This window comes from Crocuta crocuta, unplaced genomic scaffold (assembly GCF_008692635.1).
Source record: "Crocuta crocuta isolate KB4526 unplaced genomic scaffold, BGI_CrCroc_1.0 scaffold7, whole genome shotgun sequence".
Taxonomy (NCBI): Eukaryota; Metazoa; Chordata; class Mammalia; order Carnivora; family Hyaenidae; genus Crocuta; species Crocuta crocuta.
In genome coordinates this window covers 9,863,768-9,931,578 of record NW_027531904.1, presented here as the reverse complement: position 1 = coordinate 9,931,578, position 67,811 = coordinate 9,863,768, and the positions used below count along the sequence as shown (strand labels likewise).

At 51.8% G+C, this 67,811-nt stretch overlaps 2 protein-coding genes across 3 annotated transcripts in view; both read right to left on the bottom strand.

Annotated features, from left to right (window-relative positions):
• The window catches only part of STARD5 (StAR related lipid transfer domain containing 5), an 8,677-nt gene extending 7,693 nt beyond the window's left edge, over positions 1–984 (bottom strand). The window contains exons 1-2 of one of the 2 annotated variants that reach the window (XM_077774380.1): positions 881–984; positions 187–236 (exon numbers count right to left, since the gene is read on the bottom strand). In XM_077774380.1, coding sequence (XP_077630506.1) covers positions 187–236; positions 881–979 — 149 coding nt within the window. In that variant the 5' untranslated portion in view covers positions 980–984. The remainder of the gene's footprint in view (positions 1–186; positions 237–880) is intronic. The other variant, XM_077774381.1, reaches the window with a different exon arrangement.
• Positions 985–8,387: 7,403 nt separating this feature from the next.
• Positions 8,388–42,619, bottom strand: TMC3 (transmembrane channel like 3). Its single transcript, XM_077774282.1, has 22 exons — positions 42,531–42,619; positions 41,098–41,244; positions 36,768–36,843; positions 31,179–31,260; positions 28,284–28,390; positions 27,390–27,397; positions 27,256–27,279; positions 25,703–26,114; positions 24,841–24,884; positions 23,062–23,209; positions 22,106–22,215; positions 19,912–19,990; positions 19,136–19,381; positions 18,357–18,485; positions 17,806–17,873; positions 15,935–16,063; positions 14,744–14,854; positions 13,518–13,643; positions 13,116–13,194; positions 11,960–12,002; positions 10,245–10,500; positions 8,388–9,222 (listed from the first exon to the last, which is right to left on the bottom strand). The coding sequence occupies exons 1-22, from the start codon at positions 42,617–42,619 to the stop codon at positions 8,388–8,390; spliced, it is 3,348 nt and encodes a 1,115-aa protein (XP_077630408.1).
• Between the last annotated feature and the right edge of the window lie 25,192 nt (positions 42,620–67,811).

Genomic DNA, 67,811 nt, shown 5'->3' with positions numbered 1-67,811 from the left:
GATGGCAAGCTTTTACAAGAGACAGTTTGCTGGAAATGACTGAGATAAAAACAAGCAGCTTTTCTGGACGATGCTGGCGAGTCGATTCCAGGGTGCTAGGGGAGACTGGAATTATTTTAGGAAGCAAACCCACAGAGACATCAAGAACGGCGTGGCACTTCTGACGAACGTGGACAAGGCACTTACAGGTTCCCTGGGAACTCCGTAGATGGCCTCCAGGAAACTGAGACTCCGTTCTGTCAAAAGGCACAGAATCATAGGATTTAGTGCAAGAAAGGCTCTGGGCGATCGCCTGGCCCCTTCCCCTGGTCTGGAAGTCTGGAGTCTTGAGAGGTGGGCTTCTCCAAGGCGACCCCGCTCATGTGTGTCAGGGCAGGGGTCCTGGACAAAGCTGAACGTGATGGAGCAAGGGCTCTTAACTGGCGGACTGGAAGAGCTCTGGGGGGTTTTCGAACCTTAGAAAAATAACCATGCGTTTTGCTTCTTCAAGTAATTTCGGTCTCTTGGCTAAAAATCATGAGGTGCACAGGCAAAAAGAATTCCCATGCTACCCTCCCGGGAACGCAGGGGGGCTCATGCTACACTTGGTGTTTTCTGGCCCAAATCCTAAGCACCATGTGCTAGCCAGGTGACCTTGGGCAAGTCACCCAATGAAAAGGACAGACACTTCTCTCCCGGGGTCATAGTGCACACAATAGGCCCAGGATTTTTTTTTTTTTTAAAGGAAACAACCCTCAAAGGAATCTCCCCCCCCAGTCCAGCTCCAGGGTCTTGGAATGCAGCGAGGAGCGGGTGAGGAGGAGCCTAGGGTCTTGGGAGACCCCGGCCACAGGGAGCAAGGCCCCACGACCGACCGCTTCCTGCCCAGCTGCTCACTCACGCCTTCCCGGCAAATCTTCCATCCTGACTTGTCTCGCCGGTACTGGAGCATCTTCTCCGCCACCGCCTCGCTCACCTGCGCGGCCAGCGCCGGCTCCATCGCGCCGAGGCNAAGTTCGCCTTGGAAATGACCTTCTGGGAAGGCTGCTGCGGGGGCTCCGGGGCGCGGGGGGCGCGGGGCGGCCACGGGGACGTGCTGGCCTCGTAGCACGGCCGCCGGAGCCCCTGGGGACCCTGCTGCGTTCCGTTCTGGCACTTGGGGTCGGAGGGGCTGAAAGGCCTCAGTGGACGTGTCCGGGAGGCGTGCCTGCGGGGCCCCCGGGCAGAGGGGCTCCGGGGGAGAGGTGAGGCCTCCCCGCGTCCAGGTGAGCGAGGGGCACACCCCCTGGTGCGAATGCAAGGGCCGCCTCTTACGTCAGCGCGAGGTTTGTCTGTGCTTTGGTTCCTGCGCTCATTGTTTAATGTAAAGGTGTGAAAAAATGGTTGTAAACCAAACGACTACTTGAAAACCCTTTTCGGAAGATGTGATGGGTGCCAGGTTGTAAGGAAGCCCTGGATGGGGACTTAGGGACTCCTCAGTTCCCAGCCCGGTTTCATCCAGTGTTGGCTGTGTGACTTTGGGCAAGTCACTTAACCTCTCTGAGCCTCCGTTTGGTCCAAGATGAAGTGGAACACGAATAAATGTCTCTGTGTGCCAGTGTGATGGGTAAAGTGACGTAACACGTGGATATGCCTAGGAGCCATCAAAGAAAAGATCAATAAGGCAACCACACTTACAAAAAACAACTAAGCACCAGGGAGCTTGGATGGCTCAGTCTCTTGAGCTTGGGCCTGGATTTTGGCTCTGGTCATGATCCCAGGGCTTGGGATCTAGCCCTGCATCGGGCTCCGCACGGAGCATGAAGCCTGCTTAAGAATCTCTCTCTTCCTCTGTCCCCCCCACCTCGCAAATTAAATAAGATAATTTTTAAAGATAGATGTTTTTAAAAAAATTAAACACATCAAAAATACCACAAAAAGTTAGGTAATAGTCTGACGGAAAAATTGGAGTATGTTTAACTAAAAGTAAGTTTTTGTCATGTACAAAGTATTCTTGCAAATTATTAGGATATTTGCAAACAACCGGACAGACAACACGAATGCATCAGATGTGAACAGGTACTCTGTGGAACAATTAACGGACCATGAAAATGCGTAGGACCCTCATAGTTAAGGACTCGGTCAGTAAAACAAGGGTGCGCTTTCACACCTATCAGACGGGCAGGTAAAGAGGTTTGTTAGTGGGGCGCCTGGCTGGCGTAGCGGTTAAACATCCGACTTTCGCTTAGGTCATGATCTCGCGGTTCGTGGGTTCGAGCCCCGCGTCGGGCTCTGTGCTGACTGCCAGCTCAGAGCCTGGAGCCTGTTTCAGTCTGTGACTCCCTCTCTCTCTGACCCTCCCCTGTTCACGCTGTCTCTCTCTCTCTCCTAGAAATAAATAAAACATTAAAAAAAATTAAAAAAAAAAAGAGGTCTGTTAGTTCCTGGGTTGGAGGGTGAAAGGAGAAACCATTTTTTCCTTTTTATTACACTGGGGGCAGGAGTCTAAATTTATGTAACCTTCTGGGAGAAAAACAACCTATCAAAATGTTAGTTTACTTGTGTTTTGACCCAGTAACTCGTGCACAAAGCAGAAGATTGATCATGCAACTGGACACAAGTCTGTTTGTCACAAATCTGTCGATAGAGTAAATAAATAAAAAGTATAAAAGAGTAAATACAAGGTATTCGTTTAGTGGACTGTTATGCAGCCATTAAAACAGGGAGGCACAGGGGGGCGGGAAGCGGGGCCCGAACAGGAGATCCTCTCTGGAGCTCAGGGCAGCTGTCTGGCAATAGTTGATAGGAAGTTCTAACTGAGGGCAATTTATTCTCTACAAAGGGAATCAATGGTATTGAAAACTCATTTCAAAAATTGGCTTAATATTATTTAAATTCTCAACTCTCCCCTATAAAAAGTTTTATACGTGTACTGACAGGGAAGGTATATAATAAATACCTAAGAAGAAGAGTATTGTGGGTAGGAGAGTCAGTGCTCAGCTCAGATTGCCTGGATTCGGATCCCGGCATCGCCACTTAACTAGCTGTGACCCCGGCACATGCCTGGCCCCTGCAGACCTTAGCATCCTCATTTGGAAAATGAGAAAAATAATAACACTAACTCCTAGGGTTGACGCATGGGACAAAGGTTTGAACAGATGGGTAACAATTGGAATGGTGCCTGGCATACAATGAAGGTTCGTACGGAATACATCGTATATATCTTGAGTGAGAAAGAACTGGAGATGTGTGTGTATATTTATACATCCATGTGTTTATTTTTAATATATATATTTTTTAATTTCTGAGAGAGAGAGAGAGACAACGTGAGCAGGGGAGGGTCAGAGAGGGAGACACACACAGAATCTGAAGCAGCTCCAGGCTCTGAGCTGTCAGCACAGAGCCCGACGTGGGGCTCGAACCCACGAACTGTGAGATCATGACCTGAGCCGAAGTCGTAGGCTTAACTGACTGAGTCCCCCAGGCGCCCCAAAGTGACTTTCATTAGACATTAAACACTTAGGAGATTTTTATTCTTATATAAATGTAGCACAGGATGGAAAAAAATTTTTAGCACTGTAAAAGCTTTTAATGTTTGCTCCCAGAAAACGGGAAGCCCCGGGTAGATGGAATATTTGAGGAACAAAGTATTGATCCCCAAGGCCTGTGACACTCTGGCAGCCGGAGACTGGCAGGAGCAGGCAGCCTGGGGCAGACCTCTGGGTCCGTGCTGCCCGGGGAGGCCGTGGGGGCTGGGCTCGCAGGGGAGGGAGGCCCGTCCACGAGACCAGCTCCTCAGTGGGACCGGTGGCCGCCATTCAGAGCCAATGACCAGAGCCCCATCCACGAGGTCCTCGGGCCTCTGAGTGACCCAGCTGTCAGGGCCGTCCGTGCTGGGGACCTGGCTGAACTGTAAATCGGTGTAGATGGTGCAGGGAGCCCAGCGGCCTCCACCCCAAACCAGCTCCAGACCACGGTGTGGGGGTGTCGGGTGGGGGTGGGCCCACGTGTGCACACGCTCCATCCCTCACAGCCCCTGGGTGGGGTGTTTGCTTTCTTCCTGGACAGCGACGAGGAACTGTGCGTGTATTTATGATGCTCAGTCGGGCAGGTGCTGTCCACGCAGGCAAGTCTACACCTGGAAGCGCGGGCGTGTTTGTTCTTAGCCACAGCCCGTTGCTCTCAGCGTGTGCTACCCGCCAGCCACGGTCCAGAGCACCTGCTCTGTGTTGCGCCTTTGAACCCTCACAGCATCATGAGATGCAGACAACCAGCCCGTTGTACAGGCTGAGAGCCAGAGAATCACCTCAGGTATCCATGGCCCCGAAGACAGTAAGGGGCAGAGCTGTGGCGCATGCCCAGTTTCTGTTTACTTAACGTGCTTTACTGCCTCCTGCTTCCTGTGAGGGTAACACTCTTTGCAATAGGCAAAGAGTGAACTCAAAACCACAGCAATGTAAAGAGGACGGAAACACACACACACCAACACACACACAGAGTAGCTGGAGAACAGGAATGGCACCTCAGATTACACACGTTAGTCTTTTTTTTTTTTTTTTAATTTATTTCTAGGAGAGAGAGAGAGCGTGAGCAGGGGAGGGTCAGAGAGAGAGGGAGTCACAGACTCTGAAACAGGCTCCGGGCTCCGAGCCGGCAGTCAGCACAGAGCCCGACGCGGGGCTCGAACCCATGAACCGCGAGATCATGACCTGAGCTGAAGTCGGATGCTTAACCGACTAAGCCACCCAGGCGCCCCACACACGTTAGTCTTTTAAAGGTGCACAGAACCGTTCCCTAGATATTCTGGCCTTTGTGAATTCCGAAACACGAGCAGTGACCGAGGGAGGTATCATTAAGGGACGACGACATTTACCAGACTATTCCTATCAAGAGGGATTTGCTTTCCATATTTAATGGAAACAGTTGTTATGATTTCTGAGACCTGAGGGGAGTCTGTTACATAGGCATGTTTGGGAGAGATTTTTAGTAATAGTGTGGACCATGTCCTCAGTGACAGTTTGACAGAAGGGCGGGTGTGAATCACCCCCACGACCCGCAAGGACCATCACCAAAAGCCAAAGCAGTGTGTGAAGAGTCAGCTACGAGAAGGTGTTTTGATAGCGCAGCCTGGAACTTTCTGCTGCCTGCAGCTTAGGCAAGGGCCGCAGCTGGTGGCCTCTGCCAACAGAAAACCAAGCAAACGTGGACAGGCCATCTGTGCGCAGATGAGAAAATACGAGTGGCCAGTCGACACCGGGCTAGAGGCTAACAACCAGGGAAATGCAGATTAATTAAAATAACTTGGAATTTGGGGTGCCCGATTGGCTGAGTCAGTTCAGCATCCGTCTCCGGCTCAGGTCATGATCTCATGGTTTGTCAGTTCAAGTCCCAATCGGGCTCTGAGCCGACAGCTCGGAGCCTGGAGCCTGCTTTGGATTCTGTCTCCCTCTCTCTCTGCCCCTCCCCTGCTCACTTGAGCTCTCTCTGTCTCTTAAAAATAAATAAACATNTAAAAAAAAAAAACATTAAATATTTTTAAATTTAACTTGGATTTTTTTTCAGCAGGTTGGCAAAAATTACGTACTGTGGTGATGATACCAAGTTCTGGTGAGGCAGTAACTAAAAGGGCCCTCATCATGTGCAGAGGGAACTGGTGTGAAGGGCTGGGCACATGGAGATTCACCGAAGAGCCGCCGGGGAAACTGAACACGCATCTGTCCTGTGCGCCAGGGACCGGCCCCCCCAACCCGCTTCCAGAGGACCCACCTCAGCACATGCGCAGCTGACGTGTGTAAGAGGTGTTGGCTGCAACATGAATCTTAGCTGACGTGGGAATGATGTCAATGTCCATCAAAGGGAAATGGATAGGTATTGAGTTTATTCATATGATGAAACACTATACAGCACTTATAAGTGAACTTGATCTATATATTTTATCGATCGGCCTCAAACCCTTAAAGATGTACAAGGATACATGCAGTATGATAGTATTTGCTTAAGTAACATGTGCTTGCGTATGTTTGTGGATGCTTATGCACACATATTTACACGCACACACAACGTATGTAACTATAAACAACTATGGACAGATGCCACATTCTTGACATCGTGAAGGGTACGGGCCTACGTGTGGGAATTACCATGCACTTTTATTATTTCTGTAATAATTCTTTACTGCGAATAACACTGTGATCACTGTGATCGATGGAAATAAAGTAAAATTGTAGCGGTCGTTGACCCAGCGGGAATGGGGGTGCTCACCACACCAGGCTCTGTGTGAATCTGCTTCTTACCCTGAGCGCAGGCGCCCAGGGAGGCTACAGTTGCACTCAGAAAGGTGATCCGGGTAAACAGCCGTGGGCGTGTGTTGGCAACATTCTTCTTTCCTAGGAATGTTCGGAGCTCGCCTGCCCCCACCCTCAAGTACAGCCGCTCCCACAGGCGCCTGGAGGCAGGCCCCGCCTTTCCAAAGTGTGTCAGCACCTCACGGAGCCCTAAGCCTCAGCCCCAGACCGGGACCCTGGAAAGGAGACCCTCACCCAGCTTGGTGGGCACATGCTCTCATGATGTGGAACTGTTCTACCTGAGCGATGGCACCCCCTGGGCCTATCGTGGTTTTGACGTAGATTGAAAATCTGTGCACACCTTGTCATGAACTTGGGGCGGAGTGTTCATCTGTGTCTACCTGTAGAGTGGCGTTATTTCCACGGAACTTTTCTTATGGTAGAATTGGCAGTGGGTCGTGGACAGGAATCCGATTGCCCTGTCGTTTGTGATTCGTTCATCAGTACAGTTCGTTCGTTAGTGCATCCAGCCATTGGGATTGAGCCAGTGCTGGAAAGTGTCGGCCCAGGATTCCCGCTTCCTGCCGTACGTCCCCCCCGTGAGCTGCTGACACTTTCAAATAGGATGAGATTTCACTGCCACGATCAGGTTCTGTTATATGGTAAAGACGAACTGATTTTGAAGACGTAATGGAGGTCTCTGACCAATTAACTTCGAAGTGATGAAAAGGGAGATTGTTCTGGGTGGGCCTGACCTGATCAGGTGGGCTCTTTGACGAGAGCGTCTAGGACTTCCCTGGAGAAGGAGATTCAGAGCTGCAGGGGTCTCCTCTTGCTGCTTGGTGATGCGGACGGCCGTGTTGTGCAGAGGCCACGCTGCAGGGACGTGTGTCCAGCCTCTGGGGCAGAGGGCCGCCCACAGCCTCCAGCAGGTGAATTCTGCCAACAACCATGTGAGCCGCCCCGAAGGGACCCCCCAGCCTCTATGAGATGCCTGGCGGACCCCTGACGGAGACCCTGAACAGTGCACCCAGCTGTGTCTGGCTCGACCCCCAGACACTATAGGATGATAACTGTGTGCCGCTTCAAGCCACCAAGTGTCACACAGCAATGGAAAATGAGGACAATCCCTATTATGTGTTGGTTCCTGGGGGGGGTGGGGAAGTGAACAAACACCTCTTTGTTCCACAGGCTGGTGGAGGAGACAGTGAAGTTGAAAGACACAATCTGGAGTGGCAGGAGGGGTCGTGGAAGCAGGAATGGGGTGGCCTTCGGCTGGCCGAGGCGGACGGGACCCACACGGCTGCAGAGCCCCGCGCGGTGCCTGTGAATGGGGCGTCAGCCCCCACAGGTGCAGATCGTGGGACGTGGGGACAGACACCTCCCTTCCCCTGGGCGCACCAGCTGGCTGGCCTCCAGTGGCATTTTCTGCGCCTGTGAATTCCTCTTCCACCTGCAGCCTGGAGGGAGGCTGTCGCCAGTAGCAGGAAATGCGGTCGACAAACACGGAGAGCCGGGAGCTGAAAACACAGAATCCTGGAGAGGTTTGACACCCGGGTCCAGCGAGGCCTGAAGCCGGCTTGATTCCCATCCTTCCCAGTTAAAGGCACCACCAAACTCGGGGATTCTGTTACTTCCTCTCCTAGAGTCCTAGTTCATACAGATGTGCACGCAGCCCGGTAAGCAGGATAAGCTGCCATTCCTAACCTGATGCTTCACGGGAGCTGAGTAAGCACCGCGAAGCCTAGGTCCTGGGTGCTCATCCGGGAGCACGGAGATCCGTGTGCCAGATCAGACAGGGCGGGCGTCAGGGTACAAAGAGTCGCACCCGTGATTGAGGACAACACAGAAATCTCAGAGGGGCTCTGCAGTCTCGATGAGCCCTCTGGCTTTGCCCGTGACTGGCGGGTGCCGTGACCGGGGGGAGGGGGTGGAAGCTTTTGAAATGACAGCCTGACGTCCCAGAGGTGCTGGCCACAGACAGACCCGTGGACACAGCCCACTGGCATGTGGCTGATGGAGGAACGGGATGTGTAGCTGGTCTTGGGGCTGTGTGTGAGTCTCCTTCCGGAGAGGGAGGGCCCTTTGCCGTCAGACGGCCCTGCTTGGTCCTCCAGCTGGGCTCTGGAGGAGCAGGCAAAGACCCTAGACGTTGGAACAAATCAGGTCATTCAGATCCACCATCAGCTCCTGCCTGGATGTGGTCTTCCTCCCGCCCAGCTGACGTGCTGGCCTTGGGGACCTGCCCTTGCCGTAGGGGACCGGGAAGTGCCACTCACGGCTGCTGAGCTGCTGGTCACTGCTGGACGCCGCCGACACCGAATCTGATTCCGTGAGCGACAGCTCAGACTCGGGCTTGCCTCTGAGGTTTGGGGGACGCTGTGGGTACAGGGGGCTCTGGGAGTGTGGTTTCTTGTGCACGGACAGCGGCCTGTCGAGTGGAGCCTCGAGGCCGTCACTCCAGGACCCATGCGGCCCCCTTTCCTGGTGCTCGGGGCCCGGTGTCTGCCTCCGGGGCCGTTGGCCAACATAGAAGCGAGGAGCCCCTCGGAGGCCCGTCAGGGAGTGCGGGCGGAACGCACCTGCCATCAGCTCTCTCTTCTGGGCCTCCTCCTCTTCCTCACTCAGCTCTGGAGAGCCGCCCTGCGGGGGGGTCCTGGGCACAGCCTGTCGCGTGCCCCTGGGACACACCTCCACCGCGTCCCCTAGGGCCTCCATCCGGAAACGTCTTTCCGGCCAGAAAGCTGGATGGGAAGTTTTGGGAGGGTCTCGTTCATTAATGACGTAGTATCTGGGGGCGCGGGGCCTGTGGCTGTACATCACCGAGGCCGAGGGGCCCCGCACGTCAAGAGGAGGGTTGATCCGCTGAACGTCTCTTCGGAAAAGGGGTTCTGAGCGAGCGTCTTCAATATGCTTCGTCAGCGTCCCGGGCGCGCGGGGGCTGCTCCTGCACCGGTCACCTGCGCTCACACGCGGGCGCCTGGAAGACAGAGGGGCTGAGCTCCGGTACCCGCAGTGCCCGCCGAGCCCCAGGCCTCCTGAGAACCGCGAGCAAGGGCGGCCGTGCTCCTGGCCTTTTCCCCGACCCATGTTCCAGAGTGTTAGCGGGTCTCTGCGGCCGTGCCCAGGAATTCTAGAACCCTTACCGTAATGTTGTGCTCAGCGCGCCTCCGTGGAGGGGGCAGGGCAAAGGGTTGTGTTGTGCTCCTATATCTCACTATGAGCCCCGTTTGGCCCAGGAGCACACAGTGGGACTAATATCGGCGGAGCGCACGTTAGGGACACTCCACACCGTCCCTGCCGCGCGCTGTCCAGCCGCTCAGGAGCTCCCCACCCCCCCAAAGGTTCGGAATCCCTCGTTGCCAAGGCCCCATCCATCCGCTCTCGTATAGCAAGGTTCCAAATCCTCTGTTAACTTGGTCATTGTCTTTAAGAAAAAAAGCCCAACCCCAACCCCCACATTTTATCTGAATTGCTTTCACTGTTGCTAAGCTCGACTTGAAATCACATGCTCCGTGAGTCGGGGTCAGCGCGCTTCCGGACTCCAGCCTCTGCTGCCTTGCGTGTAAGCAAGGCTCAAACAACGGACCCAGGTCATGCAGGGCGACCTTGCCCATAACCTGGCCAGCCTAGAACTAAAATATAAAAGATCCTGCCAATACTGTGGCCGGCGTGGAGTTCAAAAATAAAAGAACCAACAATTATTAAGGGCATTTCTCCCCCTGGGTCGGCAGGGGCGTTTGCCTACGGGCTACCTGGCGGAAGGTGTGGGGGAGGAATTTGTCCCGTTTGGCTCACTTTGTCCTTCTATTTCCTCTCAGCACGAGGGCCCCGAGGCCGGCTGGTGGGACTGGGATCCGATGGCCCCGGCCTCCTGAAGCTGCTGAGGCCCTCAGACCCCTGAGCGTGCTTCACCCGCACTTTACGGCCCTGGCCATCCCTGGCAGGTGGCGCGGTTGGGTCGGGGAGGCAGGTTTCCGCCCGGCCGGCAGGTAAGCTCACCTGTTCGTGTCCTGCTCTGGCCTGGGTTTGGACGTGCCGGGCGGAGATGGGCAGGGGCTGCCGGGGCCTGGCCGGGGACTCGGGGACGTGCATTGGGCCGCGGCCTCTGCCCTGGCACGCTTGCTGCTGCAAGAGTCCAAACTGACCACGGCGCCGTTGCTTGGGGGTGTGCCCACAGCAGCCGAGGACAGCTGGCCGCCGAGGTCGCCGTCCTTCGGAAGCCTCTTGGTGCTTTCGTCCTGGCTTTGGCTTCGGGCTGCAGGAAGAGAGGGGGTACGTGAGAAGGCAGGGGTGACGTGCTCAGGCTCGTTTAGCTGCCAGACGTCATGACTTCCAGCTGCTGGGGGTGCCGACAATTGAATGCTTGCGGATACCCCTACCCCGCAGGCAGCAAACACTCCAATCACTTCTTCACGGGGAGTTTGAAGGGGGTGTGGACTCCCATGAACCCCAAGGCTTTATAGATGCACCGTGTGAGGCCCCCCAGAGGCAAAGCGGGGTGCTTTGACCAGCTTTGGGGTTCTGGTTGTTTACCTATGCAATGCACATAATAAAGCTTATACGACAATTATGAGCTTTTGGAAGCAGTTCACAGAGCATTCTGGAAGAAGATGTAGCCTGGAACGGAAAGACGGCCATCGGACGATACTTCTGCCCTCCCAGGAGAGGTCCCGGAGACCCTTGGTTTTGAAGACCACCTGAACTAAACTTAATTATGTCCTGTTGCCAAATAGTACTTAACTGTCACTGAGGTTTGATGGCATGAGCTACAGTCTCTTCCTGCAGCGGATTTTCATGCATAGGGTGCTTTCTGAAAAGGGGTGGGCCAAGTCTAACCCTTGGGCCTCCTGGCTCTTCCTCAGTCCCCCCCCCCAACCCCAACGCCCCCTTGAGGGGAACAGATCCCTTCTATCACAGCAGACCCAGAGCCGGCCCGCAGAGCCTTTTAGGGCTTCGATCTCGTTCATCTTCCACAGGAGAACGTGGACTGTGTCATTTCAACGCTGTGGGCTGATCTCTCCGTGGTCTCTTCGCGGTCCCTGGACCCCCTGGAGAATTTGGGGAGGGGAGGCGTGTCCAGCTGGCATCGCAGGCGCCAGTGGGATGAGGGGTGCCTTCAGGGGTGCACCTGGGCACGGACCTGGGAGGGGGTCTCACAAGGAGAAAGTGGCCGCTGAGACGCGTACGGAAGTAAATAAGACAAGGACGCCGGGTGGACGGGTTTTGTCCAGATTTCTCGGCCGCGTCTTCTCTGCCGCCTCAAACTCTCCTGATTTCAGACATGTTTTGGTGTTATTCACAGGCCTGGGTATGATGCAAAAATCATGTTTCAGCCAATATTTATAGCCCTAGATTTTATTTTACTGAGGCTAGTTCATTGTGAAAACCACAGTTCACCAGGCATTTTTATTGGTGGTGTGCCTTAAACTGTTGTATTTAATTTTTTTTAATGTTTATTTATTTTTGAGAGAGCAAGAGGCAGAGCGTGAGCAAGGGAGGGGCAGAGAGAGAGGGAGACACAGAATCCAAAGCAGCTCCAGGCTCCGAGCTGTCAGCACCGAGCCCGATGCAGGGACTCGAACTTATGAGTCATGAGATCATGACCTGAGCTGAAGTCGGACACTCAGCTGACGGAGCCACCCAGGTGCCCCCAAACTGCTCTATTTTTAAATGCTCCCCCAACTGAGGCATCAGGCATTTTTGTTTCTACTTACCCTCTACCAGTTGGGCAACCTTTTTCTTGTCTTCAGATCTGGCCTAAAATACAAATGGCATCAGCATGTCTGTGTTGGGTTTAGCAGGAAGAAGTAATGGATACTATTCTGGAGGGGGGACTTATGTGTGACTGCTCATGACTTGGGCCATGACCCTGCGATTGCTGTCACTTGGGGAGGGGTACTTAGGACGCAGCCCTTACTTAAATGACTAAACGCTGACACCCAGAGCTGAAGTTTTATCCAGCAAAGTTTACTTTTAGGGCGAGCTATTTGATAGACATGTTTTGGTTCTGCCCGCATGGTTCACCCGAGACACAGAGGAGAAAATAGGGATCAGCAACATGGGAGATGTATGTTTCCCCAAAATGCCTCTGCGGCTCCAAATTCATTGCTTATGATTCTTTATGGGAGTGTTTCCTTACCTGAACTGATACTCACATGAGTTGTGTTTTTAAAAGCTGAACAAGGCGAGTGTTTTTTGCATGCGATTCTGGGACTGGGGTGGGGCAAGGGAGGCGCCCCAAGAATGGAATTCAAAGAGGCACCGCCCACTCTCGGCTGCGTGGGGCAGGGTCAGCCGGAGCCCGAGAGCCGGAACCGCTCTCCCTCACCCTGTCCTGGCCGGGGGTGGTGTGCACAGAGGGGACACCTTGCAGAGACTAGACCTGTTAGTCTCCTTCTGGCCGTCCTGGGAGCTAAGTCCCAGAGGGAGACGGGGTGATGACGACCAGAGCCTAAGAGTCATGAAAAAGGTGCGTCTTTGGGTCCAGAGTGTGTGAGCTCAGATGTCCAAGTTGATATGGGATGAGAAAGGGGCCCTTGTTCCTTCCTCCGAGCCAGTCACAGTTTACAGAAGAGCGCCTGGCACCCTGGGTCCCCCGGGCAGCCATGAGAGGGTGCCGAAGTGCCCAGGGAACCCGCAGGGCCCCTGGGGGAGCAGGGGACGGGGGTCCGCTGCTTCCTGGGCAAATGGGGGCTGTCCCTGTGATTTCTTAGAAATAACTCTGTGGAGCCCGGGGGAGGCATGGCCTCAGACCCAGCGGTCGCCCGGAGTCCTTGTAATCTGGAAACACGACCTCACCTGCCTCCCCTTGCTGGTGAGGCCCGCCGCGCGGACACACATTCACAACAGCAGACAATAGGCAATACCTACGTTTTGGATCTGCATTCGGAGCTGCTGGTTGCTGAGCTTTAAGGATCTTGCGATGCTCTGAAGGTAATAGATGAGCATGCTGGGACAGAAGAACACAGGCCACGAGGGGGCCTCACCTCCTGCCCAGGCCCCACTCCNCCGATAGGACACCGTGGCATTCAGCCCCATCGCAGCGGCCGCAGCCACTGCCCACCTGCTCTGCTGAAGGAATCCGGCCGCCCCGCCCCTGCTCGGGCAGGACTCAGTCCCCGCCTGGGTCCCCAGGCTCTACATGTGACTTTGCAAGGAACTCGTTGAGTTTATCTAATTAGTGGAGGCAGCGCTCTCTCGCTGGCCAAAGCTGCGGAAGTTCCCACGCCTGGCGGGGGTGGGGGGGCACGGGGGGTCGTGTGGGGTACTCACAAGAGCAGCAGCGCGGCTGGTAAGATGACCACGGGGCTGCTGACATACCCCACCACGGAGCCGAGCCACGCGGGGAAGTCCTTCTCGATGGTTTCCGACACGACATCGTACATTTTCTCTTGCCCACTGTGACAAAGACAGAACCCCAGTGTCATTGCTTGTGGCAGATGACGCTATGAACCGTCAAGGAACAGGCGTACGGTCAGAGTCCCATCCTCAGGGTCAGGCGCAAAGGTAGAGTAAATACCCCAATGTGCAAGTCATGTAACGTTCCCAAGACTTGGTATGAGTTGTCTGATTGATATTAGATTTGAAGGTGGAGTCAGTGTGTTTTAAGAATGTACACATTTTGGGGCGCCTGGGGGGCTCAGTTGGTTAAGCATCTGACTTCGGCTCAGGTCAGGATCTCATGGTTCATGGGTTTAAGCCCTGCGTCGGGCTCTGTGGTGACAGCTCAGAGCCTGGAGCCTGTTTCAGATTCCGTGTCTCCCTCTCTCTCTGACCCTCCCCTGCTCATGCTGTCTCTCTTTCTCTCTCAAAAAATAAATAAAACATTAAAAAAAAAATGTACACAGAGGGGCCCCTGGGTGGCTCAGTAGGCTAAGTGCCCAACTTCGGCTCAGGTCAGGATCACACGGTTCGTGGGTTCGAGGCCTACATCGGGCTCTGTGCTTATAGCTCGGAGCCTGGAGCTGCTTCAATTCTGTGTCTCCCTCTCTCTCTGCTCCTCCTCCACTCATGGTCTGTCTCTCAAAAATAAATAAACATTAAAAATTAAAAAAAAAAAGAACATACACAGAGATAGACTATAAATGTCCCCTATACTTTTGAAACTGACCTAAAGGAAGTGCTAGGTGGAGAGTTCTAGAAATTGCTGCCTCTAGGCAGTTAGATAAGTAATGTAGAGTTAAAAGGGACGTGGGCTGTCTTTTACTAAAAGCATCCTGAGCTCTGGAAGGGACAGATCGCCCAGGGGGGATTTCTCTGTAGCATAAGAGCTATACTTTTTTAATAGGCTCCGTGTTTTCAGGATGAGCACGGAGACGGTGCTATGTGAGGGCAGCCTGCTGTCAAGGAAATAGCATTGGTGTTGGATTCACAGGCTGTGGGTTCGAGATCTTTCTCTGCTGTTGACCTGTTCTGTAGTCCGGGAATTCTCTTCAAGGCGGGGGCCCTTCCCTCAGAGCTCAGCCGCTCCGGGCAGAGACAGAACCCAGGTGACTTGCCTGAAGGGCCCGCAGTTCAGCGACGGCTTGTACCGAACGATAGCAAAGATGGTTGGCAGCATGCACAGGAAGAGCATGAACAGAAGCATCGCCAGGTAGAAGTTGTTGGATCTGCGAAGAAACCGCGTGCCATGGGCGGAGCTCCTTCTGGGATGGTTGATGACGATGCATGTGCCCAAAGCAACTCCAACACCCTGGGCCTGGCCCTTTATGGACAGAAAATCCCTCCTCCTGCAGGGGGCGCCGGGGGGCTCGGTCGGTTGAGCGTCCCACTTCAGCTCAGGTCACGATCTCACGGTTCGTGGGTTCGAGCCCCGCGTCGGGCTCTGTGCTGACAGCTCACAGCCTGGAGCTGCTTCGGGTTCTGTGTCTCCCTCTCTCTGACCCTCCCACTCTCATTCTCTCGCTCTCTCTCAAAAATAAATAAACATTTAAAAAATTTTAAAAAGATGCTTGGGGGCACCTGCGTGGCTCAGTTGGTTAAGGGTCTGACTCTTAATCTCCACTCAGGTCGTGATCTCAAGGTTGGTGGGTCCTGCCCCACATCAGGTTGTGCGCTGACAGCGTGGAGCCTGCTTGAGACTCGCTGTCCCTCTCTCTGCCCCTGCCCTGCTCTCTCTCTCTTTCTCTTTCTCAAAATAAATAAATGCTTAAAAAATGTTTAAAAAGACACTTAAGGAACAGCCCACGCGCCCAGCAGCAGCTGCGGGGGTGAGCTGGGAACAGCCCGCGCGCTCCCCAGCGGTGGGGTAAAGGCACTGGGGTGCTCTCCTCCGCAGGCTGGGCCGCACGAGCACGGGGCCCAGGGAAGGAAGCCTGATGTGCAAGAGCACATGCTGCGTGCACGCCCGTTTACACAAGGCGGAAGACCAGGCAATGTGGCGCCCTTAGGGGTCAGTGATGAGGGGCCTCGTGCGCAAGGGGGGCTTCTGGGTGCTGCCCTGGGTCGGCCTCCCCATCTGGGTGCTGGTTCCCCACTCGCGCTCCGTTCGTGCACCTTCATGCCTCGTGCACACTTTAAAAACAAGTGTGAGGAGCTGGAGAGGAGGGAGTGGGGCAAAGCCGGGGGGTGTGGGGGGCACGGGCCGGGGCCTCGGGGGACCTGCATGGAGGGCACACAGGGGTGGCACAGGCGGCCACCAGGACACCCCTGGAGGCCAGCGGCCCCGGGAAGGAGGCCCAGGCCCTCACCTGGAGGCTCGGAACACCTGCTGGTGAGGCACGTTGCAGGTGAGCACGGCCCAGCTCCGCAGGTACATGAGCCCGATCAGCTTGAGCACGTTGAAGGCGGGGAGGCAGGGCGAGAAGAAGGCCCCCATCCTGCAGCACAGGGGAAGGCGGTGAGCGGCGCCCCCCGTCCTGCCGCCTGCGACTCCTGGGGGTCTCCACCCGCTGCCTAAGGGACGGGAGAACCCCCGGAGAGGCTGGGGGCCGGCCGCCCGGCTTGGGGCACAGCCGGTCACTCCCGCGGGTGACGAGTGACCCCGCATGACGCTGCCCCGCCGCCCTGTGCCACGCGCTGTGTCTGCCTCCACGGCCGGTGAGGGGCGGGTACGTTCACCCCGGTGTCCGACGGTTTGCCGCAGGCCACCCCGCTTTTCCGCTTAACTGACTGAGCCACCCAGGCGCCCCATCCACCCCGCTTTTCCGGAAGAGCAGCCTTAGTACCTCTTGTCGCTAATAGAAATCCAAAGAGGATCTTTGCTTTTTTGCTTTTACCAAAAGCCCCCCCCTCATCTGCAGGGTTTGCTCCGGGACCCCCGGATGCTGAACCCCGCACGCGCTGGGTTTTGCTAGCATACACACCTATGACTAAGCTCAACTTATAAAGTCGGCACTGAGGTTAACGATAACTCACAGTAAGATAGAAGCATATCGATACTGTAACAGACGGCCCATGAATGTGGCCTCCTTGTAGAAGTATCTTATGAACTGTACTTACCCTTCTTCGGTGGTGTGAGATGACTGTAGTTTTAAAAGTGCCTGATATGCAGCAAATATTAAGTAAATGCTATGTATTACCTTTGATACTGTATTTGCGGGAGTTTTGCAAGGTGGAGCAGACTATCAAGGTGCAGGTTTGGTTGAAGAAATATTGTTTCGTGTCTCTCTATGCCTCATGCATTTCACTGAACGGTTATGGAGAGAGACTGTTTCCTGACTGTCTGGAGCGCCCGAACAGAAGTATGGAAGCTGCTTTCTCTTGCTTGTGTTTGGACAGCGCTGCGTGTGGCCCGGTAGGCGGCACCGGAGACCCGGGCATGACTCCGTGCCCCCACAGTCACACGTATGTGGGGGTCCCTTTGGGGTCTTCGGTATCTTTAGGAAAAGGGCTGCATTGGCCAGGAGTTGCTCTGCGTGAATGGCTTTCTGGTTTCTGGCCTCATCCCAGGATGGGCCACTGGGTCTGGAAGATGGCCCTGGGCTCAACGTCTCCATGAAAATATGGCGGCACGTGGGAGGGACAGTGGGGTCCGAGGGCAGGGCTGGACCCAGCCGTGACACGGCCCCTCCTGGAACTCCCACGGGCTCAGTAGACCCTGTTCCCAGCCGCCCCCCCACCCCCGGCAGCTTATTCTAATATATATATATTTGGGGGGAGGGGCTGTGACCAGTAGTGGCCTAAATACAGACTATTTCCTTTCTTGCTCCTTTCTGCAAAATTCTTTAAAAGCCATTGCTAAATGTATTATACACACAAGATGGTCTAGTTCAGAACTGTCTATGTACCTTTTAATTCTTACGATCGTGTGTGTTACAGTCGTGCGCCGCCCAGGCCGAGTAAGTCAAAATCTTGGTCCAGAGGCACCTGGAGGGCTCAGTCGGTTGTGTCTGACTCTTGATTTTGGCTCAGGTCATGATCTCACGGTTCGTGAGTTCGAGCCCCGTGTCGGGCTCTGCGCTGATAGCCCAGAGCCTGCTTGGGATTCTGTCTCTCTCCCTTTCTCTCTGTCCACCCCCCACCCACTCACGCTCTCTCTCAAAACAGATAATAAACTTAAAAAAAAACCCGTAGCCTGGATGAGAGGTAAGCGAAGGTAAGAAGAAGCTTTGGCACCTACCAAATCATTCCTTGGTTGTAGACTAAATGTAACACGTTCTCTGCTATTTTGAATTCCCCGTATTCAGGCTACAAGAGAAAAGGAATTTTCACATTAAAAAATAGTTTTAGGGGCACCTGGGGGGGCTCAGTGGGTTTCAGCATCCGACTTCGGCTCAGGTCATGATCTCATGGTTTGTAGTTTCGAGCCCCGCGTCGGGCTCTGTGCCGACAGCTCGGAGCCTGGAGCTGCTTTGGATTCTGCGTCTCCCTCTCTCTCTGATCCTCCCCAACTTGCTCTCTATCTCTCTCTCTCTCAAAAATAATAAATAAATGTTAAAAAAAAAATTCCAAAGTTCTTTGCCCAAACTAGTTCATGATAGTCACGCGCAGAGGGGGTCCTCTGCTCTTGCAGACGAGAGCGGCCGCGGTCTGCGTGGCCACCCCAGGAAGCAGAAAGTGTGAGAACGAGAAGGAAACACAGCGCTGCGCCCCCGCCCCCCTTCCCTCAGCCGCCCCCGGAGTGGAGGCTCCCGCCGGACGCACCTCCCCCGGGCCCAGCCTCACGCTTACAAACTTGCTTTCCAGGTCCCAGCACCAGTAGTCACTCAGGTACCGGACGAAAAGCCCTCGGAAGAAGTCAATGAGCAGAATGCTGGCCACGGTGAAGAGCATGTCGATGATGGAAAGCTTCAGCATCTCCTGGAACACAGGGGGCCTTGATGTCCCCTCCCTGCAGGGCCCCCACCCGCCAGCCCCTGTGGGCCCTCCCGTGGCATCTTCGTGTCTGTGCACAATGCGTGTTCCACGAATATTTAATGTGAATTTGAATTTTGGTGTCTGAGTCTGACATGACAGGAAGCCAGGATGGATCCTGAGCTCTGTGGTTCTGAGCCGCCGGAGACCACCTGAGGCCGGTGACTCAAGTCCACGGGACAGACAATACTTCCCGGGGGGGTGGGGGGGCTGAGACTCTCTGCATGAGACCCATGAGATCCCGTACGGGGTGGACAGAGGGCAGAGTCTGGAGCGGACGCCTGGGCGCAGACCTCCTTTCAGCTCTTTACCGTCTGTGTCCGTGGGCAAGTTAACAAGCCCTGGAGCCTCAGTTTCCCCATGTGTGTCTGTAAGGAGGGTCCTGCCGGGTTCTCAAGAGGACTGAGCACGTAGCACAGGGCTGGCCCAGAGTTCACGCTTGCACGGGGCTCAGTGCTGATTGTTGTGATTAAGTCGGAGAAAACCAGAGGCCCTCCCTGAACCTTAGTTTCCTTTCCTAGAAAATAGGGCTACTGAGCCTTCAGAGGAAGCGATGAGGTGGGCGTGAGGGGCTTTATGAGGGAGAAGGGGGCCACCTGCCCGACGTATGTCTCCCAGCACTGGTCCTGTGGGCTCTGGGTGTAGACGGCGGTCCTGTTGGCCTCCGGGAGGGCCCAGGGGGAGGTCGGAAGGCGAGTCTCTGCTGGGGGCCACGTGCTGTTGCTGCCAAGCTCTGTCCTGGGCCCACGTGTGGGCCATTCCTTCCCTTCAGGGGCCGCACTGGCGGCAGAGAAGGAGGTAGAACCTGTCCAGTGGCTGGTGTTAGCGGTGGTAGCGGCTTCCTGCGGACGGAGGGAAGGGAGGAAAGAAGACTGTTCACGTGTTTGTAAATAAGACTCACGGGCACCCAGGAGAGCTTGCTTGGGAATAATCTCCCTTCGTGTCTCTCTTTCTCACTGTCTCTCTGTCTCTCTGTCTCCGTCTGTCTCTCCACTCTCTGTCTCTAGCTTGGTGGATGGCCCCCTCAGCGCAGGCCCTGGCGGTGAGCACGGCCTTGCAGCGGACAGCGTTTCCTGGTCCTTAGTGAGGGTCAGACGCTGGCCTAGGGTACACCTGGCACATCTTCTCGCCCTTGCGAGCGCGTCAGGCAGGAGTCGGCATCCGTGTTGCAGACGGAAGCGCAGCCCGTGGACGGGGACACTCCAGGGCAGGTGGCGGCAAATCACGAGTCAAGACCCGGTGGGCACAGCGCCACGGCCCCTTCTGCCATCGAAGCCTTTGGAACGTGGCGCCGGCCAAGACCCCTGGCGACCCCTTCCCTCCCCCACCAAGTGGGGCGCCTTGGACACGGCATCTCCCAGGACGCACTCACAGCAGTGCTCATGCCGTTCACTTTGTCCAGGAGGGCGATGATCAGGCTGTAGAGGTTCCCCAGGTACAGCACGAGGACCCTGAAAACACACGCCCGCCGTGAGAGACGAGGCCACATGCGAGCCCTCACGCTGTGTGAGGACCCTGTGTCTCTAGTTTTGAATGTGAGTCACGAGACCCATCTGTGGAACAGGATGGATCCTCCCCGGGGCTTGCGGGTGAGGACGGGGCTGACACGGGGGGAGCCGGGTGTGGGCCGGGCTGAGAACCCCATCCCGGAGCCCCCTCGGCCTGGGGGGTCTCTGCACGCCCCTTGCTCCCCTCCCTCCCTCCTTCTTCCTCCTTCCTTCCTTCTTTCCTTCCTTCCTTCCTTCCTTCCTTCCTTCCTTCCTTCCTTCCTTCCTTCCTCTTTCTCTCTCTCCCTCCCTTCTTTCTTTTCTTTTCTTTTCTTTTCTTTTCTTTTCTTTTCTTTTCTTTTCTTTTCTTTTCTTTTCTTTTCTCATCTTTCTTTCTTTCTTCCTTTTAAATTCAAGTTAGTCCATATACAGTGTAGTCTTGGCTTCAGGAGTAGAATTTAGTGATTCATCACTCACATATAACACCCAGTGCTCATCAAACAGGTGCTCTCCTTAATGCCCATCCCCCCACCTCCCCTCCAGTGACCCTCAGTTTGTCCTATTTAAGAGACTCTTATGGTTTGCCGCTCTCTCTTTTCTTACTTATTTTTGTTTTCCTTCCCCCATGCTCATCTGTTATGTTTCACGACATCACATGATATTTGTCTTTCTCTGCCTGACTGATTTTGCTTAGTGAAAAACACTCTAGTCCCATCCGTGTTGTTGCAAATGGCAAGATTTCACCCTTTTTGATCGCTGAGTAGCGTTCCATTATCCGTACCATATACAAAAACAAATTCAAAATGTGAAACAGGAAACCATCAACACCCTAAAGGAGAAAGCAGGCAACAGCCTCTTCGACCTTGGCTGTAGCACTTCGTACTTGACATGTCTCTGACGGCGAGAATAAAAGCGAAAATGAAATAGTGGGACCTCATCAGGGGAAAAGGCTTCTGGGACACCTGGGGGGCTCAGTGGGTCAAGCATCAGACTCTCGATTTTGGCTCAGGCCATGATCTCACAGTTTGTGGGATCGGGCCCCACATAGGGCTCTGCTCTGACCTCGAGGCACCTGCTTGGGATTCTGTCTCTTCCTCTCTCTGCCCCTCCCCTGCTAACACATGTACACACACTCTCTCTCAACATAGATAAACATTTTCTAAAAAAAGATAAAACTCTTCTGCACAGCGAAGGAAACAATCGGAAAACTAAAAGGGAACCGACAGAATGGGAGAAGATATTTGCAAACAACATATCGGATAAAGGGTTAGTATCCAAAATCTACAAAGAACTTACCAGACTCAACACCCAAAAAGCAAATAATCTAGTGAGGAAATGGGCAGAAGACATGAACAGACACTTTTCCGAAGAAGACATCCAGATGCCAACCGACACTTGGAAAGATGCCCAGCATCACCCATCATCAGGGAGACGCACATCTGAACCACACTGAGACCCTTGCTGTTTCTAGTCGTGTTTTTCTACCTTTGAAATGACAGTTGGCCACTTTCCTGCTGCAACAACCTCAGAGGTGAGCGGGGCTGCTGGGGTCCAAACCGCTTACTCTCTGGTCTTTGGGGAAAACGCCCGCCGCCCCGGAGTGAGAGCAGCCTTGCCCAAAGCTGACGGGCGACCGGCTCCACAGAACGCTGCCAAGGGGCACGAGAGCGGACGCGGAAGCAGGTGTAAAGCGGGGCTGTGACACACCCCCTCTGCCCCCGTCACCAACAGTCCCCGCTCCTGGTCCACCGCGTAGACGAGGGCCCTGCCCTCCGGGAGAAGGGGCCCCCAGGGAGACCAGGCGAAGCCGGCACTGGGAATGCATGTGGTTGCCCGTCACCCAGCAGCCTGCACGCTCGGCCTCACTCCTGCTGTCCCGTCCGGCCACCGTCCCGGCGCCGCCCTGTGCACCCCCTCTCCCCACCCCCTTTCCCTCCTCCTTCCCCTTTCTCTCCCTGTGCATCCTGCTTTCCTCACGATGCACCCACAGGGATGCTCTGTGCTAAGCTTTAAGGGCAGTGAACAGCTTGCTCTCGAGGGACGGGGTGCCCCGCGTGGGCGTTCCCACAGGGCCCGCACCTGGCCAGCTGGAAGCGCAGGGTGGTCCGCGGGTGGTACATCTCCAGGGCGGCGATGAGGTCGAAGGCTGACGGCGCTAGCATGGTGACCAGGGACACGACCACGCTTACCTGCGGAGACAGCGCGCCGGCCGTGAGCCGCGGTTCCACGGCCCGGACTCGCCGCCTCGCACCGGGCTCCCGGCCTTCCCCGCGGTCGGTGGGCTCTCGGGGGCGGTGTGGTCCCTACGTGGACAACCTCCGCCAGGTCCCTGCCGATCCGCCTGCTCGAGAGGCCCTGCCGCTTCCTCGTGGGCTTGTCCCTGCTTAGGAACCTTTCAGGAACCTCAGTCCTAAAGGACTAAAGGCTCCGTCCATGAAGCGTCCGACTTCGGCTCAGGTCACGACCTCACGGTTCGTGAGTTCAAACCCTGCGTCGGGCTCTGTGCTGACAGCTCGGAGCCTGGAGCTGCTTCCGAGTCTGTGTCTCCCTCTCTCTCTGCCCCTCCCTGGCTGTGCTCCCTCTCTCTGTCTCAAAACTAAATAAATGTTAACAAAAAGACACATAGAAACAACCTAAGTGTGTAAGAGCTGGCATGCGGTCAACTGTGCCAGGTGCCCCGGACTGCGATTGGGTCATTAAAGCGACTCTGCAGGGAAAGTCAGCGTCTGGAAACGTGTAGGTGAAGAAGCACCGCGCGAGAACAGCAAAGCACAGTCCGCGAGCCCCGAAGGTGAAGGTGAATGAACGCTCGAAGGTGAGGTCGACTCAGAACCGCTCCCGACAGAGACCCCAAGCCGTCCGGCCGGGCCGGGTGTGGCCCCGGGAGCTCGGAGTCCTTGCAGTTGGTGCTGGTGGACAGCAGGACGGGTGGTCAGGGAGATGCCCCCGCCCGTCTGCCTCAGGAGCAGCCAGGAAGCGGAGGGCAGGCTGCTCCGCGTCCCCCCCGACGGTGCATGCGGGGAAGGCGCGGGTACCTCGTTCTTCTCCCAGAGCGTCAGCTCCTTCTTCGACTGCTCCAGCTTCTGGGACCGGTCCACCACGAAGTAGATGAGGTAGATGCTTCCGGCGAGCGACAGAAGCACCAAGATGTTGGCAACAACCCTCAGGCACACCGTCACCGCCCTGCGGGGAGAGGCGGCGTGCGGGCGGCGCGCCCGGTTGGCACGGGACCCACCCCTCATCTCCCGAGGGACCACGGACTTATAAATCCGACTTATAAATCCACCCGCTGCCGTCTGGGGGACTTGAAACAAGTGTCGTGAATCTGACGCTGTGCGCAGATTCACGCGGTAGGTGCTTGGCTGTCTCTCCCCCGAGAATGTACGCTCTGAAATGGTCTGCTCTTCCTCACGGTTGTGCCCTCGGCTCCTGAAGCAGGCCCAGTGCGTGAAAACGCCTCCTAGCTCTTTTTTAGATGATGAACGAGGAAGTAAAGAGCAAGCAAGTGCCATGAGATGGAACGGGGTTTACTCTTTCCTTCCTAACTCTGGGGGCAAATTCACTGATTCCAACTGCTTGTATATATATTTTTAATGTTTATTTATTTTTGAGAAAGAGAGAGACACACAGAGAGAGAAGGGGAGGGGCAGAGAGAGGAGACACAGCATCCGAAGCAGCTCCAGGCTCTGAGCTGTCAGCACAGAGCCCGACACGGGGCTCGAACCCACGAACTGTAAGATCATGACCTGAGCTGAAGTCAGATGTTCAACCAACTGAGCCACCCCAGGCGTCCCCACCAACTTAACTTTAAGGCATCTTCTTCCAACTGTGCGGCCAGTCTTAGCCTGGGTTTCCGCACAAGCAGAGCCTCAGGCAAAGGCCTGTTTTTGCAAGCACTTTCTGGGACGTGACCCCAGGAGGTCTGTGCGGGACACGGGACGGGGCCGGTCGGGGCAGGAATGTGGTGCCCTTGGCCACAGTCGAGGCAACAGCAAGGCCTTCTGAGGCGCTTCTGAGCTGTATCTCAGGAGACACAGGGAAGCTTCTGGCATCAGTCTCGTCCCTACTGGTCAAGGGCGGCTCCCTGGGCATGGGCCCCCGGGGTGGCCCCCAGCCTCTCCGATTCCTGTGCGTGTGCTCGGTGGGGGCTTGGCGGGCGCCCACATTGCAGCCTCAGAGGGGTCCTGGGGCAGCGAGCAGTGGGTGCCAGTGAGGGGTGTCCCCCTCTCTCTCTGCCCCTCCCTCACTGGTGCTCTGTCTCTCTCTCTCTCTCAAAAATAAGTAAACATTAAAAACATAAAGTAGTCTTTGCTTAATTTAGAAAACTAGAAATCAGTGCTAAAAATACCTCTTTTATTATCTAAGTAGAAGAAGGCCGTCAGCTTTAGAGCTCTCACCCTGTGGCCTGATTTAAGGAGGGAGGAGCCGCTCCTAAGTACTGCTCCCAACGGTGTGTCACGTGACCAGAAGGTCAGATTTTACAAAGAAGACGGGCGCCTGGGTGCCTCAGTCGGTCACGCGCCCGAGTCTTGGTTTAAGCTCAGGTCATGACCTTGCAGTTTGTGAGTTTCAGTCCCGCATTGGGCTCCGTGCGGACAGTACAGAACCTGCTTGGGATTCTGTCTCCCCCACCTTCCCCTCCCCTGCTCTCTCTGTCTCTGTCAAAATAAATAAATAAAATTTTTTTAGAAAAAAAAGAAGGAAGAAGAGCTGCCTGACCGTGTGTGAAAACAAGATACAGATAGTTGGGTCATTTCTGGAGCAAATTAAAATAGCGGATCAGTGAATAAAGCGTGGGGCATCTCCATACGTACAGGTTTTTGCTTTTTTTCTTTTCCTGTTCTTCCAGGACGGCCTCCTTTAAAAAGAGACAAACTCGGATTAGAAGCATTTCTGTTAATCGTGAGTCTTTAGAACAATTCATGATAAGAAATGATTATTCAGTGTGTAACCTCTCTCTGAGATTTTGTTGACATCAGTGCTGTGTATAATAATAAACAGATAAAAATAGAGGGGCGCCTGGGTGGCTCAGTCGGTTAAGCATCTAACTTTGGCTCAGGTCACGGTCTAGCAGTTGGTGGGTTCAAGCCCTGCGTCCGGCTCTGTGCTGACAGCTCGGAGCCCGGAGCCTGCCTTGGATTCTGGGTCTCCCTGTCTCTCTGTTCTTCCCCCACTTGCGCTCTGTCTCTCTCTCAAAAATAGATGAACATTAAAAGAAAAAAAAATATATATAGAGAGAGATGGGGGCTTGGTGAGAGGAGCTGGAAGTTCCAACTCCGTTGGAAATAATGGAATTGCTCCGTTATTTAATAAGTGAAATGATCTAAATGGTTTTTCCCCAAAAGAGGCAGCACTGAGCCGCCGAGCTGCTCAGCAGCCCTGAGTCCTGCGAGCTTCTCACTGCATCACGAGCTAGCGCTAAAACTCACATCGCCAACACACGTGGATTCACTTATGCACAAGTCCCCTGCAGGATGCTTGCAATCCCTTATGCAAATTATCAAGAGTACAGCAACTGAAATTTTAGGGGGCGGAATTTTAAAATTAAAATAAAGCGTTTTCAATGTCTTGTCCTGCACTCGCTGCGGAGGGCGCCATCCGCAGAGGCCCAGCGGCTCCGCGGTCAAGGTCGGGGGAGCCCTGACGGCCCTCGGCCCCACCGCGCGGCCCACTCACCCTGATGCTGTTCACGATGGCGGCGGTTTTGCTCTCGGCGGCCTCGGGGTTTCCGATGAGGTAATCCCAGGCACAGAACACGCGCCAGCAGAACGTGTAGTTTTCGTTGGAGGCTCTGGCGAGGCTCGTGCGGGAGTTCTTGGCCATCCTGCGAGAGAGGAGGGGGGCTGGGCACGTGAGGCCAGAGTCAGGTGGGCCCCGGCCGCCCCTGCTGCTGGTCCCCACGGAGCCCCGCGGTGACCCGGCGAGCGGCCCCATCGGGTGCAGACAAGGGGGCACGAGCGGGTCCAGCGCCCCTGCTGTGCCCCACTCTGGTGGCAGGGAGGTCGCTGACGGCAGCTGTGCCCGGGCGCTGGGCAGTGTGACTGTGAAATCAAAGCCTCCTTCGAGCCGACTCAGTCTTCCTGCAGGACTGTCCACCGAGGGGGCATGACCCCACCTCAGGGAGCCTGTGGGGTGCCTCCTGCCCACGATACCCCTTAGATGCATCTGAAGGCAGGAGTCACCGTCCCTCGTCCCCCCGTCTCTGGTTCTAAGCTTTTGCCTGTCTTCTCCCTCCACAGCTCTTGCTCCTGAGTTTGCTCCCATCCTTCTCTGAAACTGTAACATCTAGCAAACAGCCTGTCTTCCAGGGGGTTCTGGAGAATCCTAGAAGCTCCTAGAAGCTGGAAAGCTCCTTGCCAAGTGGAGGCCCCAGGTCACTGTGCGCCTCCTCAGGCTTTTGTCTGTTTGATGGTAATGATGATGATGGTGATGGTGACGATGATGGTGATGATGGTGATGATGGTGATGGTGATGATGGTGATGATGATGGTGATGGTGATGGTGATGGTGATGATAGTGATGGTGATGATGGTGGTGATGGTGATGATGGTGGTGGTGATGATGGTGATGATGATGGTGATGATGATGGTGATGGTGATGGTGATGACGGTGGTGATGGTGGTGATGGTGATGATGGTGGTGGTGGTGATGGTGATGATGATGATGGTGATGATGGTGATGATGATGGTGATGGAGATGATGATGATGGTGGTGATGGTGGTGGTGGTGATGNAGATGATGATGGTGGTGGTGATGGTGGTGGTGGTGGTGGTGGTGATGGTGATGATGATGATGGTGATGAAGATGATGATGGTGGTGATGATGGTGATGATCTGTTTTTACCCCTAGCACTCGTACCTGCTCTTAGCTAAGATGCCTCTTGGGGCAGGTGATGAAGACACACAGGTGCACACAAGGCAGTTGGAAGTGCCAGGCGAGCCATGCGGGGCAGGGCCAGGCTCTCCCTGGACTACAGCCTGTCAGTCAGTCGGCTGTGTCTCCCTCCAGGGCAGAGGCGGGGGGGTGTGAAGCCTGCAGGCACCTAGCCGTCTTTGGAGCCAACCTGCCCATTTTACTAATGAGGCCCAGGCAGGGAAAGTGAGTGGCTGCAGGTGACACGTGCAAGACCCCTAACCCCCAGCCGCCCCGCCTTCCTCCCACGGCGCCTCCTCTTGGTGACGGACTGGAAGTGCAAACCGCGTCCAGACGCGGATGGGCCTGCCCCTCACCAAACTCGCAGCTCCGTCACAGGCCTACAAATAGCCAACGGAGGATGTTTCGCTTTCTGCAACCTCTGGTCACTTACAGCGTCCTGTTCCCATCTCTGTGACTGCAGTTACTAAGTTGCCTGAGATGACCTTACCTGGNGCCCTGGGGGGGGGGGGGCAGAAGAGAAGGGGTGGCGATCCCTACGGCTGCGAAGGCGCTGCGCCTCTGAGATCTCTGGGGGCTGGGTTTCTGCTTGATTCTTGCTGATGGAGGAGTAGTCCTGGGCGGAGACACTTGCTCTTTGTTTGCTCGGCCCGCCCGGGTGCTCTGTCTCTGGGCTGGAGGGGGCTTCTCCAGGTGGGTGTTTGAGGTCACAGGGTTTCTTTGATGGCACAGGAAGTAACCCATTTACTCATTTTGTCTGTCACCTCTTTCTGAACAGCCTAAGAACTAGGAAGCGCTTTTGTATTTTTTAAATGGTTGGAAAAGAATTAAAAGAAGAATATATTGTGACACTTAAGAATGATATGGAAGTCAAATTTCAATATCTGTAAATAGAATTCAACTGGGGGCGCCTGGGCGGCCCAGTCCATTAAGCTTCCGACTTTGGCTCAGGTCATGATCTCATGGTTCGTGGGTTCAAGCCCCGCGTCGGGCTCTGTGCTGACAGCTCGCAGCCTGGAGCTGCTTCGGATTCTGTGTCTCCCTCTCTCTGACACTCCCCTGCTCACGCTCTGTCTCTTTCTCTCTCTCACTCTCTCAAAAATAAATAAACATTAAAAAAATTTAAAAAATAGAATTTGACTGGAACACAGTCACACTGTTCACGTGCTGTCTGTGGCCACTTTCACACTATGGCAGATGGAGGGGTGTGACAGGGGCCACACGGCCTCACAAAGCCTGAGCTATTTACTAGCTGGCCCTTCACAGAAAGTTTGGGTGTCCTGCTTGAACACAAGGGTGATGAGGGCAGTCGCATTATGCAGCCGCTGTTACATCTCTTGTTTGTAACAACTGGCATTTGTATTCCCCTGGGACTAGTTCTTACCTCTGGAATGACGATAAAAGCGCCTGTCATAATCGTGAGCACAATATTAATTCCAAATAACCATCTCAAGAATATGAAGTAGGAGGCAACACCAGATCCAAAATGACCTAAAGAAAGACAAAAAGAGCAGTAAAAACAAAATAAACCAAACCAAACCAAAACAACCCCCCCAAACAGAAACCACACACAAAAAACCCAAAAAGCAAACAATATAAACAAGATAAACAATATAAAACCCTCACGGTGCCAAATTCTCCATGAGCAACGTTGCAGTTTGTGTACTGGGGGACAGACAAGAAGGCCAGTCAGCCAGTCAGGGTTCCCAGCCAAATAGTCATTTACGTGGGTCAAGATGCTCATTAGCATTTCCAGGTATAAGCACAGAAAAAAATCCCTAATTTCATAATTCCCCTAATGACATATTCATCTAAAATACTTCTCAAATACTTGTCAGATTTATAACATTTTAAGTATGTTCAGAAGAATTAGCATCTTTTGAAGGGTGCCTGTGGACTCAGTCAGTTGAGCATCCGACTCTTGATCTCAGCTCAGGTCATAATCCCAGGGCTGTGGAATCGATCCCGCATCTGGCTCCGCACGGGGTGTGAAGGCTGCTTCGGATTCTCTCTCTCTCCCCCTCTGGCCCTCTCCCCTGCTCATGCACTCTCTCTCTACAAAAGTAAAATTTAATAAGCCCAACTCTTTAAAAAAAAAAAAAAAGGATCAGCATTTTTAAAGAATTTGACATATATATTTTTCATTTGTTATAGTTTCGAGAATCTGCAGGATTTTCTTAGAATTCTTTTGTTTTAATTTCAAGATATACAGCAATTTGCTAGATGTTAACATTAGAGGAAACTGGGTGAAGGAATTACAGAAACTCTTTACAACTTTCCTATATATCTGCAGTTTCCTATATATTTTATTCTAAAAGAAAAGTGTATTCAAAACCAAATTTCTATTGAGAAGATAAGGGAGCACAGAAATTAGATAAAGATGTGTGTGATTTGTTCAATACTTGAAAAAATCCCTTGAATTTTTATTTCAAATTTAGTTTATGTTGGTCATAATAAACAGGAAAACACAAAACATCACAAAGAAAAAAAAAACATTACCTAGTCTAGGTCACTAAATTAAAATCACTATTAGAGTTTCCAGCAAACTTTTAATGTGATCCTTCATTATTATCCCACATGTATAGATTTTTCGTATAAAATTGGCATCTCTCTACAACATGCATCTTGAGCTATCAATGTTTTATAAGCATTTTCTCATGCAAAAAAAAAAAATACTCTTTCATAAAATAAACTGTATTGCTTCAGCAGCCGAATTTTCCGCAATTTGCTTGACCCAGCCCCACTACTGGCCATTTTGGAAGTTTCTGACTTTCCATGGGGTACGGGATTCACTGGCGTAAATGAGTCTGTCGTAAATAATTTCTGTCCAAGTTCGGGACACACTGAGGGAGGCTCTCTGGAGAAAGGGGGTGTGGGGGTCAGGGGCGGTCAGGGGAAAGAGCGAGGCAAGGATGTGGTCTCAGCTGGAGTGGCTTCGGCTGGTCCCACGGGACCCTGGAAGGCAAATTGCACAACACGGTGGGTTGGCTCCACTTTGCACGAAGTGCTGGACTTAGTNCATCAACACCCACCAGCCAAGTCAAGAAATGCGGGTGGGGCCCCGACTTTGTCGGCCTGTGCTGATTTTGTTGTGGCTCTTGTTTTCTCTGGTTATTAAGGGACGGAAGAGTTTTACCAAGGAGGAGATTTCTGTTACAAATTCTCACATCCCTCTGGAGATGCCGCGGAGATGCCGTCCCAACCAGCAGTCCCGCCCACTGCACACGCACGTGCTAAATTCCACCGAAATACTGAAAATGGACTTTTCTCCATCTGCCAACTTTCTGCTTTGTTGTCTGATGGATGTTCAGTTTCCTTTACAGGTGATTAAATGCAGCCCGATCTTCCCTGATGATTTCCTACTTCACCTTCACGATTGGATAGGCCTCTGTCCGGATACATTCTGAGACTGCATGCCCTATAGCTCGTCATTCTTCTGTGGCTTCTTATTTTATATCTAATAATTAATGGGACCTTGAAGCGGAGGCTCTAACTGTACTCTGTAAGAGTCCCATTCGCTGGTCCAGTATCCTCGGCAGTGCTTTGAGGGCGTGTGTTTACAGTGTATTTGAACGTTTGGTTGTGCAAGTTCATCTGCATTTCTGTTTAAAAAAGTTTTTATGTTGAGTCTTCTGGATGTTTTTCCTCCATATATATTTTACGATCATTTTGTTGAGTACAGAAAAAATTGCATTGAGATTTTTACTGGAATTGCTTTAAACTTGTTAAGTGATGTAACAAAAGTCCACACCTTCCAAATATGAAGTCAGCTAAGTCTCTCACAAGACTCTTGAACTATGCTGTGGTCCAATTTTACAGTTTCCTCCATTTCGGACTCACTGTTGAGTTTTTTCCTGGCATTGTGTGCTGTGTGTTATATGTGCATTTGTGTGTGTGTGTGTGTGTGTGTTGTGTGTACATGTTTGTGAATGTGGCTTATTTATTTTTTAGAATATGTTTTCTAAGTGGCTCCAATCACCCCCAATGAAATGCAGATTTCTGAGGTTTTGTTTGGCAATTGCTCACATCAGCCTCCTAACCTTGTGCAGTTTTTCACTTGATCTTCTGGGTCTGAGTCGGGTCCGAGTCTCGAATGACCTGTGAGCCGCAGCGAATGTGGGGCGGCTGTCGTCTGGGGAAGCGGTAGACAGATGCCTTCCATCTCCACCGTCCCGCGTGCAGTGCGAGGATGGGGACACTCAGCCCCTTCTCGGGCCACCCTGTCACTGGGCCGCTGCAACCACATCCGCCGCCCCCTCCCCCGAGCGCCCTCACTTACTCTCAATTTTCTTTATCCTCATTTCCCAGGGGATGAAGATGACCATGAAGTTACGGGCCATGCGCGCAAACTTCCGCCAGAGCTGAAAAGGAGGGAGCAGGGTTAGAGGGCTTCATATTTGTCAGGATGGAACGACATGGTGATGCTAAGGTCCCTGGCGGGGGAGGGGCTCCCAGACATGCCGTCCGATACCTCTAATCATGACGTCACTGGACTTGAGGCAATCCTGGGACCAAAGCAGCCCCTGTCGGCTCCGAGCTCTTGTCAGGGCTGCGGAACCTGCCTCGGGCCCTGAGCTGCGGCGTCCGTATTCAAGTGCAGGTGGTCCAGGGTCACAGGCTGCCTTATCCCTCCCGCTCCCACTCTGGGGCCTAAGAACAGTGGAAATCACTTGAGGAATGATGTCCACTCTGGGGCTGGCACCCAGGAGTCCACACGGCCAACAAACTGTCCTGGTGACCACAACTCCCCCAGCTTCGTTTGGGGATGAAGAATCTAGAATGTATCTTGAGCACCAGCCGCGCCCACTGTGTGCCTCCCGCCCGCACCTGTGCTGGCCGCCCGCCCTCTCTCCTGGCAGAGGCTGCCAGTGGGGGGATCCGCAAATTTGTCTTGTGTGTTTAAGACCCAAGTGCCAAAATTTTAAAATCCCCCCCCCCCCCCGCCCCACCTCTTCCTCCAAGGAGAATAAAGGACAGTGCGCTCTGACGCCGACTCTGCTCTCTCACGGGATTGGCAGGCCGTGCGTTAACACACAAACAATCTGGGCTTGTGTTGGAAGCAAATGATATCATTGCAGAAAGAAGGGCTCCAAATGCAATTACAGCGCTCCGAGCTCCGAGACAGTGCCCAGCCCTGATGCCGCCGCGCGGTCATGCCATTCGGGGTGTCTGCGAGGCCAGACGCGTGAAATGAAAATCTGTTCGGAATCTATCAGACATTGCAATTGTTGTCGGCCTTCTGTTCATGATCAAGACCAGCTCAAACCTGACCACGCCCGCGATGGCTCCACACAGATTCTCTGGAGAGAGAGGCAGACGCTTCTCTGTAAACTTCCCGGCAATCAATATTCTTGTACTGTTCTTCGTACCCCGCCTCGTGCTGCCCTTCTGTTTTCCCCGTGGCTTACGTCCTTTGACAACGAGGTGGAGACCAAAGCTTTTGCTCTTCTGCCCTCCCAGCAAGCAGAGGTAGGGCACTCACAGAGCCCTGGGCGAGGGTTTAGTGTTGGAAAGCATCTGGGTCTCTGGCCTCCGGAGTCCTGTGGGGTCAGAGGCGCTGGAGGACCTCAGACCTGGCTTCCAGCTCCAGTCCAATGGTTACCCTACCATGTGCTCCTGGGAAAGGTATTTTCTTTCTTTGGGACTCAGTTGCCTCATCTGTACAAGAAGCAGGAATCAATCAGTGGTATTCAGACCTACTCTTTCAATTTAAATTTTGGTTGAGTTTCGATGAGAATTTCAGTGCATGGAACAGACTAATGCAGAGCAATATTTGTAAATGGGAGACACAAAACCTCCTCCCCCTGCCTCTGGTGCTCATGTGACACAAGTCAGGGGCCCCGAACTCAGCTTCAAGGGCACCAGACCCCGGCGTTCATTCTGACGATCACAGTCTACACTAGCCTTCTAAAGGGGTTTCCTAGAGGTACATGTGATTAAAAAATGTGATTTGTTAATGACCAAGATTCCATAGGCATGGGAAAAAACACTGGATTCTCTGATGATTTGCACTAAATCTCCATGGAAAGCCATGAAACTCTGAAATGATTTGAGGCTTTAAGAGCAGAGCAAAAACAAAACAAAGCAAAACCAAGAGCCAGACTTGGAAGAAAAGGGTTTTAATTCTGGGCCTGGGTTACTGAGTTTGGTACGACTCAGGACTGAATAAGCTCATCCTTCCCTCTTTGGAAAGACTTGTAAGTACCCCTGCAATAAGTGTGCTCTAACAGCATGCATTGCAGTTTGTGAAAAATGTATTCATTGAGAGCATGTCCTGAGCACCCGTCTCTGCTTCTACCACCGTGGGTGCAAGTGGACAAGACACGTAAGATGTCAGCTGGCCCAGAGCTCGCATCCAGGTAGAGAGAGGGCAATAAACAAGGCAACACCACTGTGGACATGGTCCCTTAGCACCGGGGGAGAAAGCTCTTTTAAACAAAGGGGGCAGGAAAGGTCTATCTGCAGAGGTCAAACTGGAGCTGACACTGGAATAAAAAGAAATCAATATTTCAAAAAATAATAAATTGGTAGAGGAGCTCTCTAGAAGGGGAGGATGATACGCAATCTGCGAATTAGCACCTGCTGGCATTTTACAGCAGAGAATGGAAGAGGGGGAGGGGGCCCAGTAGGCAGGCAATGGCCCGGTCAGGTGGGTCATGGGAAGGGGTGAGATTTAACTCTGAGTGTAATGAATGCATATCTATCTATCTATCCATCCATCCATCCACCCATCCATCCATTTATCTCTCTCTCTCTGTGTTTAAATAAGGGACAGCAGGCACAGTCACTGTTTCCAGAGTGGCCCTTGCCCCTGCGTGGAGGGGAGTGGGTTACGGGGGGATGTGTGGGGGGGAAGCAGGACCTGCCAGGAGCCAATCAGCCACCTACCAGCACAGGCAGGTGCCAAATCATGCTGTGCAGGCTCCTGGGAAGGTGACCTCCCTTGTTGGTATCGCATGAAAAAACGATGGACGTAGAATATTAGAACCAGAAGGAATTTGAGAATCACACGTGCAAACCGAAGTCGGAGCAGGGAAGCAACGGCAGAGAGAACGGCGTGTCCTGCCTCCTGCGGCAACGGCTTCTTGGTCCTGTGGCCTCACCCGCTCGGACCTTGCTTTGCTTCTGTAAGAAACACGGACGCGTGCTGGTGCTAAAGGCAGGCTGCCTGTGAGAAGACTCAGGGGGAGACCCAGGAGAAGGATGCAGGTGGAGACCCAGGTGAAGGAGACGCAGGTGGAGACCCAGGTGAAGGAGACGCAGGTGGAGACCCAGGTGAAGGAGACGCAGGTGGAGACCCAGGTGAAGGAGACGCAGGTGGAGACCCAGGTGAAGGAGACGCAGGTGGAGACCCAGGTGAAGGAGACGCAGGTGGAGACCCAGGTGAAGGAGACGCAGGTGGAGACCCAGGTGGAGACCCAGGTGGATACCCAGGAGAAGGAGACGCAGGTGGAGACCCAGGTGAAGGAGACGCAGGTGGAGACGGAGGGGGCTCCACAGGATCACCTGTGTTCTGCCGCCGTGATTCCCAGGTCAGCACAGAGCGGCAGCCCCTGTGAGGGTGACCGGCTCTCAGAGCCAGGAGTCACGGAGAACGTACTATTTGGAAAACAGTCACACCCTCATCGGACGAACCAAGGGCTATGACCAGACGGCAGCAGGCTAGACGGCTTCCGTTCCTCTACGTGGCAGCAGGAGCAGAGGCTGGTCCTCAGTGGTTGGTATCAAAATTTCCAGTGTAAAAAATTATAGGGGCGCCTGGGTGACTCAGTTAAGCGGCCGACTCTTGATTTTGGTTCAGGCCGTGATCTCATGATTGTGAGTTCGAGCCCCACCTTGGGCTCTGTGCTGACAGCTCAGAGCCTGCTTTGGGATTCTCTCTCCCTCTCTGCCCCTCCCCCCCACAAATAAAAAAATAAATATAAAAAGTGGAGGAATGTTGTTCTGAACGGGGAGGGGAGAAACAAAGTGTGAAGTAGACAGGTGGAAAGGTGACTTGTCTCTGACACTTACTGCACCCCCAGAAGGCGGAAGTGGCCCAGTAGGGACATGACCCCAGGGCCTGGGACAGAGCGTGGCACATGGATTAGACTGAACTGGATTGAACCCCTTTCTGCAGGGCTGTGGCTCCTAGAAATGTGCCACTGAACCCCTTTGGGCAGTCCATCTGGGTGAGGCTGGAAATTCAGGTTCCCTTTCTCATCCTGGAAACCTTGAGTCTAATAAGTCAGCCCACTGTCGAATTATACCTTTAATCCTTACCGATGTTGCTGTGATAAAAGATGTAGTGCTTTACAGTCTTATGTGTGTTACAGGTTGTCTGACTAGGACCTTCTAGTATTTTCCAAGTGTCTTCCCAGAGCGCTGCATGCCGTCTGTTTAGGGAAAATGAGGGAGCTGGGCAACACATATGGTTAGTGTTAAGAAGTTAATTTTGTTTCATGTCTTTATTGCAGAAGCTCCATCATAGCGTGGCAGGCAGAAGCATTCAGGGGTAATCTGGGTCCGAGGAACAGATCAGCGTTTTCCGGCGTAGTCCGTGGAAAATAAGAAGGAAGCTAAGGCAGAGCCTTGAGGATCCTTTGAGACTTGATAATTTTTCAATTAAGTGAAATTTATGACCAGCTTTAAACTTCATTAAGAATTTTGTTTGTTTCACAGAACCTAAAAAGAGTGTATTTGTCAGCCCTAGTCTGCTAAAATATAACAAACTTTAAAAAAATCCAATATTGGCAAGGATATTATGAAAACAGTAAAACTTGTCATGTATGGCAAGATGAACTCTCAAGGGTTTTGGAAAATAGTTGGTTAATATTTAGCAAGAGCCGGGGCACCTGGAGGGCTCAGCGGTTGAGTGTCTAACTCTTGATTTTAACTCAGGTCATGATCACATGGTTTGTGAGTTCAAGCCCCGCACTGAGCCCTATGCTGTCAGTGAGGAGCCTGCTTGGTATTCTCTCTCTCCCTCTCTCTCTGTCCCTTCCCCGCTCACACACTCTTTTTTCTCTCTCAAAATAAATAAATAAAGTATAGGGAAAAAATACCTATCAAGAACCAAAAACAAGTTTTATTTTTTTCTACCATAATTATAGTACCGGCATTTATCCTAGGAAAGGAATTTTAAAAGGTAGAAAAAGCAACATGTGCAAAGATATTCTTTGCAGGATTGTTAATAATAATGAAAAATTACAGACAATTTAAATATTCACCAGGAGACAAATAACTAATTAGGTTAATGTACTTATCTGTCACGGGAAACAAACAATATGTGTAAAAAGTTCATAGCAACACAGGAAAATCCTTGTGTTATGGGTTTAAGAGAAAATAGAAACAAGACAACAATGTTTGCATATTGTGATCACTCTGTGTGAAAATTATAGATCCAGGGACCGAAATGTGAGATTTTTAAAAAGATACTATATAAGAGGAAGATTTTTTTTCCTTGTCTTCTAAACATTCATGGAAACAACTGCAATTTCTCTCTAAACAGATCATTTCAATGATATACTAAGGTTTAGCTTTAAGGGGCTGCATGGGAAAAATAACAAAAAAGAAACTTAGCACTGAGTTATAAAATAAGCGTCGGGATAGATCTATAGCGATTCCATTACAAGACACGCCGTAAATAAAATGCACACGTGTGGGCGTATGGGCGAGAGTAAGTAGGAAAGATGCTAGATCATTCTCTCAAGGGAAGATATCCTTTCTGGGATCAGTTAGGCTTACCCAGGGTCATGTACAAATGGCAAGTGATGGTCAGGGACCGAAGTCAAGTTCTGGAACATGCAGACCCCCAGGCCCCCGCATCGCTCTACCGCTGTGGCTGCACACAGCCTGTGTGTGATGGCAAGCACTGTGTCGCTCTCACCTCTGCACCCGCCGCCTGGTAGCCTCGGGTCCTGGTCAGCCTCCCTTCGAACTTCAGCACAATCTCCTTCGCTCGCCTGAGAGAAGAGAAACGTGACAGTGAGCACAGTTTTAGCACAGCTGGAATGTTGGCAAAATGTGTGAACCTGTGACAGCAGCAGGTGACAAACGTGAGGAACAAGGCACCGTGGCAAGGAGCCGGCTCTGAGAATGTGCAAACCGTTCGTTTCCTGACCTCCAGCAGCCAGAAGGCTCCCTTAACAAATATTTTCTGGAAACNAGCACTGGGTGTTCTATGGAAACCAACTTGACAATAAACTATTAAAAAAGTAAAATAAAATAAAAATTAAAAAATTTAAAAAAACAAATATTTTCTGGAAAAAGAAAACAACATTTAAAAGGATAAATTCACAGAAAATGATGCATTAACACCCACACGAGTTGCAACTGAATTTCTTTTTTTTAACCATTAAAAAAAATTATTTTGAGAGAGAGCGCATGAGCAGGGGAGGGGCAGAGAGAGAGAGGGAGAGAGAGAATCTCAAGCAGGCTCCCAACTGTCAGTTCAGAGCCCGACATAGGGCTCAAACTCAGGAACCGCAAATCGTGACCGGAGCCAAAATCATGAGTCGGACACTTAACAGGCTGAACCCCCAGATGCCCAGCAGCTGAGTTTCTTACAGCCCTTCCCTGATTCCGGTTGTCGGCTGGGAGTCCGGGGCGTCGGAAGTCCTGGGAGCGGCACTGACCTCTCGGCCCCTGCACTTGACCTTGGCAGCCTCTCTCTGGAACTGCAGGTCAGACCTAGCTGCGATAAAAGGGTGGTGTCTGGTGAGCACTGCGTCTCCGCAGCCACAAACTAACTACAGACACACCCCGACCGGTTTGGGGGTCTCCATCTACACCATTAATCCTGGAGGTGGACTGAGTACCCTGGGATGATGGTCAAGTCCACACCTAAATGAACAGCAGGATTAGACAATCCACACTGGCACTACCGGGGCAGACAGGAGTCAAGGGCTCTTGGAGATGAGGGTCACCTTCAAGGCCACCTCATCTGACATTGGCTGATGAGACCCTCATTATGGTCAGGCCCCTCCCCTTGATTGTGTTCGGTGCCCAGAGCCCCCCGATCGTTAGTCTGCCCGCTCGCTGTTGGGGCGTCTTGCATGTGCCTCTCGATAGCCTTGGAGCGGCGCCCCCTGGCCCTGAGCCCCTCCCTGAGGCACACCAGGACCTAGCTGACTCCCTTTTCCACCGAGCGGACGTGACCTAATCGCAGTGTTTGCTGGGTTTCAGAGCTCCGTGCCGTCATTCTGATCACCCCAGCATCCCGGCCCCGCTAGCCCATGCCCTGGCTTCATTCCGGTCGGAACCAGAAATGCAGGCAAGGGTGAGGGGTCATGCCCTACCCTGGAGAGCATCTAAAAGATGCCTGTACAAGTGACATGATTGATTTCATTTAATTACTTTTTGTTTTCTTCCTGCAGACATTTTCTGCACGCTTCCTTCGGTCGAGCAGAGTGGGACCCACAGCACATGCTACAGAGTTGGCCTGGAAGGCGCCCCCTCTCTCATCGCCTGCGAGAGCCCTAAAGCCACAGTAACGGAGGGTCGGGGGCACGCACTCAAGAACCCGAGCTGGCCTCGTTGGGGCCCTGACCACCGGCTTCCCCGTGAGGGAAACAGACCCGTGCTCTGTCCACCCCGAGAGGATGCTGTTGCTGCAGACCCAGCCGGGGCTCCCTGCTCTTCTCCGTGTCCGCCTCGCTCCCTGGGCCCCCCCCGCCGTCAGGCTCCAGTGGCCTCTGTGCTTTCTAGACGCCTCAGCGGGTCCAATTAGTGAGGCGTTCATTGCTCTGGTAGCTTCTCAAGGTGACGAGGGAGGAGATGTGTGGGACCGGGGATGATCAGTGGGGGTGCTCCGGGGACCGGCTCGTGCCCAGGCAGCGCCGTGTGACCCCGTAGGGCCCTACTGGGTGGCTGGCCACGCATCAAGGCAGAGGGCCTGGATTCTGCCCTTTGGTTCAGGAAGTATATTGACAGAAAAGTTATCGTTTGCTGCACTCTGGCCGAAGGTAAAAATGGCTTAGGCTCTAGGTAATTAGTGATTACTACTTACTCCTACTAACCATCAATCATCAATCCTTAACAGCATTTCTGTCCGATTTTTAAAAATTCTGTTACACATTTCTCTCTCTGCCCCTCTCCACTCACTCTCTCAAAATAAATAAATAAACTTAAAAAGGGGGGTAAGGGGCGCCTGGGTGACTCAGTTCGTTGTGTCCAATTCTCGATTTCAGGTCAGGTTGTGATTTCACAGTTTCTGAATTTGAGCCCCACCTCAGGTTCTGTGCTGATAGTATGGAGCCTGCTTGGGATTNTCCCCTCCGCCCCCCCCCCCCCCCACCACACTCACTCACTCTTTCTCTCTCTCTCTGTCTCAAAATAAAAGAATAAATAAACTCAAAAGGTTGTGATACAACACATGACTTTTTCTTTTACCTTCCTTCCTTTCTTCCCTCTCTCTTTTCTCCCTCCCTCCCTTCCTTCCTTCCTTCCTTCCTTCCTTCCTTCCTTCCTTCCTTCCTCTCTCTCTCTCTCTCTCTCTTTCTTTCTTTCTTTCTACTTTTGGATAAATCACTCCAATGACTCCTTTGGAAGAGTTGCTATGTCTCAGTAGAACATTGGAACTGGGGTCAGAGAGCCTGGGTTTAAAGCTCAGCTCCGGCCCTCAGAAGCTGTGTGTCCCAGGGTAAGTACTTGACATCTCTGAGTGTCAGTCTTCTATCTGAAAATGCCATCCTCACTCAAAGAAGCAGAAGTGGTGAGAGCATAACAGACTAGAGGATTAACCAGAAACCACTGAGACTGGAAACCGAAGGAGACCTTGGCCACCTGCCTCAGCCCCCCGACGGCCAGCTGCATCTTGGGCCAGACGGGAAGAACGTGCCTGTGGTGAAATCTAGTGACGGCATGATGTGACGGGAGAGAAATGCAAAGCCTAATAGTGGTAGACGCGGGGAGGAAGGGCTCTGTGCTTGGCATCTGGAAAGGGGCACAGAGAAGTTTCTAATCCTGTCCACGCAGGGTCCCTGCTGATCAGGGCTACTGTCTGTTTCAGGGAAGGTCCACTTGACAGGTCCGGGGCGCTCATTAAGGCCATTCAATTAACCCCCTCTGCTGTGTTCCCGACATCAGCATCATCCATCAGTCCTCACTGGCCGGGCGTGACCACCAGGGGCCAGAGACGTTGCAAATCGCTCACATGGTTGACCTTGTTTAACCCCGTAACAGCGATGAGCGGATGTCAAGCTTCAGTATGTGAAGGAAGCTGCCCGAATGCGTGTTAGAAATCCTGAGCCCCTCCCACTGTGGTCGGGTCCCCTCCTTGAGGAAAAAATAACTTCCAGGCACCCTGGCTATCTGCGTCCGTGACAATACCCACCACGACCTTGTAACATGAGGCCACTTAATCAGACGGCACGTTTGCGTGTTACCATGCATGGGAGACACACAAGTAGAAAATAGATAAAAAACCACACCACATGGCATTTGGGACTCAGTTTTTCGGGTACGAACCCAACTGAGCAGTGCCGGCAGGAGTAAAATTGCTTCCTGGAAAGAAAAGCCCTGGTGTCACGACTCTGTGCGAGAATCCGGCTCCACCGTAATTTCTGGCTCAACAGGCCTACAGGCAACCAGGGGTTGTGAATCCTTAACAAACACCTTGCTTGCTTAGTGGTGCACAGTTTTTGGAAGCAAGAGGCAGGCACTATTCTCCACCATCATGTCAACTTGAAAGAAAGGACAGCGATAGAGAAATTAAGAGAAGTACGCGGTATCGCACGGCTGACGGTCGGTGGGGGTGGTATTCAGATTCGGGCAAAGCGTCCTCAACTCTTTAGCTGTTCATTATGATCTAAACAGACTCTTTGATGGAACTCTGAGTATCATAGTATCTGGTTCCCCCAGTGGGAGTAACGACCAAGCAGGTGAAATTAATGTCTATTTTCATTCCTGCTTATAGACTTGTCTCCGCCAAGTCTGGCTATTTTTTTCACCTCTAGACACGATGCTAAGATCTAGCACTGGAAAGGGAGGTAGAGAACCACAAACTCTCCACCAGCACACGTGTACACACACACACACACACACACACACACCCAGAAACTGGCCACCTGGAGGTGCCCATGACTTCCCGGAGTCAGATCTGGAACCTCGGACCATCACTGTCGCGTGGGTCTGATCGCTCATTCCCTTGGGCAGCACCGGGCGGCTTCGTGGAAAACACACTCACGATAATCGGTAATGACAAGGGAACCCCTTACCTCAGAGCCCCCAGCTTCTGCCTCATGGTCCAGGGCCTGCAGCGGATATTTGCCATGAGATCCTTCTGGAACTGAATATTCTGGAAGATTTGTTCTGGATCATTGCTGTCCCCTGTTTCATCAGCATTAAAGCTGTCATCCAACTTGCTGAATGGATCAGGACATTAAGGAGGAAATCTGATTAGGAGAATTGCTTCCAGCAAAGATCTTGCCCGGGGCACGTCCAGCTTCTTGCTGACCCAGGGTCACCCGTATGAAGTTTCTACGTGTGGAGGGAGAGGGACCCAGGGGGGCAGCGAGAGAATGTGGCAATCTTGGCAGCCCCTGAAATGCATGCATTGGAGTCTGTGGCTTCGGTGGCTCAGTAAAAGAAAATGGTTTCTCAGTGTGAAATATATTATCAGAAGACATCACACCAAGAGACAGGAGGGCGCTTATTCCTGAATAGAAGCATCTATTCGCATCTATTCCCGAATAGAAGCATCCTTGTCGGCAAAACAATTTCTATTTCAGGCTGATCGAAATAATCAGCTAATTTTAAAGGTGGGGCTCCTCCTTGTCCCTCAACTCTGGAGGTAAAATAAAGAAAAACCCAGCATTGTGATCAGAGACCTTCCCTGCGTTCCTGCCTCTGATCTTTAAAACTGAGAGGCAGGGCAGGCAACAATTTATTCAACCAAGCATTTAGCCGAGCAGATTTACGTGGGCCAGTCTTTCAGGGAAATGGCGACTTTGGAGGAGAACAATTTTTCAACATGTAGCAACATTGATTCTCGGTCACGGTTACGATGCTAAATCCGACGTGACTTTTCGGGAGGTGCTATGAGTATCCTGCTATAGCTCTTTGATCAAAGATGCACTTAAAAGTAAAGAGAAAATAATTCCTTTGCTTTTCTCGAATTCAGATGGTTTTGACCCACTCATAGGAGAATTTTCTTCGATTTCTCCAACTGGTGGAGGTTTTACTATAACTTTATGAATATTTAACAAACTGATGGAGGTTTTAATATACGTTTAAATATTTAACAGATTCAAACGGCACTCCCCACTTCTCCCTGGCCCAAAGCCTCTCCCAACAGACACCTTATTTATTATGACGGATGTATTATCCGCTCTCTTTTGACACCGCAGATTGAGTAAACAGACAGAAAGCAGAGGACACACGCCTGTGGGTTCAGCCAGGTCGGGGTACGTCAGGTTCGGGGGCCCCGCTCAACGAGCAGGTACAGTCACCCCGCTCTGGGCACAGCGTCGAAATCGCTGACCCGGTTGTACAGAAGCCCCGAGGAAGGAGTTTGTGATTTCATTCGGAAGGAGGGGGGGCGGAGCGGGGTGTCTGTCATCTGGCCGGGGCAGGCGAGGCTCGGGCGACCAGGGCTTCCCTTCCTCAGCGCACCTGCCTCCTCCTCCCTGCGGGCGGGGGCCCCACTCACCTGAGCAGCAGGGACTCCTGGTAAGGGCAGTGCTGGCCGGTGTTTCTCCGGCTGCTTCTGTAGCGCTGGGGTGCCCTGGGGGGCTGCATGGGGGCCGGCAGCGTCCCAGGGAGGTGGGGGGTCTGTTGCACGGAGGTCTCCGAACGGAGCCCCTCGCTGCCCTGAGTCCTGGCTCCCGGCAGCAGGACTGTGAGTGTGCAGCTGGCACTCGGCGGGGAGGCCAGCTGTGCGGGCGTGATGCGCCGATTGGCTGCGGTCTGGGCAGAGGGAGGGGGGAGGCTGGGCCAGGCTGAACCAGGGATGGCTAGGTGCCCCCCCGCCCGCAGTCCCATCTGTGACCCCTCGTGCCCACTGGGCGCGGCAGCTTGCCGAGCGCGTTAGCTCTGTTCCAGTGACTGGTGGTGACAAAATATTGAGGGAGAAGGCGAGGCATGCATGGCTTAGTGCTTTTCGTTTTTACCTCTCAAGAAAGAGGCCCAGAGGGGCACCTGGGCGGCTCAGTCGGTTGAGCATCCGACTTCGGCTCAGGTCGTGATCTCAGTTCGTGAGTTCGAGCCCCATGTCCGGCTCCAGCTCAGAGCATGGAGCCTGCTTCCGATTCTGCATCTCCCTCTCTCTCTGCCCCCGGCTCACTCTCTGTCTCTCTCTTTCAAAAATAAATAAACATTAAAAAAGAAAGAAAGAAAGAAAGAGGCTTAGAGTGAGAAGCTCACCTGTGTTCACACAAAAGCGTCCAGGAGAGACAATGCTAACATCTTATTTGTTTTTTATATTTTTCTCCACTTTGAGGAGAGTGGGATCTTACAGAAATGTTGAGAGAACAGCAGCATGGATCTTGCGAGCCCCCATCCTGGATTCGCTAGTTGCTGACATTTGCTTTCTTTCTATCTCTATACTTTCCGCCCAACACCATCTACAAGTGCATTTCAGAAATAATGACACGTTGCCCAGAAATGTTTCAGTGTGATATTAATAATCATCCAATTAACATTCTCACATTTTACGTTTCCTAAGTGCAGCCACATTAATCAGCATGATAATGCTGCGGTGGAGAGAAATCCAGAGGCTCCCTAGAGCTTCATAATAAGAAAGTAGGAATTGGAGAGACCGCCCGGATGGCTCAACTGGTTAAGCGTCCGACGTCGGCTCAGGTCATGATCTCACGGTTCATGAGTTCAAGCCCCGCGTCGGGCTCTGTGCCGACAGCTCAGAGCCTGGAGCCTGTTAAGGATTCTGTGTCTCCCCCTTTCTCCGACCCTCCCCTGCTCATGCTCTGTCTCTCTCTCTCTCAAAAATAAATAAACATTAAAAAATAAATTAAAAAAAGAAAAAAGAAAAGAAAGAATTGGAGAGGTAGACGCTCACGCAGATGCTCTGAACACATCACCTGCTGCTGTGAGGATGCTCCCTGGGGACACACTAGCTTCTGTCCCGTCTCCCGAGGCAGCGGTCAGTCAGCAGCTCCCTGGTCACCCGCAGGCTCCCCTTTCTAGCTGTTCGCTAGGATTTGCCACCAAAGGATGTCTCCCTGCATCCAGGGCTTTCCCCCGTGTCATGATATCAACCTCTATTTTCTAACTGACACACAGAATGGTTTGCGGCTTGTGCTCGCTGGCGGGGAGGGCAGGACAGACACAGAGAGGGTGCCTTCTGCTGAGAAGCCCGCCGGTGCGCTAGAGACTCAGCGGGCAGGTGGAGAAACGATCGGGGCGCGCACCCCACACGGGGCGGAGGGAAATCCGTCAGCAGCTCGGCGCGCGGGGCTTAGACGAGGGGCTTCCTTCCCTCCTTCATTCCTCTGTTGAGTCATTAGCGCAGTAATTAGACAGCTCTTACTGCCTGCCCCAGGCTGGACGGGCAAAGGCAAGCCCGAGGCTGGCCCAGGGCCCGAGGGTCAGGGACTCTCAGGTGTTGGGACCCAGAGCCCAGGGCAGGTGAATAACCTGGTGAGGGAGCTGGACGTGTGTGTGTGTGTGTGTGTGTGTGTGTGTGTGTGTGAGACCAGATCGCTTTTCTGCTAATTTGCTCGAGGCCATGGGGCCTGATGCTCTGTCTAAACACTACGTAAAATCTGTGTTTGCCAAATGGACAAAATAGTGCATATAATAATATGATTATTTCTTGGGGCGCCTGGTGGCTCGGTTGGTTAAGCGCCCGACTTCAGCTCAGGACATGATCTCATGGTTGGTGAGTTCAAGCCCCCAGTAGGGCTCTGGGCTGTCCACTTTCTCTGCCCCCCCAGCTTGTGCTGTCTCTCTTTCTCTCTCAAAAATAAGTAAATGTTAAAATAAAAAAAGAGAGAAAGTAATGTATCATCATTAAAAAAATAGAAAGAGTAGAGAAATAAAAAATAAAAAAAATCTAGATTTTTTAGATTCTTAGTGGTAAGAATCCACAAGATTGCTTAGTGGTAAGAGCCAGCACTTCCAGCTTTTTACCAAGTGTCTATTTTTCTTTGTGTTTATATATTTTTTGATTTTACTATATACATGCATTTCTCAATGTTTCCATCACTTTTATAACTAAAGCAATTTCCATGTATTTTTCAATTTTTTTTTTTTTTTGTGGACATGTTCCATCCCTATTTAGTGGAATAGTCTATCTAGAGCATGAAATATTCAAAATTTGCCCCATTTCTCAGGCATCCATTTTGTTCCTCCAGGTGCATTTTTTGCTCTCGATGATTTTTGGGTTTTTGCATCGCTTCTTTAGAATTAGTTCTCAAGGGGTGCCTGGGGGCTTAGTCAGTTAAACTGCTGACTCTTGATTTCAGCTCAGGTCATGATCTCACAGTTTGTGAGTTCGAGCCCCGCGTCAGGCTCTGTGCTGACACTGTGGAGCCTGCTTGGGATTCTCTCTCTCCCTCTCTCTCTGCCCCACCCCCCCATCTGTGATCTCTCTCTCTCTCTTAAATAAACAAACAAACAAACAAACAAACAAACATAAAAAAGAATTAGTTTTCCAGAAGCGAAATGACTGGATTAAAGAGAATATCCTTAAAAAAATTCAGTTACATTTTTTTGTGTTTTTTAAAACATTTTTTAATGTTTGTTTGTTTGTTTATTTATTTATTTTGAGAGAGAGAGACAGAGCATGACCCAGAGAGGGGCAGGGAGAGAGGGAGACACAGAATCCGAAGCAGCTCCAGGCTCTGAGCTGTCAGCACAGAGCCCAAAGCCGGGTTCGAACCCATGAACCGTGAGATCATGATCTGAGCTGAAGTCGGATGCTTAACCGACTGAGCCACCCAGGCATTAGCATCCCTAATGTTTTTTTTGTTTGTTTTGTTTGTTTGTTTGTTTGTTTTTGGTAAAATGTTTTTAATGTGGTCATCGTTGCCTGTGGTTTCTTTATGGTTTCCTCGGTGTGATTTTAAAAATTCCCCTTGAAGCCACCTGGCGTCATTGTGGCGATGAGTCCCAGGTGAGGCTGTCAGTGCTGCTCCTTGTGCCCGGTGCTCGGGACCCAGATTCTCTTCCCCAAGCCCCGCCAGGCCCCCCGGCAACAGAGGAAGCTCAGACGGGGGTGCTGCTGTCTGAACACGAGGGGATCAGTTACGCCCCACACGCTGCGCTTCCTCTGACACTTTGATCAGAGGCTTCAGGTGCTCTGGATGATGTCACATTAGACCAGCACCAGCATGTGTCTACAGACAACACGGCTAACCGTCCCTGAGATGCCCACAGTTGGAGCACTTAAAATATCAGAAAGGATCCGATGTCAGAATGAGCTAAAACTGCTATTTCTAGACCAAATGCTTCCAGGATCTGGGTGATGGGGGAAGGGAGGTAATGAAGGGGAAGGAACAGATGTAGTGCTAGAAGATCTATTTGTTGAGCAGACAAATCTCTTTCATCAAATAATAATAATAATATTTTGTTACACATCCCAGGAGGTCTGAGCAGAAGTCATCAGATGGTTCGGCTTACAGGAACAAAACACTCATAACCTGTGTCATCGATTAAACAATTTTCCCCCTGCTTAGTGGATTCTACTCTGAGACATTCACACCCGAAGCCCATCTCAGGGGGTAACACAGGGGAGTCCCCGCGGCAATGCCAGCCCCCCTTCCCGAAGGCATCAAGTTTTTACCTTTGCATTCTACAAGAGGGACTTTTTCCAGTTTGAGACATATTTTCATGCCCGTGATGTTGTTTTAGGGACTCAAAAGCCTTTTGAGTGAAGTCTAGAAATACCTTTTGGGTCTGGGAAATGGCATTCAGGGTCGATGCTCAGGGGAAGATGGCTTCTGGTGTTCTGAGTAACGGCTGAGTCTGGTGAAACATGTGGGCGCGTGTGTTTGGTGGTGGTGAGGTCCTCATGAAATCATCAGCTGCAAATAAGTCTGAAGCTGAACAGACACCCTGAGATTTCCACCGGGGCTCACATGACACACTGGCTCATCTGCAGTGGTTCCTGCAGCGAGCGAAGGGGACTGTCACCAGCTCATGGGACCCCGTCAGAGGGGGAGCCTATCACCCGATGGGATGCCGTTGAGACACAAATTACGGAGCCGCCCTGTGCTGCCAGGCAAGGACAGAAATGCATTTTTGCGCAGGATTGCATCTAAATGCGTACGTCGTCCTTGGGAATAAAAAAGGAAATCAAACGTTCTCCGTAACTGGGATACATCCCTTGTCAAGCAACCACTTAAAAGTTGGCTGTGTCTCTCCTCTAATGAGTTTTAGATTGTATTTACCTGGATATTAGGGGAATTGGAGAAAGCCCAGCAGAGCTGGGAAGGGCAGCCTCCTGGGAGCCCTCCCCTCCACACCCCTGCAGAGACTGTGCATCAGCCAGCGGACGGAAGGTCCCAGGAGCTTCTGGGGATGGGCTGAGCGAACAGAGCAGAGCAGCTTTGGGCCAGAGTATCTTCTGGTAAGAAGACTTACAGCCCAACCCCGAGGTTTAGCGTGTTCCTGCTTCAGTCTACGTGTGATCTTTTAAAATCCTCTTAAAGAAAGTGATCTTCATTTTTTTCCCCTTCAATTTCACGGACATCCCTTTTCATCTTGTTCTGACATATTATTGCTTGCTTTATAATGACCTTTAAAAATCCTCTTCCTGAAAGTGTAAAGCACTTCCTCCCTTAACATTTCCTTGCCTTTCCCCAAACCAGACTTAAAAAATGAAAAGTCCTCCGCTTCTGCTTCTTTTCTTTTAGTTCTCGATCTCCTTCTGTGAGGCTAACGCTATTTGCATAGGCCCACCTCCATCTTTGTTGGTTTTTGAATGAGGAGATCTCCGTTTTGCCCATGTGTGGCCAGAAACAGCATTCACACGTGAATTATATTCTTTGTTAATGTCTATTTATTTTTCAGAAACAGAGAGAGACAGAGTGCAAGCAGGGGAGGGTCAGAGAGAGAGGGAGACACAGAATCCTTAACGGGTTCCAGGCTCTGAGCCGTCAGAGCAGAGCCTGATGTGGGGCTCGAACCCATGAACTGTGACATCATGACCTGAGCCGAAGTCGGACGCTTAACCGACTGAGCCCCCCAGGCGCCCCATGTGCACTCTATTCTTGTCTTAAACACCATCACATGAAGGCTGTGAAGGTCTTCCTTAGAAATCTGGGATTTTACACTTTGTACAAAACCAAAAAAAAAAAAAAGAAAAAGGTTACATGTTACATCCTTCTCGAAGAAAGACAGGACCTGCTCTAACCTGTGAGACTAGTAAACACTGAACCTGCCATTTGTTCAGTTTCCCCTAAGAATCTAGTTCATCAGCCCCAACAATCTGCAGCCTCCTTGGACCTGGGTAGCCTGGTGACGAAACACAGCTGCGCTGTGCTGGCTGGGTGACCTTGGAGCAAGCTCAGCCCGTCCCCGAGCCTCTGTGTCAACACCTACAGAGTGGAAGTTAGCTCGAAAGGCTGTATCCGCTGCTGTGTACGATGGGCTTAGCACAGCGCCTGGAGCATATTAGGAGCACAAAACTCGCAAGTCGTATTGTGATTTAATGTTTATTGCTTATTTTTTTATTTTTGAGAGAGAGAGAGACAGAGCATGAGCAGGGGAGGGGCAGAGGGAGAGGGAGACACAGAATCCGAAGTAGCTCCAGGCTCTGAGCTGTCAGCACAGAGTCCGACATGGGGCTCGAACTCTCAAACCGTGAGATCATGACCTGAGCTGAAGTCCGACGCTTCACCGACTGAGCCCCCCAGGCGCCCCAAGTCGTGCTGTGATTTCAACCTCACTGTGAAAGCGAGGCTGGAATGGTTCAGGCGTAGCAATTTTATATGAACAAGTGTTATGACCGTGATTACCACTATCATTAACCTTACTGTAACTTCAGCATGAAAGCGTGATTAGAATGGTCTCAAAATTGTTTATTTCATGATAACTGACCTGATTCATGTAAAGAATTTGCAAAGAAGGTACACTGAAAGCTTTTTATTAAGTGCATGATAGACATGCTCTATGCGCTTTTCAATATAGCCACAAATACAAATAAAACTTAAAAACTGCCTTCCTTCTTCCTACAGCAACAAGCCTGAGCAGCCCGTACAGAATGTACCTGCGCGCTTCACCGCTGTCGGCTGTGGGTGAGGGACACTGGGACTCCTCCGGAGGCCACAGGGAAGCAGGCTGGCTGCTGAATGAGGCCGTACTGTGTAATTGAACATGTGGTCCCAGCCCAACGGCGGGAGAGAAGAAATTCGTTAAGTGGTATTTTTCTCGGGGTTAAAAAAGGAAGTCAAATCATCACTAATTACGACGGGGTCTTATTAAGTTTCTACGCTGCTAATTTGGAAACTGATAATGCAGGCTTGGCGTGCGTGATGGAGGACGCAAAGTGCAATGAAGAGCTGTCACTTGGGGATTTTCTGCCGGGCGCACTCTCACGGATCCAGGCCGCCCAGCGATGTGAGTCTGTTGTGTCTCCCCTCGGTGCCCCTGCGCGTTCACTGCCGCGCCATCCGCTTCATCGCCATCACGATTCACTTCCAGGCGACGGTCAGGGAGTGGGAGTAACTCCAAGCACCTGGAAACCACGTGGGTTTCCACGTGCAAACCAGAGAGAAAACTGTCGTGAGGACGCAGGCAGGGAAACGGCAGAGACTGACCGCCGAGGCGGGCCTGTCTGTGCCGCAGGCATCGGGCCGGGAGAGACTAACGGACCCGGAGCGCAGGGCCGAGCGAGTATGGCCGAGAAGCACCGTGGTGAGGCGGGTTTGAAGACGACCCTCAGCCCCCTGAAGAATGGGCTGTGGCATGTGTCTGGGCGGCCGCAGCTGAAAACAGGGGACTGTGGGACCCTGCACACGTCGCCTGCCCGGTGACTCCGCTCAGCCGTGCTTGAGGCCAGCTGTTGCTTCTTGGTTTCACCACACGATGAAACCCAATCCTGTAAACAAATTAATTTCCCCCAGGACTTTTGAAAGCATCCTAACTGCATTATCGCTTTTCTGCATAAAGGAAGCTTAGCATGAGAACAATTATGGAACGGACTTCAAACGGTCTCCAAATGGCCGTAAAGTGGGGACGGCCATCAGCAGAGATGTGGGGAGAACACGAACTGAGTTTTGCTCGCTAAAATCGAGGATCTTTTGTTCTGAGAGCTGTGTTGACCCTTTCCTGTTCTCCCTCTCTTCTGGCAGAAATTCTTGGCCATCCTCATTTAAAAATTGTCTATTCCTTTCCTGCTGTCCGTACCCTTTCTGCTCTGTCCCCTCCAATTCTACATAATGTCAAGGCCAAAGTAAAATTCCCAACTTGACCTATCCCGGGATGAGCTGTCAAGGGCAGGGCCAGGGAGTGTGAGCAAATGTGCCAGAATGGTATGGGATGAATTAGCACCTCCATTCATATGGGTTTTCTTAAAAATTACTCTTATTGTTTATTTATTTTTTGAGAGAGAGACACAGAGCGTGAGCAGGGGAGGGGCAGAGAGAGAGGGAGACACAGAATGTGAAGCAGCTCCAGGCCCTGAGCTGTCAGCACAGAGCCCGACGTGGGGCTCGAACCCACGAACCGTGAGGTCATGACCTGAGCCGAAGTCGGAGGCTTAAGTGACTGAGCCCCCCAGGCGCCCATCTTTTGCTTATCCACGATTTAAGGCTGGTTTGTGCTGGTCCTATGCACTTCCTCGGGGATGAAAAGCAAAACGTACATGACCCCCTCCGTAATTAAAGCAACGGGGTGCCTGGTGGGAAGCAGGAGTCAGTGAGGTGCTGTGACTGCCACGTCCCCCTCCTGACATCGCTGGCTGAGCCCGAAAACTCCACTGATGCAACATAGATTAACTGGAGGAAAGTCTACCCCTTTTTACTGAAGTTTTATACACACGTGAGAACCTTCACAAGAGAATGGACAGCTGAAGAAGTGATCACAGAAGGAGGCTTTTATCCCTTTGAAACAAACAATAGCAATGAACTTGTGAAGAATTGAGGAGATAAAGGGATTTGTACGGTGAAGAAGTAACATGGTTTGTTGTCTTATCTGGGGACAAAGGAGGGGCAGAGGGCCCTTCCTGTGCCTCCTGTTTCTCAAGCACCTGTAACTGAAAACGGTCGATGTGCCCAGAGTGGCATATTTCGGAGTGACGGGTCCTGGCTCCCTTCAGCTGCGTGGAAGCCGGAGCCGTGGAAGGGTAGAGGAGAGGAAAGGAGCGTTGCCTGTCTGCGCCCTGGAAGGCGAATCACTTCCGAAAACACGGTGGAGGCTGGGTGAGGGGCATGGGTAAGCCACTCGAGACCAAAAGGCCTTGGTCTAGCATGGGCTCTGGGGACAGGTGGGAGCCGACACTCGCCTCCAGTCACTCGGGCCCTGAAGCACAGCCTCATCAGTCTGCTCACTACTGTTCCAGCCTCACCGGCAGGGCACAGGGGAGGGAGCTGCTAAACGAAGGCGGTGGCCCCGGGGGCGTGGATGTTTAGACGCCGGGCACTGAGAAGACCCAGACACAGGGGGCAGGAGCCCAAGGCGTCGGCCATGGCGATCCAGGGCACCCAATAAGCTTCCACCCCAGTGTGTCCCCCGGCCCCAGGAGATGTGCTGGATAAAGGCCCAGAGAAGCTACTAAGTCTTGACGTGAGCTCCACTCCCTCATCAGTTAAGTACAGCCTCATGCATTCAATAATCCAACCCGATCAGCACTTACTGATGTCCACAATGTGCCAGCCCCGTGGCTAGTCTCTGGGGACACAAGGGTGAATGGGACGGCATCCCGGGCATGTGGTATTGGGGTCTGCTGAGACCCTTGTGTCTGTCTGTGTCACGGCTCTGGGCCAACTAGGACCACGAGACCGTACTGCCTTGCCTCGCTTCTGGGAAGACTTCACCGACCTCCCTGCTCTTCTCATTCTATTCTTCAGTCCGCCATTCAAGGACTTACATGACACCTGTCCCCTCTGAACCTCAAACTTTGTCTCCTCCCCCTACGCAGTTGGCCCATCATTCCAAACCCCCTGCCTCTCCCCTGCTGCCTCACCCCCCACGTGCGGACATTCTCGTCTCTTCTGCTCCCCTATCTGCAGCTGCCATGCTTCTCCAGAGTCCCCACAACCACAGATGGCCTCCCCTGGTCCTCCTCTGAGGGCGTCCGTCTGGCGGAGCCCATCTCTCCCTGTCTCCTTCCTCCACCTCCAGCAGCCTCATTTCTCTCCGTGGCTGCCCTTGCTCTGTCCATCCAGCTTAGCACCTCAGTCCTACCAGCCACCCCCTTCCCCAGACTTACCTATTGAAAGATTCCCAAAATTGCAGGAAAATTGCTCTAGACATAGGCCCCTTGAAAAGGCATCTCCGGGTGTTATTGTAACAATGGGAAGGGAAGAAGGGCAAAGTCTTTGGTTTCTTCCAGAGGCTGGTTTTGAAGTTGCAATGGAATGAGAAAGTTAGAAGTGTTGGAGTTCCCTTGACATCAAACATACGAGTACCTCTTCATTGATTATCGTCTCCTCTACATGCAGATATCTGGAAGTGATCTCATCCTTAGGAAACACATCCTTCCTTTCTCTCCTAGCTTCTCCAGTCATCCCAGTAGGTACAGAGAATCATCCGGCTAGAAGGGATCTCAGAGCTCTTTATTGCAATTCCTCCACTGGTATTTGAACATCACCACATTCACATTCCCCTATATGCCTAAGTCGCTCCTGCCTGAACACCTTTAGCTGGGGGGCTAAATGATTGCTTTCTCCTGAAGTGGTCTATTTATCTTTGGATTGCCCTCGCCATTAGTGGTTCTCCTTCCTTATATGGGCCTGAAATAATTGTTCTGAAGTTTCTACCCATGGATCTGATTTTTATTTTCTAGAGCCAGAGAACTAATAAATGAGTATAGCAAGGTTGCAAAGCACAAGATCATGATAAAAATTCAAATTTTTTTTTGTATCCTAGCAATGGATAACTGGAGATTGAAATTAAAGAAATAATGCCATTTACAGTAGCACCAAATAATGGAAAATTTAGGTATGATTCTATATCAAAATATAGACATGATCTGTATGTGAAACACTGTAAAACCTTAATAAAAGATCTAAATGAGTGGAGAGATATTTCACATTCATAGCCTGGAAGACTCAATATTATGAAGATGTCAATTCTTATACCCGATTGGCCTGTGGATTCAACAAAACCTCAATCAAAGAGCTAACAACCTATTTAGTATATCAATAAACTCACCCTAAAGTTTGTAGGGAAAGGCACAAGAACCAGAGTAACCAAGATCACACTGAAGAACAAAAAGGGGGGGCTCACCCAACTTCAAGACTTACTATAAAACTATGGTAATCAAGAGAGCATGGTGTTGGTGAAGGAACAGGCATATACATTGATGGGACAGAAGAGTCCAGAAATAGACCCATGCAGATGGAGCCGATTGATTTTTGACCAGAGCAGAGGTGAGTCACTGGAGAAAGAAGTCTTTTCCACAGATGGTGCCGAAGGGATTGGATGTTCATATATTAAAAAAGAAACAAACAAATAAATAAATAGAGAAACACACCTATAGCATTCACAAAAGTTAATTCAGAAGGGATTATAGACCCAAAAGTGAAACGCAATACTATAAAATTCTAGAAGAAAACAAAAGAGAAAGTGTACATGATGTTGGGTTTGGTGGTGAGGTTTTAGATACAACACCGAAAGTGGGATTTCATGAATGAAAACACTTGATAAGCGAGGCTTTATTAACATCAAAACTTCTCCTCTGCAGAAGATGCTGTTAAAAGAAGGAAGAGACAAGCCACAGATGGGAGATGATATTTGCAAAACACGTATGTGATAAAGGAAGTGTGTCCAAAATGCACAAAAAGCTATTAAAAATCAATAATGAGAATACAAACAACCCAATTAAAAAGATAGGTAAAAGATTTGAATGGACACCTCACTGAAGAAGATACCTGGAAATTTATACAAATAAAGAAGCATCTGAAAAATGCTCAACATCATTTATCATTAGGGAAACGCATATTTAAGCATTGATAAGATAGCATTACATAACTTTTACGCTGGCTAAAATCCAAAAAAACAACAACACCAATTGCTGGTGAGGATGTGGAACAACAGGAAGACTCATTCACTGGTGCTGAGAATGCACAATGGGGCCGCCACCTTGGAAGACCATCAGCAGCTTCCTACAAAGGTAAGTGCAGTCTTACCCTAAGACAGAGTCTTATATGTAACAGAGGGATTCCTACAGTCTTTCTTCCCAAACTCATCACCCCAGCGAGAGCATGAGAAAACATGGGACAAATCCTGGCTCAGGGTCCGCTCCACAATATACCTGGCCCAATCTGACCTCAAAACGGTCCAGGTTGTAAAAAACAAGGAATGTCTGAAAAATGGTCACAGCTAAGAAGAGTCTAAAAAGAAAGAATGACGAAACGTAACGTGGGATCCTGGATGAGATCCTTGAGCAGAAAAAGGTCAATAGGTGAAAACTAAGACGATCTGAATATATTCTGGGTTTTAATTAATAATAATGTATCAGCATTGGTTCATTAATTGTGACAGGTGAACCCATACTGATGTAGGATATTCACAACAGGGGAAACAGGTGTGGGGTATCTGAGAGTTCTCTGCTTTTAATATAATTTATTGTCAAATTGGTTTCCAACACCCAGTGCTCATCCCCACAAGTGCCTTCCTCACAGCCCGTCACCCACTTTCCATTCTCTCCCACCCCCACCAACCCTTAGTTTATTCTCAGTATTTAACAGTCTCTTATGGTTAAGCTCTGTGTTTTACTTTTGCAATTTTTCCATCCAATGTAATAGTGTCAAGTGCAGAAGAAAAGAGTGCTTAACTGCCTTTCTAAATGTCTCCTTTTACGTCTATGACATTTCTTTTGCTCAAACTACACACTTACTCTGGTGACATGGAACGATTAATAAAGACAAAAGCTAGCACTTACTGACCACTTCCCGTGTGCTATTTACACCTGCTAACTGCGCAGCCTATCTCCATTATAACCCCGGTAATAACGATGGTTGTGAGACAGTAAAGGGACACCCAGGCTCACTCTTATCTGGTTTTCCTGTTTTTCCTGGCTACGTGGGAAAGCGATATTTTCTAGCACCTTTCCGATGAGGCCAGGTCCTGAGCCTGGGTAAGTAAAATGTGTCCCGTGCAGAGCAAGACATTTCCCAGTTGGTACAACCCATCCACATACCTTGTCCCCTTTGGCCATGACCATGGGAGGCTTGGGTTGAGATGGTAGGACCACAGGAAGGAAGGAAGGAAGGAAGGAAGGAAGCTGGGTCTCTAAGCCAGCACAGAGGAGAACTTCCCTGAAGTGTCACTGGAAACACATCAGCGTCTGATGCGGGCCAGACATTAACTTGATTGTGTTGGACGCAACCTCTTAGTTGCGGACTCCCGTAACGCCGAGACTTAATGTAAAGTATATCCCGTGTAGCGACAGTGTGATTGTGCGGTCTTCATTGATAGGACTGATGGCCCCAGTTTTGTAATAAAATCTCCTGGAGAATATTGGCTCAAAGAATGACAAATCACGGAGAGGACTACAGCCTTGTTTCACACTTTCGCGTTAAGTCCTTGAAGCGGATCTTTCTGATTCCTTTTGACCCCCGTGGCCAGCTGAGAACGTTCACTGACGTGCTCACATATTCTGACCTCTGTTCATTCCTGCCGCTTAATGATCTTCCTATAAATTGTATAGGAAATGGAGCAAATGCAATTATAGTGTCTGCCGGCCCTGAGGCAGATAAATAGGTAGAAGTCTAGCCCAGTGTCTCCCCATGGCAGCCCCCAGCCCTCCGCCCGGGTTTCACTGAGAAGAGGAAAAACCGAACCATCCGTCACAGCACAGCCTTGCTCCAATAACAGCATCACCTCCTGGAGAGTAGATTTCATGGCAAAGCCATTGCAAATGGACATAACCAGTTAATATCCAAGCTCCTTTTGGAATGGAGCTTTCGTAAATTTATGTCAGAGTTCTGATTTCCCAGTGAATGTGGCTCTTCAGGCCACAGCAGACCTTTCAATACAACCTCCCTCAACTCTGGGCCCCAGGAGACCTAGTCTCCAGCCAGGAGCCGGGACCCTTTGGATCGTGCGGGTGGGACCAGGCATATTAGAAGGGCTAGTTACACGGGCCAGGCAGAGGTTTATCTACGTGAGAAAGGAAATGCTTCTGTGGCTTGGACAGGGTGCTGCTCCTCCAGAATAGTATCTCCAACCTGCCCTTTAATTCCGTAGCATGGAGAGATTAACCCCTCTCAAGGGAAGAGTTGAAATAAAGAGTAAGTGAATGTACTCCTTTGTTCTTTTGGGTTTTGCTTGATAATAGAGAATAAAAGCAATTTCTTTCTTTGACCTAGCTCGTGACACAGCGCAGGGGGAGCAAGTATTCCCCCGTCACCTTCAGTGCTGACACGGCAGGAGTAGAAACAGGAACTTTCCTTCCCGGGCCGGGTAGATGCGCAGAAGTGTTCGAATCTATGCTTGGATGTGAGGGCCAGGGACTGCTAGCCAAGGGAGGGGCACACTCTTGAGATCCCAGGGCCAGAAGGCCAAGGACAATGGCAGATGACAGCTTTTGGAAAATCCAAGGATCCAATTTCTTAATCCAGAAAGCAGCATTTTCCTCACTGTTCTTTCACGCGTTGAGAGTTAGTTATGCACGAAGCGCCTGTTCCCGACCTCATTCCTGGGTCCCGTGATGGCCACACCCTCCGCTTCACCAACCTTCACTCTCCCTGTAAGATACAACCAAGTATTGTCACTCTCTCTGCTATTTTAATTGATGTGTAATAAAGACTATGGCTCACCTTTGTCCCCAACTCCTGGGATGTAGCCTCAAAAAGGCTGGAATTTCCTGTGTGCTAGGAGTGTCTTTGTTATTCATGGTGAGCCCCTGGGATCACATTTGGCAATTTATTCTAAGAAGATTACTCAGATGGGTCTGCCCTGCCCCAAAGCCCAGTCCTGGCATCACCATGCTGGGGCTTTGAGCCGGGTCACATCAGCCCAGTCTCCAGGAAGGGACAGGGCGTGTGGGCTGGAGGTTGGGTTCAATCACATGGCTAATGATTCAACCATTCGTGCCTGCATAATAAAAGTTCGGCAGAAACCCTGGATACCAGAGCCGGGGTGGGCTTTCCTGGTTGGTAATATTCACACACATCCTGACTCCGGGGGGAAAGGGTGACAGAGGCTCTGTGCTGGGACCCTCCAAGACCTCACTCTCTGTGTGTCTCTCTCTCACCCTTGACTCTTCTGACTTGTACCCTTTTGCTAAAATAAAACTGCAGTTGCAGGTATGGTGTTTTCTCGAGCTCTGTGAGACATTCTAGTGAGCCTGAGGTGGCCGTGCGATCCCCCGAAGCTGTCGCCAGCTGACTCTTCCCCACGACCCCGCTGTCCCACGGGAGGCCAGGGCTCCACCCTGCGCATCTAGCACAGCTGAAGTGCGTTCTGGATCATAGAATGGGGGCCCTCCACGTGGTGCGGGTTGGATGGAGGCCGAGCAAATCCTCACGGCACAGATAGACATTGTTGTCCTCGGACAATGGAAGGGCAGTGCTGGCTGATCTCGGAGTCTTCCCCCGATGGCCGAAAGGAAGACAACTGACCTCTGAGACTGTGCGAACCCATCGTGCCCTCTCCCTCGGCTCCCAGGATCTCAAGGCAGGAAATATCAATGGACCCTATCTTACACTTAGGCAAGTTGTCCATCTTGATGACGCCGAGCGTTTGAACTGAGCAGTCGACCATCTGCAACTTTTGTCCTCTGGATCTGTGTCGAATGCCTGATGTCGCATCGTCTGGCCTTGTAGGTGAAGAAGGTACGTAGGTAAAGAAGAGTGCAGCCTACCAGCGATGAAATGATGTGATCCCCAAGTGTGTGCGCATGGGTGCGTGTGTGTGTACGTGTGTGCGTGCATGTGTATGTGTGATGAGGGAGCGAGCGTGGGGATAGCTGAGGGCACAGTGCAGGCTAACAGTAGCCCCAGCCAGGTGGGACGCGTGTGATAGTCCTTGGACACTCCCGGCTGCCCCCAAAACGGGAAAGGACAAAACACAAATGGTCAAACTGATGGGTCTCCCCCAGGGAACCAGAAGAAGGCAATCCCATCAATAGGCTGAAGGCCTGGAACCCCCCACCGCCTTAGTGTTAGTGCTTTGTTAGAGGGAAGAACAACCCCAACTCGACTGAGGCCTCCTCTAAGTCTTTAGTACGTGAAAGTCTCTTTCAAAACTCCCTCTTGACTTCATCTCCCCCCCTCCACACGACAGTCACCCCCACGACCTCGGTGCAGCTCTTCCTGCCCACGGGCCCTGTCCCCAGGCCTTAAGAAGACAGCTTTTTGCACCAAAGACGCCTTCAGGAATTCTTTCTGAGCTGGCGGCTCCAGACCCCACGAATCCCCCATCACCCTGAAACTTCGTAACGTGCACACGTAGGATGTGCACAGCCCCGTCTTCCTTTCGAGGCTCTGGCGCTGGGGAATGACGCTGGACTCGCTCAAGGCCACACCGAGAAGACAGCCCCCGCCATCTTGGAGTCGGAGAGATTTACCTCAGGATACTGAATCTAGAATTTTCCCCGTGCCATTTACAATCCCTGACTGGGAAGGATCTTTCCCTGTGATGGTCAGGTGGTCCTGGGCCTTGCCCTACTCAGGGGTGTGCCTAGACTTGACAGTGGCGGCCTTGAAGTGGTCCCGTCCGGGGGACCCTGCCTTGAAGGCCACAAGGGAAAGGCGCGGTCCCCAACCCCTCCCCAAACACTGACGCCCACTCGGCCTCTCCCCGTCCTGCCCAGGGCACGTCCCAGGGAGCTGAGCCGGGCGGGACGCTGCGTGGGGCTGTCACAGTCAGAGTTCCTGCCGCCGCAGTCTGGAAGGCCGGGCTGCCTGGTCCTCACCCGCGGCCCGTCACCAGCACTTCACCGCACAGCTGTTCATTTCCTCACACTCAGCAGAAGAATCTCTCCGTCCCGGCTGCTGACAAGGGATTCTGTGACCTCTCTGGGATTCAGGGCGACTGCCCTCCAGACAGCAGCGCCAGAGGCTGGGCTAGAAAGTACTTAAGGCGTTTATTTCATTCTGGAAGGCGGAGTCCAGAAATCCCAGGACTGGGAGAAAGTCTCCACCTTGTGGCCGGATTCAGTTCTGCAATCAACTCCTGCGCGGCCACCCACGGGTCCCCTCAGACACCCCTTCTTCACTTCAAACCAGGTTTGTTTCATTCACAGCCATTCGGAGGGGGTTTCAACTTGACAATGAACTGTGCACAGGTATTCCTTCGTTCCTTTACTGAAGAGATCCTCCCCCCACCCCCCGACCCCGCGTGCCGGGGAGGGAAGCTTTGCTGATGGACAAGGCACGGCCCCTACCTGCGGGGCTGGCAGGGAGCCAGGTACGCGCAGCTGCGAGATGCTTCTGCGCGCACCTGTGCTGTGGGACCACCCGGGAGCGCCCGGGAGTCAGGTGGGCCTTCTAGAGCCGGAGGTCTCCGAGCAGCTGCCTGAAGCAGGGGCAGAAGTTGCCTTGGGGAAGGAGAAGGGAAGAGCAGTGAGGGCAGAGGAGGAGGTGGCTGATCGTTGAAAGAATTTGAAAAGGTGCAAATCTTAGCTTACAGTGGAAGTTACCGCCAGGAGCTCGGATTTTGTCCTGGCGCCACCAGAAGCATGGAAGCAAGGAGTGCTTAGAGAGACACTCTGGGTTGTGTGAGATGGACTCGAAGGGCGCGGTTAGAAGGTCACCACGGCCTCAGGGACACAGGGCGGGAGGCTGAAGAAAAGCACGCAGAAGGGCGTGGGGCCAGGATGTGACAGGGTCCCGGGTGTAACTGCCGCAGCGTTGGCTCTTGTGGAGTAAAGATTTTATGAAGTCACTGGAATTACGAAGGTATAGGGGACTGGGAGGTCGGGGTGATGGGCGGGTGGCTCTTGTGAAGGCTGGCAGCGTGTGGGCTGAGCCGGCAATCACAGTTGTGACAAACCACAGCGAGCCCCGTGGATGAAAGCCACACCCGTACGGTTACCATACGGCTTCCGTGGGGCGGGGTCCCGATGGGCTCCAGAGGGCTCTGCTCGGGGCATCACAAGGCTGGATCAAGTGTCAACTGGGCAGTGGTGTCCCCTGGGGACCTTGGTGTCCTTTACATTCATTAATCAATTTAATTTAATTTAGTTCTTTTCCTGGGGTCCCTTTTAAAGCTCTCATGGTTTCTGGCAGAATCCAGTTCCTTGCCGTTGGAGGAGGGAGGCGCTTGGCTCCTGGCGGCCACCTGTGCAGTCCCCTGTCACACGGCCCCCTCCCCAGGTCAGTGGGGGGCTGCCTGCCTCCGGTCTGCTGGGACGGAGGCTTACACGGGGTAATCAGGGGTGTGACCACCTTGTAACACAGCACGCCCACAAGTTCTGTCCACACTCGAGCCAGGGTCATACAGGCGTGAGCCTTGGCAGGCGGGACTCTGGGGGGCCACCCCCAGCTCTGCTCACGACACGGGCCAGGAGGCGGCAGATCCCGGGTGGACGCTGGGAAGAGGAGGCAGTCACAGGCTCTCCGGACCGTCCAGGGAAACGGCCTCACCGTGTGCCAAGGACCCATTGCTCATCACGGCGGTGTGGCTCGTACAATGTCTCCCTGACTTCTGGGGGAAGCGAGCAAGGCGGGTGACAGCTGTTCTCTTTTATGGGCTCTTGGAATTTGTAGCATTGGGATCACAGGAGAAGTCCCGGGGCAGCTCAGTCCTGCCTCTTCTTCCCAGCTGAGCACATGGATACCTCACCACTATTCGCGGTGACCTTGGCCCTCAGCTCAGGTCTGCTCTCCGCCAGCTCCCAGCGTCTCCCTTTCCAAATGGAAACCAGTCTCTGTATCAGCGTCTGCGTCTCTTATGCGAACGTTTTCTGCACCCAGATGTGACATGAAGCTTTAAACCACGTTAATGACACTTCTAGCATCAAAAGCTGGTGTGACCTTTTAGGGCCTGGGAGCTTCTGAAATGAAAGACTCAGAGCCTTTCTGCCTTTTCCTCTCCCTTGTTGCATCTCCTCTCTGTTTGTAGTCGGACCTCGACGCTCAGCCGTGGGCACAGCGCTGGAGGCAGGAGACGGGAGGACCCGGGGCACTCAGGCAGCTCAGGAAATCTGCTCGTGGCTCCGATCTCGAACTCAGATCCCAAAAGTGGAGCCGCTGCTTTGCTTCTGTCCACGCAGCGCAATGTCACACCTCCACGGGCTGTGTCCCTGCTGCCACGTCTTCCGTGGGTCCGTTTCCTCCAACACAGGACTTGCTGTCCCCAGAGAAGAATCTTTTCCCTGCTGCCCCTGCTCCCCGGATCGGTTCCTGCACGGCCTGCTGGACGCCTCCAGGTTAGGCTGGGAGCCTGGTGGAGGGGGCGGCTCTCGGGCCTGGGGCCCCCTCTCTCCGCAGATACCCCAGCATCAGTGTCGAAGGCTAACAAGTCCAGTGGTGCCTGAGGGAAATGTCTAAATTGTCCCTAGTGGTTTATTAAGGGTTGTGGGTGCCGAGGGGGCAAATCTTGCAGCGCGTACCAGGGACTGACAAGCCCATCAGCATGCAAAGGAACCTGAGCCCGAAGTATAGTACAGAAGTCTCTACATTATTTTAATCCAAAGTCTCCTGAGCTTTTCGGACCGATGACTTTGAGTAACCCTTTACCCTATAAGGTAGTCGTCTCTAGAATGCACTGTGGGAAATGCTGTTTTGCACAAATGAACAGGTTTTTCAAACTAGACCCCTCCCCCTTCTAGAAATTTCACTCACGCGGTGTCAAGGCTCCCTGTGGAAATAAGCCCACGAAACAAGGAAAACGAGGGGAATTTACCATCTCTGCCGCCACTGGATCTTGGGAGCAGTCGAGTCCGTGTGGAAGCCGCACACGGAAGAAACAGGAGGGTTGGAGGGACGGGGAGGCGGCCGGTGACCGCAGACCTCAGCATGACCCCGTCCCTCCCGGCCGTGCGTGGTGTCCCCTCAAGGACGAACAGCATGTGCCATGTGTGCAAGCCGTGGGGGCTGCAGGGAGCCGGGCGGTGGGGGGTGACAGTCCGGGGCTGATTTGCTTTAGAAGCAGAGGGCACGGGGTTTCAAGGCCGCACACGGGAGCCGTGGCCGCAGGACGCCTTCAGTAAGTAAGTGAAAGAGCTGGTCTTTAAAAAAAAGACTCAGGGCACCTGCATGGCCTAGTCGGTTAAGCGTCTGACTCTCGGTTTCAGCTCAGGTCATGATCTCCTGTTTCGTGAGTTCAAGCCCCACATTGGGCTCTAAGCTGACAGCACAGAGCCTGCTTGGGTTTCTCTCTCCCTCTCTCTCTGCCCCCTCCCTGCTTGTGCTATCTCTGTCTCTCTCAAAATAAATAAATAAACTTAAAAGAAAATTATAAAAAAAAAAAGAATCATTTTACGATAAAGAGAAACAAACCAGTGGAGTCTGCATATAACAGAAAACTATAGAGGTGCCTGGGTGGTTCTGTTGGTTAGGCCTCCAACTCTTGATTTCCGCTCAGGTCATGATCTCACGGTCTTGGGTTCAAGCCCTGCATTGAGTTCTGCGCTGACAGTGCAGAGTCGGCTTGGGATTCTCTCCCTCTCTCTGTCCCTCCCACGCTCATACACCCTCTCTCTGGGTCTCTGTCTTCTGCTCTCTCTCAAAATAAATAAATAAACATAAAAAAAGATGGAAGAAGGTAGGAGTGAACTATGAGGAGGCAAAGAACATAGAGTAACAGTGTTGATTCGGAGGAGAGAGAGACTGGCCCGATCATTTGCCAAGGATTTTTTTTTAAAGGCTTAGTGAGCACGGAGAAACCCAAAAAGCCCCAGTGCAGACACACAGGGAGGGGAGGGGGGATGGCGGCACAGGAAACACGAGGGGCATAAATCACAGGGAAGAGGATACAATGGGTGGAAAACAGGCGTCGAGCGAAACACGGTAGAGACGCGGGAGAAGGGAACGCAGACTGTGGACGCAAAGGAATGAAAAGTAAAGGGTTGGGGAGAAAATGATAAATAGGGGGCTCAGGTAAAGAGGATCCAACACACGCACAGCCAGGCTGTCTCCCAATCGATGGAACAGAACGCAACAGAACTGGTATTTAAAGTTGCAATTGAAGAAAGCATTCCCGAAATAAAAACAAAATACTTGCATTTATACACTGTAAAGATGCACCATTTATCCGGGGAAAATGACCCAAAGCTGACAACATGAGGACATACCTGAATAAAATCATGCACTTTAGAGACAAATAGAGAGGCTTTCGAGTGTCCATGTGAAATAAATTCACATACACGTGGGGGAAAGCAGAGCTGGCTTCAGACGTTCCCACAGCAACACGTAAAGCCAGAAGATCATGTTCACAACCCTTGTAGATACTCAGCAAAAGAAAGGAAAATTCAAGGGTTTCATCTCTGCGCAAATTGTCCTGTGAGTACAAAGCCCACAGACATGCTTCTGAATCAGCGGGAGTTCAGACTTCGAGAAAACTAGCAAAGGCTGAGCCTCGGTGAAAAAAGAAATACGTGAGGCTGCTGTGGCCGAAGGGCCAGTGAAGGGCAAGAAATACACTTAATCACAGCTAAGACTAAAATAATGCAGAAGGGTCTTAGAGCAGAATATACGGACTATAGGCACTAGTGTGTAGGGATGATCTAAGCAACAGAACTGGGCGGCAAAAGCCAATTCACTGGGGGGAAAATAAGTATACTTCCCATCTGTTCTATAAAAGTTGGAGCGAAAGGGATTAACTTAAGGCATAAATTCAAATCTTAGTCTAAATTAGGTGATGGCATCACTTAATAGTTCAAAATCAGGCACCTGGCTGGCTCAGTCAGAAGAACATGTGACTCTTGGGGCACCTGGGTGGCTCAGTTGGTTAAGCGTCCGACTTCGGCTCAGGTCATGATCTCACGGTTCGTGGGTTCAAGCCCCGCATTGGGCTCTGCGCTGACAGCTGGGAGCCTGGAGCTGCTTCGGATTCTGTGTCTCCCTCTCTCTCTGCCCCTCCCCTGCTCATGTTCTGTCTCTCTCTGTCTCAAAAATAAATAAACTATAAAAAAAAAAAAGAACATGTGACTCTTGACCTCAGGGTTGTAAGTTCAAGCCCCACATTGGGCGTAGAGATTCCTTAAAAAAAGTTCAAAAGCAACCCAGAGATATGATATTATAAGTTAAAATGGGGTCGTAGGACAGGCAAAGGAAAAAGAAACTGGTGAATTTATCACTGTTTACAGGGATGTTGTCTAACAAAATCAGGAAATAGAAGTATTAAATGATGTTATGTTGGGAATCAGGAGAGTTCATGTACAAGCCATTGCAGCTATTAGGAAAGAACACACAAGTGCGTGTGCCCACACACACACACACACACACAGCACATATTAAAGGCTTTTAAAACTATTGAACAGAAACTGTACCACAAAATAACACGACAGAACTCAGACAAAATGTGCCATAAGTACATTAATGGGATTAACGAATTTATAAAGAGAAAAACACGTCAGATCAATAACAAAGGCATCTGTCAGGCCTGTGAGAGACAGACGGGTGGAAACACAGAGTCGGGCACACACTCACAAGGCAGACCCAGTGGTCAAGGTCACCTAACAAGGTGGCCGTTGGCCGTGAGACCTTCCATGAGGTCACAGATGTGAAGTGTGCACGGTTGACGGGGGACCGAACCGCCCACACGACGCCGTGAGCCTGACCCAGGGCCCCGTCTGCCGCGTAGACAACTTTCCCAACAGACTCTTCGCTGCGAGTGGAGTGGTCCGCCAAGTGACAAGTCACGTTCTTTGTGACATATGGTCCTGGTGAGAGAACAGACCAGTGATACTAGTCACAGGAGAAAGGAAAAAGAGACTCAGGGAAGTGATAGAATGGGGTGGTCCTGGGGCGAGGGCTGAGCCGGTTGGTTTAAGCCTTTCTGAGAGAATGAAGTCCACACTTGGAAAGTCTACTAAATCGTGTCCAGATTATTGGTTTAGAACAGAAAGGGTGGAGAACTGAGATGTTAAGACTAACGTGAAGCATACGACAGTGAAGAAAATGGCAAGTCCTGCAATTTGCTCCACGAGACTTAAATAGAGCATCGTGCAGACTCGGCATAAATTATTCCACACATAAATTAGTTCTGCTATTCAATTGTTGTTTTTTTCTTTTTTTGCTACTATAAAAATTCTGCCGCGGACACTCTTACAGCTAAAGTCAGTTGTTACACAACATTCACGATTAAGGATAAATTCTTAAAGGGGAAATTGCAGGGTCAGCAGGATGCTTAAAGAGTTTAAAGAGACTCGCGACGGAATTCCAAACTGTCCTCTGCCCAGGCTGCCCCAATTTACTCCTCAGGCAACATGTCCGAGAGTGAACATTTACCTCCCAAACACGAGGCAGCTCTCTGAATCTTGGGCAATCAGGTGAAAAATGCAATCACAGTGTGGTTTAAGTTCACATTTGTCTGATTACTAGTAGGTAAGCATATAACCTCTTATATGTTCCTCTGCTGGTTGTGTTTCTTGATTTTGTATTTCCTTGTGTTATCAGGGCAAGTGTCCTCTTGCTCAACTGCGCTGTTAGCTATTTGGGGCACGATAGAAGCCTGAAGCTTCAGGGGCACAGAGATCTCGGGGCCCGTGGCTCACCTCTGTGTGCAGAGAGAACCCTCACTGGCAAAGCCTGTTTCCCCTTCCTGTGGGCCCGGGACCTAGACTTCCTTGCTGCGGAAGCAGCCAGGACATGAAGGAGCGAGCAGTGGGTGGGGAAAGAAGCTGAAGCGGAGCAGAGGGTTGGGTGTGTACTGGTTAAAAAATAATCAAGGAAGGGCGCCTGGGGGGCTCAGTCGGTTAAGCGTCCGACTTTGGCTCAGGTCATGATCTCACGGTTCGTGGGTTCAAGCCCCGCGTCGGCCTCTGTGCTGACAGCTCAGAGCCTGGAGGCTGCTTGGGATTCTGTGTCTCCCTCTCTCTCTGCCCCTCCCTGTTCATGCTCTGTCTCTCTCTCTTTCAAAAATAAATGAACATCATAAACAATCAAGGAATGGGGGAGTGTATCAGCGTCCCGTGGCTGCTGTAACAAATCACCACATTTATTCTCTTACGGTCCTGCGGCTCAGAGGCCCACAGTCAGCTCTGGGACCCCCGTGAAGGTGCCAGCAGGGCCACGCCCACCTGACGCCCCCGGGGGAGAGCCCTTTCCTGCCCTTTCCACTGCCAGAGCCCAGTTCCTCGCATTCGCCCACTTCTGCCCGCCCCCCACCCTCACAGTCAGCAGGGCCCTCGGGTTTCGGTCCGCAGGCCGTCCGGTTCTCCGTGTCAGACCCCACGCTGCCTCACTCTCCGCCTGTGGTTCCGCTGGGCTCCCCCCTCACCGTGGAAAAGCAGGCTGACCTCCCCACCTGAAGGTCCTTCATGTAATCACATCAGCAAAGTCCATTTTCCACAGAAGGTGGAGGGGTTTGCCATCCCCCGTTTCCAAGGGTCAGGATCCGGGGGTCCTGTGATTATCACACGGCCTCGCCCTCTCCAGGGAGGACGTGAAGGGAGGTTGAGAACAGGGTCCCCAGCGGCAGAGGGGACCTGCCACAGACCTGTCCGGCCTCTACTCCTCCGCCGTCACGAGGCGGGACCTTCGTCCAGGACCAGGACCCGGCGCTCGCTGCAGCGAGTCCGTCCCTATTGCCACCCACCCCCGATTTTAGTGATGTGTTCAGGGAAGGTCGCTTGAACTACTTCTTAACTCAGACCGGCTGACGGCTTGCAATTCTACCTCCAAGCTTGTAGAAGGAGGGTCGCTCTCTCCTGGGCCTTGTCAGCTCTCCTGGGTGGAGGTGGCGGTGGGGGGAGGGGAAGGGATTGCAGACCTTTTTCGATTGTAAACCTTGTAGCACTATTTGATTTTTTTTTTAAGTTTGTTTGTTTGTTTGTTTGTTTAGAGAATCCCAGTCAGGCTCCACACTGTCAGCACAGAACCCAGCACAGGGTTCAATGTCACAAACCGTGAGATCAAGATCTGAGTCAAAATCAAAAGTCAACGCTTAACCGACCGAGTCCCCCAGGCGCTCCCGCTATTTGACTTTTCAAAGTATGTGCATAAATTACTTGGAAAATTTTTTTAAAACTGAAGTGGAAAAGAGAATCTGATTTGAAAGATACAACTAAAATGAAATGTAATGTCAGAGTGTGGATTATTATTCTACAGAATATCCTTAGTTTTCATATTCTCATTTTTTATTTAACTTCAGCGTGCGTTGCCCCAAAAGCATGTGGACTCCAAGAAATGTTATTTATTTATTTAACTTTTTAAAATGTTGTTTATTTATTTATTTATTTCTGAGAGAGAGAGAGAGAGAGTGTGAGCAGGGGAGGGGCAGAGAGAGAGGGAGACACAGAATCTGAAGCAGCTCCAGGCTCTGAGCTGTCAGCACAGAGCCCGACGTGGGGCTCGAACCCACGAACTGTGAGATCATGACCTGAGCCGAAGTCGGATGCTTAACTGACTGAGTCACCGAGGAGCCCCCAAGAAATGTTTTTTAAATGGAATACTCTCAGGACATCCTTGTGGGAAAGGATAGGGTGTCCTTATTGTTTTCCAGCTCATTTTGGATGCTTTCTAGCTTAGTTTAGATGTATTTCAGGCTTCTTATAAAGTAAGTAGCAAACTTACACTTGACCAAACTGTGTTTTTCTTGGGTGCCTCTGGTTGGAGAGCTCCTGTGATTCTTCGTGACATAGAATTCTTTGCTGGACACTTTCTAGCACTAATGTGAGGGGCGTCTATTCGCTCCAGCCTCCTCGAGAGGACATCTCGCGACTTGTGTTTCTCAGAAACTGCTATAACTTCGT